This window comes from Oncorhynchus nerka, linkage group LG5 (assembly GCF_034236695.1).
Source record: "Oncorhynchus nerka isolate Pitt River linkage group LG5, Oner_Uvic_2.0, whole genome shotgun sequence".
Taxonomy (NCBI): Eukaryota; Metazoa; Chordata; class Actinopteri; order Salmoniformes; family Salmonidae; genus Oncorhynchus; species Oncorhynchus nerka.
The window spans coordinates 6,898,401-6,970,489 of record NC_088400.1 but is presented as its reverse complement, the minus strand read 5'-3'; positions in this window follow the sequence as shown (position 1 = coordinate 6,970,489).

The window sequence follows — 72,089 nt, the reverse complement described above, 5'->3', positions numbered from 1 at the left end:
AGAAAAGCTGCAGTTATAGAAGCATTTATTTCAAGCACTTTATATAAAAAATACACAATTCTAATTCAATTTATGAATGAAACCTGTTCTATCAAAATGACAATATTCTTGATGTTATGAAATATTTACACTACTGTTCCGAAGTGTGGGGTCACTTAGAAATGTCCTTGTTTTTTTAAAGAAAATCACATTTTTTGTCCATTAAAGTAACATCAAATTGATGAGAAATACAGTGTAGACATTGTTAATGTTGTCAATGTGTAACGATGTGCGCTGAGAGTCGGGAAGCAAGTTCAGAGTGTTTTTCTAAATAAATGCAACATAAAACAAAACAAACAGCACAAACAACGCACGACTAAACACTGAAACAGAAACAATAACCCCTGGGGAAGGAACCAAATGGAGTGACATATATAGGGAAGGTAACCAAATGGAGTGACATATATAGGGAAGGAACCAAATGGAGTGACATATATAGGGAAGGAACCAAATGGAGTGACATATATAGGGAAGGAACCAAATGGAGGGAAGGAACCAAATGACATATATAGGGAAGGAACCAAATGGAGTGACATATATAGGAAGGAACCAAATGGAGTGACATATATAGGGAAGGAACCAAATGGAGTGACATATATAGGGAAGGAACCAAATGGAGTGACATATATAGGGAAGGAACCAAATGGAGTGACATATATAGGGAAGGAACCAAATGGAGTGACATATATAGGGAAGGAACCAAATGGAGTGACATATATAGGGAAGGAACCAAATGGAGTGACATATATAGGGAAGGAACCAAATGGAGTGACATATATAGGGAAGGAACCAAATGGAGTGACATATATAGGGAAGGAACCAAATGGAGTGACATATATAGGGAAGGTAATCAAAGAGATGATGGAGTTCAGGTGAGTCTGAGGATGCGCAGGTGGCGTGTAACGATGGTGACAGGTGTGCGCCATAACGAGCATGCCCGGTGACCTAGAGGCCGGAGAGGGAGCACACGTGAAAAAATTACTATAGTAGCTGAAAACGTTTGATTTTTAATGGAATATCTACATCAGTTTGTGGGTTCAATTACAGGCTCAAAATGGCTAGAAACAAAGAACTTGAATTGAAGACTGTTTTTAAATGTCTCTGGTCTTTTTCCAAACTGCTCCTAGCCCAAGCACAGACCCTAACAAGCATGATGCTTTGACGATTGACTTGTGATACGGGGCGGCAGGGTAGCCTAGTGGTTAGAGTGTAGAGGTGGCAGGGTAGCCTAGTGGTTAGAGTGTAGAGGCGGCAGGGTAGCCTAGTGGTTAGAGTGTAGAGGCGGCAGGGTAGCCTAGTGGTTAGAGTGTAGAGGCGGCAGGGTAGCCTAGTGGTTAGAGTGTAGAGGTGGCAGGGTAGCCTAGTGGTTAGAGTGTAGAGGCGGCAGGGTAGCCTAGTGGTTAGAGCGTTGGACTAGTAACCGGAAGGTTGCAAGTTCATATCCCCGAGCTTACAAGGTACAAATCTGTCATTCTAAAGTTGAAATGTTATGCTTTATATTTTCTTGATGTCATAAGAACTTGCTGTATACATGGTTCTCTGTGTAGGCCGATGCTTTCCCCTTCTATATGAATAGTAGCACTGCATGGGGCTAGTCTATGACATTCTGATTCATTTTATGATGCATGATGCTTTGATGATTGACTTGTGATACATGCCAAATGTACAGCCTGATTATTACCACTCACACACAGAAACTATTTGGTAGGTCGAAGAAGAAGAAAAAAATCAGGATATTAGGTTTTTCAAAGACATTTTCTCATCCTTATTTTAACCAACAATTTTAACCAACTGTCCAGAGAGACCTACATGTGTGTGTTTAATGAGTAACCAGCTGATCTTTGATCGTAATGGCACAATTCCTTATGATCCTTTATGCACAGCCTTGCAGTGGGATCAAAGAAACACAGTTTTGCCAAGGGAAATAAAAACATGTATTAAATATGAGTTTGCCTTGAACGATATATTAACAGGGTGAAAATCATCCAATTTATTCAATTGATAAGTCGGGCAATGCCTGTAGTTCACCGACCATTTTCATCATTCAAAAGCATAACTGCTCCAATAACTACTAAACTAATAGTTCTTTGTGCCAGAGAGAAAATATAACTTTTCTAGCCCTAATGAGATATTTTCAACGTAAAAGTCCACCCAGGGCACGAGTGGGCTCAAATCTTCATCATTTGTAGGCTGTTCTGTTCCAACCCTTGAGGGGGGATGTCTTGTCTTTGACCACTATGAGATGATGAATGTATGGTTTAATATAAATGACCACCATCTGGCAATAAATCATCTGATTACTTTTATCTCCTTATACAACCGACATACAGTCTGTAACCTACAGTATATCTCATAGACAAGCAACATCAATAAAGATAAACATCTAGGCCCTGAGAAGGAACAAACTAACCAATGAATGACTCTATAAAACACAGGTGTTGCTGCTGTATGAAAACAGGAGATTAGGGTGTTATCAGGATGCTAGCTATCTGACATGAAAACAGGTGATCATGATGTTATCAGGATGCTAGCTATCTGACATGAAAACAGGAGATTAGGGTGTTATCAGGATGCTAGCTATCTGACATGAAAACAGGAGATTAGGGTGTTATCAGGATGCTAGCTATCTGACAGATGAAAACAGGAGATTAGGGTGTTATCAGGATGCTAGCTATCTGACAGATGAAAACAGGAGATTAGGGTGTTATCAGGATGCTAGCTATCTGACATGAAAACAGGAGATTAGGGTGTTATCAGGATGCTAGCTATCTGTCAGATGAAAACAGATGATTAGGGTGTTATCAGGATGCTAGCTATCTGACAGATGAAAACAGGAGATTAGGGTGTTATCAGGATGCTAATTGTGTTTCATGGTGCAGGATTCAGACTTAAATTTATGACGAGTTAAATCTGATGTTTGCGATTAATCTAATTTGGTTTGGTGGCAAGAAGCTGCAAAGGCAGACAGCTGGGAATCTCTGTATGAAACTCTTTACATAAGTTCAAAAACAGATGCACTAGAATTAATAAAACACTAATTTTCTATGGTCATACAATTTCTAACAATTGATCAACTTTTAATTGTGACCTTATTGAAGAAGGAGAGCTGGATCTGAATTCACAGAGCCCAAAGGTCCCTGTCTGGACGCACTTTAAGGATTGAGACTATTTATCATCCTTTTAATCAGTTCAGAATGTGCTTTTGATTTATTAAACCTAATATGGAAGATTCCCTCCCAGGTCCTAGGTCTGTCTATTAGACTAGCAGTCTCATATTGAAGATTCCCTCCCAGGTCCTAGGTCTGTCTATTAGACTAGCAGTCTCATATTGAAGATTCCCTCACGGGTCCTAGGTCTGTCTATTAGACTAGCAGTCTCATATTGAAGATTCCCTCCCAGGTCCTAGGTCTGTCTATTAGACTAGCAGTCTCATATTGAAGATTCCCTCCCAGGTCCTAGGTCTGTCAATTAGACCAGTCTCATATTGTCCTCCCAGGTCTGGTCTGTCTATTAGACTAGCAGTCTCATATTGAAGATTCCCTCACAGGTCCTAGGTCTGTCTATTAGACTAGCAGTCTCATATTGAAGATTCCCTCACAGGTCCTAGGTCTGTCTATTAGACTAGCAGTCTCATATTGAAGATTCCCTCCCAGGTCCTAGGTCTGTCTATTAGACTAGCAGTCTCATATTGAAGATTCCCTCCCAGGTCCTAGGTCTGTCTATTAGACTAGCAGTCTCATATTGAAGATTCCCTCACAGGTCCTAGGTCTGTCTATTAGACTAGCAGTCTCATATTGAAGATTCCCTCCCAAGATTCTCATATGGAAGATTCCTCACAGGTCCTAGGTCTGTCTATTAGACTAGCAGTCTCATATTGAAGATTCCCTCACAGGTCCTAGGTCTGTCTATTAGACTAGCAGTCTCATATTGAAGATTCCCTCACAGGTCCTAGGTCTGTCTATTAGACTAGCAGTCTCATTTGGAAGATTCCCTAGGTCCTAGGTCTGTCTATTAGAAGCAGTCTCATATTGAAGATTCCTCACAGGTCCTAGGTCTGTCTATTAGACTAGCAGTCTCATATTGAAGATTCCCTCACAGGTCCTAGGTCTGTCTATTAGACTAGCAGTCTCATATTGAAGATTCCCTCACAGGTCCTAGGTCTGTCTATTAGACTAGCAGTCTCATATTGAAGATTCCCTCCCAGGTCCTAGGTCTGTCTATTAGACTAGCAGTCTCATATTGAAGATTCCCTCCCAGGTCCTAGGTCTGTCTATTAGACTAGCAGTCTCATATTGAAGATTCCCTCCCAGGTCCTAGGTCTGTCTATTAGACTAGCAGTCTCATATTGAAGATTCCCTCACAGGTCCTAGGTCTGTCTATTAGACTAGCAGTCTCATATTGAAGATTCCCTCCCAGGTCCTAGGTCTGTCTATTAGACTAGCAGTCTCATATTGAAGATTCCCTCCCAGGTCCTAGGTCTGTCAATTAGACTAGCAGTCTCATATTGAAGATTCCCTCCTAGGTCTGTCTAGGTCCTAGGTCTGTCTATTAGACTAGCAGTCTCATATTGAAGATTCACAGGTCCTAATTAGATTCCCTCTCCTAGGTCTGTCTATTAGACTAGCAGTCTCATATTGAAGATTCCCTCACAGGTCCTAGGTCTGTCTATTAGACTAGCAGTCTCATATTGAAGATTCCCTCACAGGTCCTAGGTCTGTCTATTAGACTAGCAGTCTCATATTGAAGATTCCCTCCCAGGTCCTAGGTCTGTCTATTAGACTAGCAGTCTCATATGGAAGATTCCCTCACAGGTCCTAGGTCTGTCTATTAGACTAGCAGTCTCATATTGAAGATTCCCTCACAGGTCCTAGGTCTGTCTATTAGACTAGCAGTCTCATATTGAAGATTCCCTCACAGGTCCTAGGTCTGTCTATTAGACTAGCAGTCTCATATTGGAAGATTCCCTCACAGGTCCTAGGTCTGTCTATTAGACTAGCAGTCTCATATTGAAGATTCCCTCACAGGTCCTAGGTCTGTCTATTAGACTAGCAGTCTCATATTGAAGATTCCCTCACAGGTCCTAGGTCTGTCTATTAGACTAGCAGTCTCATATTGGAAGATTCCCTCACAGGTCCTAGGTCTGTCTATTAGACTAGCAGTCTCATATTGAAGATTCCCTCCAGGTCCTAGGTCTGTCTATTAGACTAGCAGTCTCTTATTGAAGATTCCCTCCCAGGTCCTAGGTCTGTCTATTAGACTAGCAGTCTCATATTGAAGATTCCCTCCCAGGTCCTAGGTCTGTCTATTAGACTAGCAGTCTCATATTGGAAGATTCCCTCAGAGGTCCTAGGTCTGTCTATTAGACTAGCAGTCTCATATTGAAGATTCCCTCACAGGTCCTAGGTCTGTCCCCCATTAGAAGTAAAATGACTGTAAGTTGTGAAACTGGGCATCTGACAGACAACTAGCAACATGAAGTCACCAAAAGCTAACGTAAATATCATTACTTAAGGATCTCCTCAAGTGGTTACAGAAAACAATATATTAAGATACAGTGCCTTCGGAAAGTATTCAGCCTCATTCTAAAATGGATTCAATATAAAACAAATGTCAGCAATCCACACAAAATGCCCCATATGAACAAAAACAGAAATACTTTACTTACATAAATATTCAGACCCTTTGTTATGAGACTCAAAATTGAGCTCAGGTGGACCTGTTTCCATTGCTCATCATTGAGATGTTTCTACATCTTGATTGGAGTCCACCTGTGGTAAATTCAATAGTTTGGACATGATTTTGGAAAGGCACACACCTGTAAGATCCGACAGTTGACAGTGCATGTCAGAGCAAAAACCAAGCCATGAGGTCAAAGGAATAGTTCGTAGAGCTCCGAGGCAGAATTGTGTCAAGGCACAGATCTGGGGAAGGGTTCCAAAAAATGCCTGCAGCATTGAAGGTCCCAAGAACACAATGGCCTCCATCATTCTTAAATGGAAGAAGTTATGAACCACCAAAACTCTTCATAGAGCTGGTCGCCCAGCCAAACTGAGCAATTGGGAGAGATGACCAAGATCCTGGTCACCAAGATCCCGATGGTCACTCTGACAGAGCTCTAGAGTTCCTCTGTGGAGATGGGTTAACCTTCCAGAAGGACAACCATCTCTGCAGCACTCCACCAATCAGGCCTTCATGGTAGTGGCCAGACGGAAGCGACTTCTTAGTAAAAGGCACATGACGGTACGCTTGGAGATTGCCAAAAGGCACCTAAAGACTCCTGACCATGAGAAACAAGAATCTCTGTTCTGATGTAACCGAGCTTGAACTATTTGGCCTGAATGCCAAGTTGCATGTCTGGAGGAAACCTGGCAAAATCCCTATGGTGAAGCATAGTAGTGGCAACAACATGCTGTGGGGATGTTTTTTAGCAGCAGGGACTGGAAGACAAGTCAAAATCGATGCAAAGATGAAAGGAGAAAAGTACAGAGTGATCCTTGATGAAAACCAGCTCCAGAGCGTTCAGGACCGAAGGTTCACCTTCCAACAGGACAAAAAGTCTAAGCACACAGTCAAGACAACGTGCAGCAATTCTCCAAATCCAGTCTGACAGAGCTTGACAGGATCTCCAGAGAAGAACGGGAGAAACTCCCCAAATGCAGTTGTAAGTTGTAGCGTTATACCCAAGAAGACTCAATGTTGTAATCACTGCCATAGGTTCTTCAACAAAATACTGAGTAAAAGGTCTTAATACAGTGCCTTGCAAAATTATTAACACCCCCTTGGCGTTTTTCCTATTTTGTTGCATTACAACCGGTGATTTAAATGGATTTTTATTTGGATTTCATGTAATGGACATTATGGACAGCTTAAATAGTCAAAATTGGTGAAGTGAAAAGAAAAAATTACTTCTTTCCAAAAATTCTCAAAAGTTAAAAATGGAAAAGTGGTGCTTGTATATATGTATTCAGCCCCTTTGCTGTGAAGCCCCAAAATAAGATCTGGTGCAACCAATTACCTTCAAAAGTCACATAATTAGTTAAATAAAGTCCACCTGTGTGCAATCTAAGTGTCACTTGATCTCAGTATATATATACACCTGTTCTGAAAGGCCCCAGAGTCTGCAACACCATTAAGCAAGGGGCACCACCAAGCAAGCGGCAATCATGAAGACCAAGGAGCTCTCCAAACAGGTCAGGGACAAAGTTGTGGAGAAGTACAGATCAGGGTTGGGCTATAAAAAAATATCAGAAACTTTGAACATCCCATGGAGCACCATTAAATCCATTATTAAAAAATGGAAAGAATACGGCACCACAACAAACCTGCCAAGAGAGGGCCGCCCACCAGAACTCACAGACCAGGAGAGCATTAATCAGAGAAGGCAACAAAGAGACCAATGATAACCCTGAAGGAGATGCAAAGCTCCACAGCGGAGATTGGAGTATTTTTATTTATTTATCCGTTATTTTACCAGGTAAATTGACTGAGAACACATTCTCATTTGCAGCAACGACCTGGGGAATAGTTACAGGGGAGTGGAGGGGGATGAATGAGCCAATTGTAAATGGGATTATTAGGTGATCGTGATGGTTTGATGGCCAGATTGGGAATTTAGCCAGGACACCGGGGTTAACACCCCTACTCTTACGATAAGTGCCATGGGATCTTTAATGATCGCAGAGAGACAGGACAGCTGTTTAACATCCCACCCGAAAGACGGCACCCTACACAGGGCAGTGTCCCCAATCACTACCCTCGGGCATTGGGATATTTTTTAGACCAGAGGAAAGAGTGTCTCCAACTGGCCCTCGAACATCACTTCCAGCAGCATCTGGTCTCCCATCCAGGGAATGACCAGGACCAAACCTGCTTAGCTTCAGAAGCAAGACAGCTGTGGTATGCAGGGTGATATATCTGTCCATAGGACCACTTTAAGCCGTACACTCCACAGAGCTGGGCTTTACGGAAGAGTGGCCAGAAAAAAAAAAAAATAAGCAAAAATGTTCGGTGTTTGGTGCCAAATGGTATGTGGGAGACTCCCCAAACATATGGAAGAAGGTACTCTGGTCAGATGAGACTAAAATTCAGCTTTTTGGCCATCAAGGAAAACGCTATGTCTGGCGCAAACCCACACCTCTCATCGCCCGAGAACACCGAACACCGTCGGTAGACAGCTGGAACACCTCCCATCACCCCGAGAACACCATCCCCACAGTGAACCATGGTGGTGGCAGCATCATGCTTTCGGGATGTTTTTCATCGGCAGGGACTGGGAAGCTGGTCAGAATTGAAGGATTAATGGATGGCGCTAAATACAGGGAAATTCTGGAGGGAAACCTGTTTCACTCTTCCAGAGATTTGAGATTTGAGGTTCCCCTTCCAGTAGGACAATGACACTAAGCATACTGCTAAATCAACACTGTGGTTTAAGGGGAAACATTTAAATGTCTTGGAATGCCTAGTCAAAGCCCAGACCTCAATCCATTTGAAAATCTGTTGTATGACTTAAATATTGCTGTACACCAGCAGAACCCATCCAACTTGAAGGAGCTGGAGCAGTTTTGCCTTGAAGAATGGGCAAAAATCCCAGTGGCTAGATGTGTCAAGCTAATAGAGACATACCCCAAGAGACTTGCAGCTGTAATTGCTGCAAAAAGTGGCTCTACAAAGTATTGACTTTGGGGGGTTGAATAGTTATGCAAACTCAAGTTTTCTGTTTTTCAGTCTTATTTCTCGTTTGTGTAAATCAAATTAAACCCCCCAAAAATCTATTTTAATTCAAGGTTGTAAGGCAACAAAATAGGAAAAATGCCAAGGGGTGAATTATTTTGCAAGTTACTGTTATATATATTTTATTTCATTTTAAATAAATTAGCTACATTTTCTAAAAAACTGTTTTTGCTTTATCATTAGGGGGTATTGTGTGTGTATATAGATATTGGGGGGAAAAAACAACATTTTAATACATTTTAGAATAAAGCTGTAACTTAACAAAATGTGGAAAAGGTCAAGGGGTCTGAATACTTTCCGTATGCTCTGTATGTGCCTATAGAAAGTCTACACACCCTGTTGCTGACTTAAAATGAAATGTAAAAAAAGATTTTCTAAGGGAAATAAAGTTATTTTAATAAATATCATAATAGTCTTCACCCCCTGAGGTAATACTTGGTGGAAGGACCTTTACAGCCATCAAAGCTGTGAATAATTTTCATTACGATTCTACCAACTTTGCACAACTCTTAGGGCAACATACACTGAGTATACCAAACATTTGGTAACAACTTCCTAATATTGAGTCAGGGCATGAAATTTACAAGGTGTCAAAAGCGCTCCACAGGGATAGTGGCCCATGTTGACTCTAATGCTTCCCACAGTTGTGTCAAGTTGGGTGGTGGACCGTTCTTGATACACACAAAAATAACTGTTGAGTGTGAAAAACCCAGTAGCGTTGGAGTTCTTTACACAAACCGGTGTGCCTGGTACCTACTACCATACCCCTGTTCAAAAGCACTTAAATATTGCGTATTGCCCATTTACCCTTTAAATGACACACATACACAATCCATTTCTAAATTGTCTCAAGGCTTAACAACCTTCTTTAAGTTCATCTACACTGATTGAAGTGGATTTAACAAGTTACGTGAATAAGATATTATAGCTTTCACCTGGATTCACCTGGTCAGTCTGTTTTTGTTTTTTGTACTTTTTGTACTTGCTCAAGCTCAAACTAAGAACAGATATAGCCCTTGGTTCACTCCAGACCTGACTGCCCTCGACCAGCACAAAAACATCCTGTGGCGGACTGCAATAGCATCGAACAGTCCCCGCGATATGCAACTGTTCAGGGAAGTCAGGAACCAATACACGCAGTCAGTCAGGAAAGCTAAGGCCAGCTTCTTCAGGCAGAAGTTTGCATCCTGTAGCTCCAACTCCAAAAAGTTCTGGGACACTGTGAAGTCCATGGAAAAGAAGAGCACCTCTTCCCAGCTGCCCACTGCACTGAGGCTAGGTAACACGGTCACCACCGATAAATCCATGATTATCGAAAACTTCAACAAGCATTTCTCAACGGCTGGCCATGCCTTCCGCCTGGCTACTCCAACCTCGGCCAACAGCTCCGCCCCCCCCGCAGCTACTCGCCCAAGCCTCTCCAGGTTCTCCTTTACCCAAATCCAGATAGCAGATGTTCTGAAAGAGCTGCAAAACCTGGACCCGTACAAATCAGCTGGGCTTGACAATCTGGACCCTCTATTTCTGAAACTATCCGCCGCCATTGTCGCAACCCCTATTACCAGCCTGTTCAACCTCTCTTTCATATCGTCTGAGATCCCCAAGGACTGGAAAGCTGCCGCAGTCATCCCCCTCTTCAAAGGGGGAGACACCCTGGACCCAAACTGTTACAGACCTATATCCATCCTGCCCTGCCTATCTAAGGTCTTCGAAAGTCAAGTCAACAAACAGGTCACTGACCATCTCGAATCCCACCGTACCTTCTCCGCTGTGCAATCTGGTTTCCGAGCCGGTCACGGGTGCACCTCAGCCACGCTCAAGGTACTAAACGATATCATAACCGCCATCGATAAAAGACAGTACTGTGCAGCCGTCTTCATCGACCTTGCCAAGGCTGTCACCATATTCTTATCGGCAGACTCAGTAGCCTCGGTTTTTCGGATGACTGCCTTGCCTGGTTCACCAATTACTTTTCAGACAGAGTTCAGTGTGTCAAATCGGAGGGCATGCTGTCCGGTCCTCTGGAAGTCTCTATGGGGGTGCCACAGGGTTCAATCCTCGGGACGACTCTTTTTTCTGTATATATCAATGATGTTGCTCTTGCAGCGGGCGATTCCATTTACATTTACATTTACATTTAAGTCATTTAGCAGACGCTCTTATCCAGAGCGACTTACAAATTGGTGCATTCACCTTATGACATCCAGTGGAGCAGCCACTTTACAATAGTGCATCTAAATCTTTTAAGGGGGTGAGAAGGATTACTTTATCCTATCCTAGGTATTCCTTAAAGAGGTGGGGTTTCAGGTGTCTCCGGAAGGTGGTGATTGACTCCGCTGTCCTGGCGTCGTGAGGGAGTTTGTTCCACCATTGGGGGGCCAGAGCAGCGAACAGTTTTGACTGGGCTGAGCGGGAACTGTACTTCCTCAGTGGTAGGGAGGCGAGCAGGCCAGAGGTGGATGAACGCAGTGCCCTTGTTTGGGTGTAGGGCCTGATCAGAGCCTGGAGGTACTGAGGTGCCGTTCCCCTCACAGCTCCGTAGGCAAGCACCATGGTCTTGTAGCGGATGCGAGCTTCAACTGGAAGCCAGTGGAGAGAGCGGAGGAGCGGGGTGACGTGAGAGAACTTGGGAAGGTTGAACACCAGACGGGCTGCGGCGTTCTGGATGAGTTGTAGGGGTTTAATGGCACAGGCAGGGAGCCCAGCCAACAGCGAGTTGCAGTAATCCAGACGGGAGATGACAAGTGCCTGGATTAGGACCTGCGCCGCTTCCTGTGTGAGGCAGGGTCGTACTCTGCGGATGTTGTAGAGCATGAACCTACAGGAACGGGCCACCGCCTTGATGTTAGTTGAGAACGACAGGGTGTTGTCCAGGATCACGCCAAGGTTCTTAGCGCTCTGGGAGGAGGACACAGTGGAGTTATCAACCGTGATGGCGAGATCATGGAACGGGCAGTCCTTCCCCGGGAGGAAGAGCAGCTCCGTCTTGCCGAGGTTCAGCTTGAGGTGGTGATCCGTCATCCACACTGATATGTCTGCCAGACATGCAGAGATGCGATTCGCCACCTGGTCATCAGAAGGGGGAAAGGAAAAGATGAATTGTGTGTCGTCTGCATAGCAATGATAGGAGAGACCATGTGAGGTTATGACAGAGCCAAGTGACTTGGTGTATAGCGAGAATAGGAGAGGGCCTAGAACAGAGCCCTGGGGGACACCAGTGGTGAGAGCACGTGGTGAGGAGACGGATTCTCGCCACGCCACCTGGTAGGAGCGACCTGTCAGGTAGGACACAATCCAAGCGTGGGCCGCGCCGGAGATGCCCAACTCGGAGAGGGTGGAGAGGAGGATCTGATGGTTCACAGTATCGAAGGCAGCCGATAGGTCTAGAAGGATGAGAGCAGAGGAGAGAGAGTTAGCTTTAGCAGCCTCCGTGATACAGAGAAGAGCAGTCTCAGTTGAATGACTAGTCTTGAAACCTGACTGATTTGGATCAAGAAGGTCATTCTGAGAGAGATAGCGGGAGAGCTGGCCAAGGACGGCACGTTCAAGGGTTTTGGAGAGAAAAGAAAGAAGGGATACTGGTCTGTAGTTGTTGACATCGGAGGGATCGAGTGTAGGTTTTTTCAGAAGGGGTGCAACTCTCGCTCTCTTGAAGACGGAAGGGACGTAGCCAGCGGTCAGGGATGAGTTGATGAGCGAGGTGAGGTAAGGGAGAAGGTCTCCGGAAATGGTCTGGAGAAGAGAGGAGGGGATAGGGTCAAGCGGGCAGGTTGTTGGGCGGCCGGCCGTCACAAGACGCAAGATTTCATCTGGAGAGAGAGGGGAGAAAGAGGTCAGAGCACAGGGTAGGGCAGTGTGAGCAGAACCAGCGGTGTCGTTTGACTTAGCAAACGAGGATCGGATGTCGTCGACCTTCTTTTCAAAATGGTTGACGAAGTCATCTGCAGAGAGGGAGGAGGGGGAGGGGGAGGGGATTCGGGAGGGAGGAGAAGGTGGCAAAGAGCTTCCTAGGGTTAGAGGTAGATGCTTGGAATTTAGAGTGGTAGAAAGTGGCTTTAGCAGCAGCGACAGAAGAGGAAAATGTAGAGAGGAGGGAGTGAAAGGATGCCAGGTCCGCAGGGAGGCGAGTTTTCCTCCATTTCCGCTCAGCTGCCCGGAGCCCTGTTCTGTGAGCTCGCAATGAGTCGTCGAGCCACGGAGCGGGAGGGGAGGACCGAGCCGGCCTGGAGGATAGGGGACATAGAGAGTCAAAGAATGCAGAAAGGGAGGAGAGGAGGGTTGAGGAGGCAGAATCAGGAGATAGGTTGGAGAAGGTTTGAGCAGAGGGAAGAGATGATAGGATGGAAGAGGAGAGAGTAGCGGGGAGAGAGAGCGAAGGTTGGGACGGCGCGATACCATCCGAGTAGGGGCAGTGTGGGAAGTGTTGGATGAGAGCGAGAGGGAAAAGGATACAAGGTAGTGGTCGGAGACTTGGAGGAGTTGCAATGAGGTTAGTGGAAGAACAGCATCTAGTAAAGATGAGGTCGAGCGTATTGCCTGCATTGTGAGTAGGGGGGGAAGGTGAGAGGGAGAGGTCAAAAGAGGAGAGGAGTGGAAAGAAGGAGGCAGAGAGGAAAGAGTCAAAGGTAGACGTGGGGAGGTTAAAGTCGCCCAGAACTGTGAGAGGTGAGCCGTCCTCAGGAAAGGAGCTTATCAAGGCATCAAGCTCATTGATGAACTCTCCGAGGGAACCTGGAGGGCGATAAATGATAAGGATGTTAAGCTTGAAAGGGCTGGTAACTGTGACAGCATGGAATTCAAAGGAGGCGATAGACAGATGGGTAAGGGGAGAAAGAGAGAATGACCACTTGGGAGAGATGAGGATCCCGGTGCCACCACCCCGCTGACCAGAAGCTCTCGGGGTGTGCGAGAACACGTGGGCGGACGAAGAGAGAGCAGTAGGAGTAGCAGTGTTATCTGTGGTGATCCATTTTTCCGTCAGTGCCAAGAAGTCGAGGGACTGGAGGGAGGCATAGGCTGAGATGAACTCTGCCTTATTGGCCGCAGATCGGCAGTTCCAGAGGCTACCGGAGACCTGGAACTCCACGTGGGTCGTGCGCGCTGGGACCACCAGATTAGGTGGCTGCGCCACGCGGTGTGGAGCGTTTGTATGGTCTGTGCAGAGAGGAGAGAACAGGGATAGACAGACACATAGTTGACAGGCTACAGAAGAGGCTACGCTAATGCAAAGGAGATTGGAATGACAAGTGGCCTACACGTCTCGAATGTTCAGAAAGTTGAGCTTACGTAGCAAGAATCTTATTGACTAAAATGATTAAAAATGATACAGTACTGCTGAAGTAGGCTAGCTGGCAGTGGCTGCGTTGTTGACTTTGTAGGCTAGCTGGCAGTGGCTGCGTTGTTGATCGGGGCTAGCTGGCTAGCTAGCAGTGTTGATTACGTTACGTTGCGTTAAAAGAACGACAATAGCTGGCTAGGTAACCTAGAAAATCGCTCTAGACTACACAATTATCTTTGATACAGAGACGGCTATGTAGCTAGCTACGATCAAACAAATCAAACCGTTATACTGTAATGAAATGAAATGAAAATGTGATACTACCTGTGGAGCGAGGCGGAATGCGACCGGGTTGTTGAGTTCTAATCGGTAGACGTTGGCTAGCTGTTGGCTAGCTAGCAGTGTCTCCTACGTTAAGGACGACAAATAGCTGGCTGCGTTGTTGATTCAGGGGCTAGCTGGCTAGCTAGCTAGCAGTGTTGATTACGTTACGTTGCGTTAAAAGAACGACAATAGCTGGCTAGGTAACCTAGAAAATCGCTCTAGACTACACAATTATCTACACAATTATCTTTGATACAGAGACGGCTATGTAGCTAGCTATGTAGACGGTGGGCGTTAGCTAGCTGGCTAGCTGCTGGGCAGATACGTTAGGACGACGAAATACGATAATTACGCAATTATCTTTGATACAAAGACGGCTATGTAGCTAGCTAAGAAGAAATTGCTAAGATTAGACAAATCAACCCGTTGTACTATAATGAAATGTAATGAAATGTAATGAAAAGTTATACTACCTGCAGACCGAAGTGCAGACCGAAGTGCGGATGCGACTGCTCAGTGGGGGAACTGAGGCTCTCATCCACCTCTGATTCCCTGATCCACCTCTACGCAGACGACACCATTCTATATACTTCCGGCCCGTCCTTGGACACTGTGCTATCTAACCTCCAAACGAGCTTCAATGCCATACAACACTCCATCCGTGGCCTCCAACTGCTCTTAAACGCTAGTAAAACCAAATGCATGCTTTTCAACCGTTCGCTGCCTGCACCCGCACGCCTGACCAGCATGGTTCCAACCTTGAATATGTGGACATCTATAAGTACCTAGGTGTCTGGCTAGACTGTAAACTCTCCTTCCAGACTCATATCAAACATCTCCAATCGAAAATCAAATCAAGAGTCGGCTTTCTATTCCGCAACAAAGCCTCCTTCACTCACGCCGCCAAACTTACCCTAGTAAAACTGACTATCCTACCGATCCTCGACTTCGGCGATGTCATCTACAAAATTGCTTCCAACACTCTACTCAGCAAACTGGATGCAGTTTATCACTGTGCCATCCGTTTTGTCACTAAAGCACCTTATATCACCCACCACTGCGACTTGTACACTCTAGTCGGCTGGCCCTCGCTACATATTCGTTGCCAGACCCACTGGCTCCAGGTCATCTACAAGTCCATGCTAGGTAAAGCTCCGCCTTATCTCAGTTCACTGGTCACGATGGCAACACCCATCCGTAGCACGCGCTCCAGCAGGTGTATCTCACTGATCATCCCTAAAGCCAACACCTCATTTGGCCTCCTTTCGTTCCAGTTCTCTGCTGCCTGTGACTGGAACGAATTGCAAAAATCGCTGAAGTTGGAGACTTTTATCTCCCTCACCAACTTCAAACATCTGCTATCTGAGCAGCTAACCGATCGCTGCAGCTGTACATAGTCTATCGGCAAATAGCCCACCCATTTTTACCTCCCTCATCCCCATACTGTTTTTATTTATTTACTTTTCTGCTCTTTTGCACACCAATATCTCTACCTGTACATGACCATCTGATCATTTATCACTCCAGTGTTAATCTGCAAAATTGTAATTATTCGCCTACCTCATGCCTTTTGCACACAATGTATATAGACTCCACTTTTTTTTCCTATTGTGTTATTGACTTGTTAATTGTTTACTCCATGTGTAACTCTGTGTTGTCTGCTCACACTGCTATGCTTTATCCTGGCCAGGTCGCAGTTGCAAATGAGAACTTGTTCTCAACTAGCCTACCTGGTTAAATAAAGGTGAAATATTTTTTTTTTTTTAAAAGCTCATTACATTTGGTTGGGGATCATTGATGGACAGTGATATTTAAACTTTGTCTCTTTTTTAAGCATATTTAAGTCAGGACTGAGACTAGACCCGTGAGGAACACTCAATACCTCTTGGAAATCCATTCTGGTTTGTCATCTGCATAAAAATCTGTGCAATTGTCTTGCTGAAAAATGAAAACTATCGCAAGGTAAAGTTTTCAGAAGACTGAGATGGGGTTTCCTCTGACAAACTCCCCAGTCCCTGCCGATGATAAGCATACCCATAACATGACGCTGCCACCACAAAACTTGAAAATACAGAGGGTTTCACTCTGTTGTGTTGTATTGGATTAGACCCAATTTCTTTGCCATGTTGTCTAGCAGGTCTACTTATAAAACTTCTTAGGGAAAGCCCCCCCCACCCTTTTTTTTTTTTCAATTTTCACCTAAATGACATACCCCAAATCTAACTGCCTGTAGCTCAGGCCCTGAAGCAAGGATGTGCATATTATTGGTACCATTTGAAAGGAAACACTTTGAAGTTTGTGTAAATGTGAATTGAATGTAGGAGAATATAACACAATAGATCTGGTAAAAAGTAATACAAAGACAAAAACGACCTGTGTTTTTTAACCACCATCTTTGAAATGCAAAAGAAAGGTCACTGTTATAGCTATCACTCTGGTTGTAATTCCGATAGTTTCCACAAGATGGCAGCAGTGTATGTGCAAAGTTTCAGATGAATAACTTGGAGGATGACTTATCCTCAAGACTTTTAGTGTGAAGTCCCCAGGTACATTTGGGCAAATCGTGAAGGAGACAATCGCATTCATATTACATTTTTCGGCAAGAATATTGTCAAACCTGTATACCTGGACTTTGATTTAGCTTTCCAAGCATTAGTAGCCATATTATAAGTGCAACGTTTGCAAAACAACCAGTTTTCATATGACTCTGAATATCCTTATAATTCTTGTCCAAAATTAAAAGGTTAGAAGCTACACTTTACGACATATATATGGTTTCCGGATACTCCCGTAAATCCCAGCTCATTGGCTATCTCGCTAGCTTTGTTTGACCCCGATTGGTGCTTATTTGACAAAGATACAGTCGTTCAAGTGATGGCCGTCCCCGTCATCGGCGTGCCACGAAGGCTTCGCTCTCCGACCAATTATGGTGTCCTATAGAATATACTACACCCCTAATGAACTAGCGAAGTCTTGTTAGCTTCTAGGATCTCTGAGGAATAGATACGAACATGATTTGACTCGTTGAAACAACGTTTAGGGTGAGATTTTCACAGATTCCTTCTTTGCAAATTGAACGAGTGGAAATACAAAATCGTTGGCGCATGCTATATGGACCTTTTTAGGATATGAAAAATGACTATCTAACAAAACAACACTTCATATTATCTCTGGGACCCTTTGGATGATGAATCAGAGCAAGATTTTAGAATGTAAGTGCACCTTTCATCTTCAGAGGTGAATTTATCGAACCTATCCCTGTGAAAAAACTGTTTTGTTGTTAGGAGCTCTCCTCAAACAATAGCATGGCATTTCTCCGCAGTAATAACTACTGTAAATTGAACAGTGCAGTTATACTAACAAGAATGTATGCTTTCAGACGATATAAGACAGTCCTATGTTCCGACATTTGTTGTTACTCTGAAATCTGCGATCTTGACAAAACGCTCTGCATGATTTACAACTGTCCCGTTGACGGAATGCTGATCCTTACAAAGATGTGATTGAATTTATTCTGCCACTCTGTCTTCTTATTGTCTTGGCCTGAGGCCTAAATATCAAGGTGTCTTCCATCACATTAAAGCCCCTTCCACCCTATTAAAGCCCATTCCATCACATTAAAGCCCCTTCCACCCTATTAAAGCCCCTTCCATCACATTAAAGCCCCTTCCACCCTATTAAAGCCCCTTCCATTATATTAAAGCCCCTTCCATCATATTAAAGCCCCTTCCACCCTATTAATTCCCCTTCCACCCTATTAAAGCCCCTTCCATCATATTAAAGCCCCTTCCATCACATTAAAGCCCCTTCATCACATTAAAGCCCCTTCCACCCTATTAAAGCCCCTTCCATCACATTAAAGCCCCTTCCACCCTATTAAAGCCCCTTCCATCATATTAAAGCCCCTTCCATCACATTAAAGCCCCTTCCACCCTATTAATTCCCCTTCCACCCTATTAAAGCCCCTTCCATCATATTAAAGCCCCTTCCATCACATTAAAGCCCCTTCCACCCTATTAAAGCCCCTTCCATCACATTAAAGCCCCTTCCACCCTATTAAAGCCCCTTCCACCCTATTAAAGCCCCTTCCGCCCTATTAAAGCCCCTTCCACCCTATTAAAGCCCCTTTCACCCTATTAAAGCCCCTTCCACCCTATTAAAGCCCCTTCCACCCTATTAAAGCCCATTCCATCACATTAAAGCCCCTTCCACCCTATTAAAGCCCCTTCCATCACATTAAAGCCCCTTCCACCCTATTAAAGCCCCTTCCATTATATTAAAGCCCCTTCCATCATATTAAAGCCCCTTCCACCCTATTAATTCCCCTTCCACCCTATTAAAGCCCCTTCCATCATATTAAAGCCCCTTCCATCACATTAAAGCCCTTCCATCACATTAAAGCCCCTTCCACCCTATTAAAGCCCCTTCCATCACATTAAAGCCCTTCCACCCTATTAAAGCCCTTCCATCATATTAAAGCCCCTTCCATCACATTAAAGCCCCTTCCACCCTATTAAAGCCCCTTCCACCCTATTAAAGCCCCTTCCATCATATTAAAGCCCCTTCCATCACATTAAAGCCCCTTCCACCCTATTAAAGCCCCTTCCATCACATTAAAGCCCCTTCCATCACATTAAAGCCCCTTCCACCCTATTAAAGCCCCTTCCATCCTATTAAAGGCCCTTCCATCCTATTAAAGCCCCTTCCACCCTATTAAAGCCCCTTCCATCACATTAAAGCCCCTTCCACCCTATTAAAGCCCCTTCCACCCTATTAAAGCCCCTTCCACCCTATTAAAGCCCCTTCCACCCTATTAAAGCCCCTTCCATCCTATTAAAGCCCCTTCCATCCTATTAAAGCCCTTCCATCACATTAAAGCCCCTTCCACCCTATTAAAGCCCCTTCCATCACATTAAAGCCCTTCCATCACATTAAAGCCCCTTCCACCCTATTAAAGCCCCTTCCATCACATTAAAGCCCCTTCCACCCTTCCATTTAAAGCCCCTTCCATCCCTATTAAAGCCCCTTCCACCCTATTAAAGCCCCTTTCACCCTATTAAAGCCCCTTCCACCCTATTAAAGCCCCTTCCACCCTATTAAAGCCCCTTCCATTATATTAAAGCCCCTTCCATCATATTAAAGCCCCTTCCACCCTATTAATTCCCCTTCCACCCTATTAAAGCCCCTTCCATCATATTAAAGCCCCTTCCATCACATTAAAGCCCCTTCCATCACATTAAAGCCCCTTCCACCCTATTAAAGCCCCTTCCATCACATTAAAGCCCCTTCCACCCTATTAAAGCCCCTTCCATCATATTAAAGCCCCTTCCATCACATTAAAGCCCCTTCCACCACATTAAAGCCCCTTCCACCCTATTAAATTTTCACCCTATTAAAGCCCCTTCCACCATATTAAAGCCCCTTCCACCCTATTAAAGCCCCTTCCATCCTATTAAAGCCCCTTCCATCCTATTAAAGCCCCTTCCATCCTATTAAAGCCCTTCCATCACATTAAAGCCCTTCCACCCTATTAAAGCCCCTTCCATCACATTAAAGCCCCTTCCACCCTATTAAACCCCTTCCACCCTATTAAAGCCCCTTCCCTCATATTAAATTCTCTTCTGTCATATTAAAGCCCCTTCCATCACATTAAAGCCCCTTCCACCCTATTAATGCCCCTTCCATCCTATTAAAGGCCCTTCCATCCTATTAAAGCCCTTCCATCACATTAAAGCCCCTTCCATCCTATTAAAGCCCCTTCCATCACATTAAAGCCCCTTCCACCCTATTAAAGCCCTTCCATCACATTAAAGCCCCTTCCACCCTATTAAAGCCCCTTCCATCCTATTAAAGCCCCTTCCATCACATTAAAGCCCCTTCCACCCTATTAAAGCCCCTTCCACCCTATTAAAGCCCCTTCCTCATATTAAATTATCTTCTGTCATATTAAAGCCCCTTCCATCACATTAAAGCCCCTTCCACCCTATTAAAGCCCCTTCCATTATATTAAAGCCCCTTCCATCATATTAAAGCCCCTTCCGCCCTATTAAAGCCCCTTCCATCACATTAAAGCCCCTTCCATCCTATTAAAGCCCCTTCCATCCTATTAAAGCCCCTTCCATCACATTAAAGCCCCTTCCACCCTATTAAAGCCCCTTCCATCATATTAAATTATCTTCTGTCATATTAAAGCCCTTCCATCACATTAAAGCCCCTTCCACCCTATTAAAGCCCCTTCCATTATATTAAAGCCCCTTCCATCATATTAAAGCCCCTTCCACCCTATTAAAGCCCCTTCCATCCTATTAAAGCCCCTTCCATCCATTAAAGCCCCTTCCATCACATTAAAGCCCCTTCCATCACATTAAAGCCCCTTCCACCCTATTAAAGCCCCTTCCATCACATTAAAGCCCCTTCCATCACATTAAAGCCCCTTCCATCACATTAAAGCCCCTTCCACCCTATTAAAGCCCTTCCATTATATTAAAGCCCCTTCCATCACATTAAAGCCCCTTCCACCCTATTAATTCCCCTTCCACCCTATTAAAGCCCCTTCCATCATATTAAAGCCCCTTCCATCACATTAAAGCCCCTTCCACCCTATTAAAGCCCCTTCCATCCTATTAAAGGCCCTTCCATCCTATTAAAGCCCCTTCCATCACATTAAAGCCCCTTCCACCCTATTAAAGCCCCTTCCATCACATTAAAGCCCCTTCCACCCTATTAAAGCCCTTCCATCCTATTAAAGCCCCTTCCATCACATTAAAGCCCCTTCCACCCTATTAAAGCCCCTTCCTCATATTAAATTATCTTCTGTCATATTAAAGCCCCTTCCATCACATTAAAGCCCCTTCCACCCTATTAAAGCCCCTTCCATTATATTAAAGCCCTTCCATCATATTAAAGCCCCTTCCACCCTATTAAAGCCCCTTCCATCCTATTAAAGCCCTTCCATCCTATTAAAGCCCCTTCCATCACATTAAAGCCCCTTCCATCACATTAAAGCCCCTTCCACCCTATTAAAGCCCCTTCCATCACATTAAAGCCCCTTCCATCACATTAAAGCCCCTTCCATCACATTAAAGCCCCTTCCACCCTATTAAAGCCCCTTCCATTATATTAAAGCCCCTTCCATCACATTAAAGCCCCTTCCACCCTATTAAAGCCCCTTCCACCCTATTAAAGCCCCTTCCATCATATTAAAGCCCCTTCCACCCTATTAAAGCCCCTTCCACCCTATTAAAGCCCCTTCCATCACATTAAAGCCCCTTCCCTCATATTAAATTCCTTCTGTCATATTAAAGCCCCTTCCATCACATTAAAGCCCCTTCCACCCTATTAAAGCCCCTTCCATCCTATTAAAGGCCCTTCCATCCTATTAAAGCCCCTTCCACCCTATTAAAGCCCCTTCCATCACATTAAAGCCCCTTCCACCCTATTAAAGCCCCTTCCACCCTATTAAAGCCCCTTCCACCCTATTAAAGCCCCTTCCACCCTATTAAAGCCCCTTCCATCCTATTAAAGCCCCTTCCATCCTATTAAAGCCCTTTCCATCACATTAAAGCCCCTTCCACCCTATTAAAGCCCCTTCCATCACATTAAAGCCCCTTCCACCCTATTAAAGCCCCTTCCACCCTATTAAAGCCCCTTCCATCATATTAAAGCCCCTTCCATCACATTAAAGCCCCTTCCACCCTATTAAAGCCCCTTCCACCCTATTAAAGCCCCATCCACCCTATTAAAGCCCCTTCCACCCTATTAAAGCCCCTTCCATCCTATTAAAGCCCCTTCCATCCTATTAAAGCCCCTTCCATCACATTAAAGCCCCTTCCACCCTATTAAAGCCCCTTCCATCCTATTAAAGCCCCTTCCATCACATTAAAGCCCCTTCCACCCTATTAAAGCCCCTTCCACCCTATTAAATTCCCTTCCCTCATATTAAATTATCTTCTGTCATATTAAAGCCCCTTCCATCACATTAAAGCCCCTTCCACCCTATTAAAGCCCCTTCCATTATATTAAAGCCCCTTCCATCATATTAAAGCCCCTTCCGCCCTCTTAAAGCCACTTCCACCCTATTAAAGCCCCTTCCATCCTATTAAAGCCCCTTCCATCACATTAAAGCCCCTTCCATCACATTAAAGCCCCTTCCACCCTATTAAAGCCCCTTCCATCCTATTAAAGGCCCTTCCACCCTATTAAAGCCCATTCCATCCTATTAAAGCCCCTTCCATCCTATTAAAGCCCCTTCCATCACATTAAAGCCCCTTCCACCCTATTAAAGCCCATTCCATCACATTAAAGCCCCTTCCACCCTATTAAAGCCCCTTCCACCCTATTAAAGCCCCTTCCCTCATATTAAATTATCTTCTGTCATATTAAAGCCCCTTCCATCACATTAAAGCCCCTTCCACCCTATTAAAGCCCTTCCATCCTATTAAAGCCCTTCCATCCTATTAAAGCCCTTCCATCACATTAAAGCCCCTTCCACCCTATTAAAGCCCCTTCCATCCTATTAAAGCCCCTTCCATCACATTAAAGCCCCTTCCACCCTATTAAAGCCCCTTCCATCATATTAAAGCCCTTCCATCATATTAAAGCCCCTTCCATCACATTAAAGCCCTTCCATCATTAAAAGCCCCTTCCACCCTATTAAAGCCCCTTCCATCATATTAAAGCCCTTCCATTCCATCCTATTAAAGCCCCTTCCATCACATTAAAGCCCCTTCCATCACTATTAAAGCCCCTTCCATCCTATTAAAGCCCCTTCCACCCTATTAAAGCCCCTTCCATCACATTAAAGCCCCTTCCATCCCTATTAAAGCCCCTTCCATCACATTAAAGCCCCTTCCATCACATTAAAGCCCCTTCCATCCTATTAAAGCCCTTCCATCCTATTAAAGCCTATTAAAGCCCCTTCCACCCTATTAAAGCCCCTTCCCTCATATTAAATTCTCTTCTGTCATATTAAAGCCCCTTCCATCACATTAAAGCCCTTCCACCCTATTAAAGCCCCTTCCATCCTATTAAAGCCCTTCCATCCTATTAAAGCCCTTCCATCACATTAAAGCCCCTTCCACCCTATTAAAGCCCCTTCCATCCATTAAAGCCCTTCCATCACATTAAAGCCCCTTCCACCCTATTAAAGCCCCTTCCATATTAAATTATCTTCCATATTAAAGCCCCTTCCATCACATTAAAGCCCTTCCACCCTATTAAAGCCCCTTCCATTATTTTAAAGCCCCTTCCATCACATTAAAGCCCCTTCCACCCTATTAAAGCCCCTTCCATCCTATTAAAGCCCCTTCCATCCTATTAAAGCCCCTTCCATCACATTAAAGCCCTTCCATCCTATTAAAGCCCCTTCCATCACATTAAAGCCCCTTCCATCCTATTAAAGCCCCTTCCATCACATTAAAGCCCCTTCCATCACATTAAAGCCCTTCCACCCTATTAAAGCCCCTTCCATCAAATATTAAAGCCCCTTCCATCACATTAAAGCCCCTTCCACCCTATTAATTCCCTTCCACCCTATTAAAGCCCCTTCCATCATATTAAAGCCCTTCCATCACATTAAAGCCCCTTCCACCCTATTAAAGCCCCTTCCATCCTATTAAAGCCCTTCCATCCTATTAAAGCCCCTTCCATCACATTAAAGCCCCTTCCATCATCATTAAAGCCCCTTCCACCCTATTAAAGCCCCTTCCATCCATTAAAGCCCCTTCCATCCTATTAAAGCCCCTTCCACCACTATTAAAGCCCTTCCATATTAAATTATCTTCTGTCATATTAAAGCCCCTTCCATCACATTAAAGCCCCTTCCACCCTATTAAAGCCCCTTCCATCCTATTAAAGCCCCTTCCATCATATTAAAGCCCTTCCATCACATTAAAGCCCCTTCCATCCTATTAAAGCCCCCATTTAAAGCCATCCTATTAAAGCCCCTTCCATCACATTAAAGCCCCTTCCATATTAAAGCCCTTCCATTAAAGCCCCTATTAAATTATCTTCCATCCTATTAAAGCCCCTTCCATCACATTAAAGCCCCTTCCACCCTTCCATTAAAGCCCTTCCATTATATTAAGCCCCATTCCATCCTATTAAAGCCCCTTCCATCCTATTAAAGCCCCTTCCATTCCATTAAAGCCCCTTCCATCCTATTAAAGCCCCTTCCATCCTATTAAAGCCCTTCCATCACATTAAAGCCCCTTCCATCACATTAAAGCCCCTTCCACCCTATTAAAGCCCCTTCCATCACATTAAAGCCCCTTCCATCACATTAAAGCCCTTCCATCACATTAAAGCCCCTTCCATCCCTATTAAAGCCCCTTCCATCACATTAAAGCCCCTTCCACCACATTAAAGCCCCTTCCATCCTATTAAAGCCCCTTCCATCACATTAAAGCCCCTTCCACCCTATTAAAGCCCCTTCCATATTAAATTATCTTCTGTCATATTAAAGCCCCTTCCATCACATTAAAGCCCTTCCACCCTATTAAAGCCCCTTCCATCCATTAAAGCCCCTTCCATCATATTAAAGCCCTTCCACCCTATTAAAGCCCTTCCATCCTATTAAAGCCCCTTCCATCCTATTAAAGCCCCTTCCATCACATTAAAGCCCCTTCCACCCTATTAAAGCCCCTTCCATCACATTAAAGCCCCTTCCATCCTATTAAAGCCCCTTCCATTAAAGCCCCTTCCATATTAAAGCCCCTTCCATCACATTAAAGCCCCTTCCACCCTTCCATCACATTAAAGCCCCTTCCATCCTATTAAAGCCCCTTCCATCACATTAAAGCCCCTTCCATCACATTAAAGCCCCTTTAAAGCCCTTCCATCCTATTAAAGCCCTTCCACCCTATTAAAGCCCCTTCCATCCTATTAAAGCCCCTTCCATCATATTAAAGCCCCTTCCATCACATTAAAGCCCCTTCCACCCTATTAAAGCCCCTTCCATCACATTAAAGCCCCTTCCACCCTATTAAAGCCCCTTCCACATTAAAGCCCCTTCCACCCATATTAAAGCCCATTAAAGCCCCTTCCATCACATTAAAGCCCCTTCCATCACATTAAAGCCCCTTCCACCCTATTAAAGCCCCTTCCATCCTATTTAAAGCCCCTTCCATCACATTAAAGCCCCTTCCACCCTATTAAAGCCCCTTCCATCACATTAAAGCCATCCACCCTATTAAAGCCCTTCCATCCTATTAAAGCCCTTCCATCCTATTAAAGCCCTTCCATCACATTAAAGCCCCTTCCATCACATTAAAGCCCTTCCACCCTATTAAAGCCCTTCCATCCTATTAAAGCCCCTTCCATCACATTAAAGCCCCTTCCATCCTATTAAAGCCCCTTCCATCACATTAAAGCCCCTTCCACCCTATTAAAGCCCCTTCCATCCTATTAAAGCCCCTTCCATCACATTAAAGCCCCTTCCATCACATTAAAGCCCCTTCACTTTCCATATTAAAGCCCCTTCCATCACATTAAAGCCCCTTCCACCCTATTAAAGCCCCTTCCATTATATTAAAGCCCTTCCATCATATTAAAGCCCCTTCCACCCTATTAAAGCCCCTTCCATCACATTAAAGCCCCTTCCATCCTATTAAAGCCCCTTCCATCACATTAAAGCCCCTTCCATCACATTAAAGCCCCTTCCACCCTATTAAAGCCCCTTCCATCACATTAAAGCCCCTTCCATCCTATTAAAGCCCCTTCCATCACATTAAAGCCCCTTCCACCCTATTAAAGCCCCTTCCATCACATTAAAGCCCTTCCACCCTATTAAAGCCCCTTCCACCCTATTAAAGCCCCTTCCCTCATATTAAATTATTTCCACCATATTAAAGCCCTTCCATCACATTAAAGCCCCTTCCACCCTATTAAAGCCCTTCCATCCTATTAAAGGCCCTTCCATCCTATTAAAGCCCCTTCCATCACATTAAAGCCCTTCCACCCTATTAAAGCCCCTTCCATCACATTAAAGCCCCTTCCACCCTATTAAAGCCCCTTCCATCCTATTAAAGCCCTTCCATCACATTAAAGCCCTTCCACCCTATTAAAGCCCCTTCCTCATATTAAATTATCTTCTGTCATATTAAAGCCCCTTCCATCACATTAAAGCCCCTTCCACCCTATTAAAGCCCCTTCCATTATATTAAAGCCCTTCCATCATATTAAAGCCCCTTCCGCCCTATTAAAGCCCCTTCCATCCTATTAAAGCCCCTTCCATCCTATTAAAGCCCTTCCATCACATTAAAGCCCCTTCCATCACATTAAAGCCCCTTCCACCCTATTAAAGCCCCTTCCATCACATTAAAGCCCCTTCCATCACATTAAAGCCCCTTCCATCACATTAAAGCCCCTTCCACCTATTAAAGCCCCTTCCATTATATTAAAGCCCCTTCCATCACATTAAAGCCCCTTCCACCCTATTAATTCCCCTTCCACCCTATTAAAGCCCCTTCCATCATATTAAAGCCCTTCCATCACATTAAAGCCCCTTCCACCCTATTAAAGCCCCTTCCATCCTATTAAAGGCCCTTCCATCCTATTAAAGCCCTTCCATCACATTAAAGCCCCTTCCACCCTATTAAAGCCCCTTCCATCACATTAAAGCCCTTCCACCCTATTAAAGCCCCTTCCATCCTATTAAAGCCCCTTCCATCACATTAAAGCCCTTCCACCCTATTAAAGCCCCTTCCATCATATTAAAGCCCCTTCCATCATATTAAAGCCCCTTCCATCACATTAAAGCCCTTCCATCACATTAAAGCCCCTTCCACCCTATTAAAGCCCCTTCCATCCTATTAAAGGCCCTTCCACCCTATTAAAGCCCATTCCATCCTATTAAAGCCCCTTCCATCCTATTAAAGCCCCTTCCATCACATTAAAGCCCCTTCCACCCTATTAAAGCCCCTTCCATCACATTAAAGCCCCTTCCACCCTATTAAAGCCCCTTCCACCCTATTAAAGACCCTTCCCTCATATTAAATTCTCTTCTGTCATATTAAAGCCCCTTCCATCACATTAAAGCCCCTTCCACCCTATTAAAGCCCCTTCCATCCTATTAAAGGCCCTTCCATCCTATTAAAGCCCCTTCCATCACATTAAAGCCCCTTCCACCCTATTAAAGCCCCTTCCATCACATTAAAGCCCCTTCCACCCTATTAAAGCCCCTTCCATCCTATTAAAGCCCCTTCCATCACATTAAAGCCCCTTCCACCCTATTAAAGCCCCTTCCCTCATATTAAATTATCTTCTGTCATATTAAAGCCCCTTCCATCACATTAAAGCCCCTTCCACCCTATTAAAGCCCCTTCCATTATATTAAAGCCCCTTCCATCATATTAAAGCCCCTTCCGCCCTATTAAAGCCCCTTCCATCCTATTAAAGCCCCTTCCATCCTATTAAAGCCCCTTCCATCACATTAAAGCCCCTTCCATCACATTAAAGCCCCTTCCACCCTATTAAAGCCCCTTCCATCACATTAAAGCCCCTTCCATCACATTAAAGCCCCTTCCACCCTATTAAAGCCCCTTCCATTATATTAAAGCCCCTTCCATCACATTAAAGCCCCTTCCACCCTATTAATTCCCCTTCCACCCTATTAAAGCCCCTTCCATCATATTAAAGCCCCTTCCATCACATTAAAGCCCCTTCCACCCTATTAAAGCCCTTCCATCCTATTAAAGGCCCTTCCATCCTATTAAAGCCCCTTCCATCACATTAAAGCCCCTTCCACCCTATTAAAGCCCCTTCCATCACATTAAAGCCCCTTCCACCCTATTAAAGCCCCTTCCATCCTATTAAAGCCCTTCCATCACATTAAAGCCCCTTCCACCCTATTAAAGCCCCTTCCCTCATATTAAATTATCTTCTGTCATATTAAAGCCCCTTCCATCACATTAAAGCCCCTTCCACCCTATTAAAGCCCCTTCCATTATATTAAAGCCCCTTCCATCATATTAAAGCCCCTTCCGCCCTATTAAAGCCCCTTCCATCCTATTAAAGCCCCTTCCATCCTATTAAAGCCCCTTCCATCACATTAAAGCCCCTTCCATCACATTAAAGCCCCTTCCACCCTATTAAAGCCCCTTCCATCATTAAAGCCCCTTCCATCACATTAAAGCCCTTCCATCACATTAAAGCCCCTTCCACCCTATTAAAGCCCCTTCCATTATATTAAAGCCCCTTCCATCACATTAAAGCCCCTTCCACCCTATTAATTCCCCTTCCACCCTATTAAAGCCCCTTCCATCATATTAAAGCCCCTTCCACCCTATTAAAGCCCCTTCCACCCTATTAAAGCCCCTTCCATCACATTAAAGCCCCTTCCCTCATATTAAATTCTCTTCTGTCATATTAAAGCCCTTCCATCACATTAAAGCCCCTTCCACCCTATTAAAGCCCCTTCCATCCTATTAAAGGCCCTTCCATCCTATTAAAGCCCCTTCCATCACATTAAAGCCCCTTCCACCCTATTAAAGCCCCTTCCATCACATTAAAGCCCCTTCCACCCTATTAAAGCCCCTTCCATCCTATTAAAGCCCCTTCCATCACATTAAAGCCCCTTCCACCCTATTAAAGCTATTAAAGCCCCTTCCATCACATTAAAGCCCTTCCATCCTATTAAAGCCCCTTCCATTATATTAAAGCCCCTTCCATCACATTAAAGCCCCTTCCACCCTATTAATTCCCCTTCCACCCTATTAAAGCCCCTTCCATCATATTAAAGCCCCTTCCATCACATTAAAGCCCTTCCACCCTTTAAAGCCCCTTCCATCCATTAAAGCCCTTCCATTAAAGCCCCTTCCACCCTATTAAAGCCCCTTCCATCCTATTAAAGCCCCTTCCATATTAAAGCCCCTTCCATTAAAGCCCCTTCCATCCTATTAAAGCCCTTTCCATCACATTAAAGCCCCTTCCACCCTATTAAAGCCCCTTCCATCACATTAAAGCCCCTTCCACCCTATTAAAGCCCTTCCACCCTATTAAAGCCCCTTCCATCATATTAAAGCCCTTCCATCACATTAAAGCCCCTTCCACCCTATTAAAGCCCCTTCCACCCTCCCCATCCACCCTATTAAAGCCCCTTCCACCCTATTAAAGCCCCTTCCATCCTATTAAAGCCCTTCCATCCTATTAAAGCCCCTTCCATCACATTAAAGCCCCTTCCACCCTATTAAAGCCCCTTCCATCCTATTAAAGCCCTTCCATCACATTAAAGCCCCTTCCACCTATTAAAGCCCTTCCACCTTTAAAGCCCTCATATTAAATTATCTTCACATATTAAAGCCCCTTCCATCACATTAAAGCCCCTTCCACCCTATTAAAGCCCCTTCCATTATATTAAAGCCCCTTCCATCATATTAAAGCCCCTTCCATCCTATTAAAGCCCCTTCCATTCCATCCTATTAAAGCCCCTTCCATCACATTAAAGCCCCTTCCATCACATTAAAGCCCCTTCCACCCTATTAAAGCCCTTCCATCCTATTAAAGGCCCTTCCACCCTATTAAAGCCCCTTCCACCCTATTAAAGCCCCTTCCATCCTATTAAAGCCCCTTCCATCACATTAAAGCCCCTTCCACCCTATTAAAGCCCCTTCCCTCATATTAAATTATCTTCTGTCATATTAAAGCCCCTTCCATCACATTAAAGCCCCTTCCACCCTATTAAAGCCCCTTCCATTATATTAAAGCCCCTTCCATCATATTAAAGCCCCTTCCATTAAAGCCCCTTCCATCCTATTAAAGCCCCTTCCATCCTATTAAAGCCCCTTCCATCACATTAAAGCCCTTCCATCACATTAAAGCCCCCTATTAAAGCCCCTTCCATCACATTAAAGCCCCTTCCATCACATTAAAGCCCCTTCCACCCTATTAAAGCCCCTTCCATTATATTAAAGCCCCTTCCATCACATTAAAGCCCCCACCCTTCCATTCCACCCTATTAAAGCCCCTTCCATCATATTAAAGCCCTTCCATCACATTAAAGCCCCTTCCACCCTATTAAAGCCCCTTCCATCCTATTAAAGCCCTTCCATCCTATTAAAGCCCCTTCCATCACATTAAAGCCCCTTCCACCCTATTAAAGCCCCTTCCATCACATTAAAGCCCCTTCCACCCTATTAAAGCCCTTCCATCCTATTAAAGCCCCTTCCATCATATTAAAGCCCCTTCCACCCTATTAAAGCCCCTTCCTCATATTAAATTATCTTCTGTCATATTAAAGCCCCTTCCATCACATTAAAGCCCCTTCCACCCTATTAAAGCCCCTTCCATTATATTAAAGCCCCTTCCATCATATTAAAGCCCCTTCCGCCCTATTAAAGCCCCTTCCATCCTATTAAAGCCCCTTCCATCCTATTAAAGCCCCTTCCATCACATTAAAGCCCCTTCCATCACATTAAAGCCCCTTCCACCCTATTAAAGCCCCTTCCATCACATTAAAGCCCCTTCCATCACATTAAAGCCCCTTCCATCACATTAAAGCCCCTTCCACCCTATTAAAGCCCTTATATTAAAGCCCCTTCCATCACATTAAAGCCCCTTCCACCCTATTAATTCCCTTCCACCCTATTAAAGCCCCTTCCATCATATTAAAGCCCCTTCCACCCTATTAAAGCCCCTTCCACCCTATTAAAGCCCCTTCCATCACATTAAAGCCCTTCCCTTATTAAATTCCTTCTGTCATATTAAAGCCCCTTCCATCACATTAAAGCCCCTTCCACCCTATTAAAGCCCCTTCCATCCTATTAAAGGCCCTTCCATCCTATTAAAGCCCCTTCCATCACATTAAAGCCCCTTCCACCCTATTAAAGCCCCTTCCATCACATTAAAGCCCCTTCCACCCTATTAAAGCCCCTTCCATCCTATTAAAGCCCCTTCCATCACATTAAAGCCCTTCCACCCTATTAAAGCCCCTTCCATCACATTAAAGCCCCTTCCACCCTATTAAAGCCCCTTCCATCACATTAAAGCCCCTTCCACCCTATTAAAGCCCCTTCCATTATATTAAAGCCCCTTCCATCACATTAAAGCCCCTTCCACCCTATTAATTCCCCTTCCACCCTATTAAAGCCCCTTCCATCATATTAAAGCCCCTTCCATCACATTAAAGCCCCTTCCACCCTATTAAAGCCCCTTCCATCACATTAAAGCCCCTTCCACCCTATTAAAGCCCCTTCCACCCTATTAAAGCCCCTTCCACCCTATTAAAGCCCCTTCCACCCTATTAAAGCCCCTTCCATCCTATTAAAGCCCCTTCCATCCTATTAAAGCCCTTTCCATCACATTAAAGCCCCTTCCACCCTATTAAAGCCCCTTCCATCACATTAAAGCCCCTTCCACCCTATTAAAGCCCCTTCCATCCTATTAAAGCCCCTTCCATCATATTAAAGCCCCTTCCATCACATTAAAGCCCCTTCCACCCTATTAAAGCCCCTTCCATCCTCCATTAAAGCCCTTCCACCCTATTAAAGCCCCTTCCATCCTATTAAAGCCCCTTCCATCCTATTAAAGCCCCTTCCATCACATTAAAGCCCCTTCCACCCTATTAAAGCCCCTTCCATCCTATTAAAGCCCCTTCCATCACATTAAAGCCCCTTCCACCCTATTAAAGCCCCTTCCCTCATATTAAATTATCTTCTGTCATATTAAAGCCCCTTCCATCACATTAAAGCCCCTTCCACCCCATTAAAGCCCCTTCCACCCTATTAAAGCCCTTCCATCACATTAAAGCCCCTTCCACCCTATTAAAGCCCTTCCACCCTATTAAAGCCCCTTCCATTATATTAAAGCCCCTTCCATCATATTAAAGCCCCTTCCACCCTATTAAAGCCCCTTCCATTATATTAAAGCCCCTTCCATCCTATTAAAGCCCATTCCATCCTATTAAAGCCCCTTCCATCCTATTAAAGCCCCTTCCATCACATTAAAGCCCCTTCCACCCTATTAAAGCCCCTTCCATCACATTAAAGCCCCTTCCACCCTATTAAAGCCCCTTCCACCCTATTAAAGACCCATCCCTCATATTAAATTCTCTTCTGTCATATTAAAGCCCCTTCCATCACATTAAAGCCCCTTCCACCCTATTAAAGCCCCTTCCATCCTATTAAAGGCCCTTCCATCCTATTAAAGCCCCTTCCATCACATTAAAGCCCTTCCACCCTATTAAAGCCCTTCCATCACATTAAAGCCCTTCCACCCTATTAAAGCCCCTTCCATCCTATTAAAGCCCCTTCCATCACATTAAAGCCCCTTCCACCACATTAAAGCCCCTTCCAAATTCCTTCCTCATATTAAATTATCTTCCATATTAAAGCCCCTTCCATCACATTAAAGCCCCTTCCGCCCTATTAAAGCCCCTTCCATCCTATTAAAGCCCCTTCCATCACATTAAAGCCCCTTCCATCACATTAAAGCCCCTTCCATCACATTAAAGCCCCTTCCACCCTATTAAAGCCCCTTCCATCACATTAAAGCCCCTTCCATCACATTAAAACCCCTTCCACCCTATTAAAGCCCCTTCCATTATATTAAAGCCCCTTCCATCACATTAAAGCCCCTTCCACCCTATTAATTCCCCTTCCACCCTATTAAAGCCCCTTCCATCATATTAAAGCCCCTTCCATCACATTAAAGCCCCTTCCACCCTATTAAAGCCCCTTCCATCCTATTAAAGGCCCTTCCATCCTATTAAAGCCCCTTCCATCACATTAAAGCCCCTTCCACCCTATTAAAGCCCCTTCCATCACATTAAAGCCCCTTCCACCCTATTAAAGCCCCTTCCATCCTATTAAAGCCCCTTCCATCACATTAAAGCCCCTTCCACCCTATTAAAGCCCCTTCCCTCATATTAAATTATCTTCTGTCATATTAAAGCCCCTTCCATCACATTAAAGCCCCTTCCACCCTATTAAAGCCCCTTCCATTATATTAAAGCCCCTTCCATCATATTAAAGCCCCTTCCGCCCTATTAAAGCCCCTTCCATCCTATTAAAGCCCCTTCCATCCTATTAAAGCCCCTTCCATCACATTAAAGCCCCTTCCATCACATTAAAGCCCCTTCCACCCTATTAAAGCCCCTTCCATCACATTAAAGCCCCTTCCATCACATTAAAGCCCCTTCCATCACATTAAAGCCCCTTCCACCCTATTAAAGCCCTTCCATTATATTAAAGCCCTTCCATCACATTAAAGCCCCTTCCACCCTATTAATTCCCCTTCCACCCTATTAAAGCCCCTTCCATCATATTAAAGCCCCTTCCACCCTATTAAAGCCCCTTCCACCCTATTAAAGCCCCTTCCATCACATTAAAGCCCCTTCCCTCATATTAAATTCTCTTCTGTCATATTAAAGCCCCTTCCATCACATTAAAGCCCCTTCCACCCTATTAAAGCCCCTTCCATCCTATTAAAGGCCCTTCCATCCTATTAAAGCCCCTTCCATCACATTAAAGCCCCTTCCACCCTATTAAAGCCCCTTCCATCACATTAAAGCCCCTTCCACCCTATTAAAGCCCCTTCCATCCTATTAAAGCCCCTTCCATCACATTAAAGCCCCTTCCACCCTATTAAAGCCCCTTCCATCACATTAAAGCCCCTTCCACCCTATTAAAGCCCCTTCCATCACATTAAAGCCCCTTCCACCCTATTAAAGCCCCTTCCATTATATTAAAGCCCCTTCCATCACATTAAAGCCCCTTCCACCCTATTAATTCCCCTTCCACCCTATTAAAGCCCCTTCCATCATATTAAAGCCCCTTCCATCACATTAAAGCCCCTTCCACCCTATTAAAGCCCCTTCCATCACATTAAAGCCCCTTCCACCCTACTAAAGCCCCTTCCACCCTATTAAAGCCCCTTCCACCCTATTAAAGCCCCTTCCACCCTATTAAAGCCCCTTCCATCCTATTAAAGCCCCTTCCATCCTATTAAAGCCCTTTCCATCACATTAAAGCCCCTTCCACCCTATTAAAGCCCCTTCCATCACATTAAAGCCCCTTCCACCCTATTAAAGCCCCTTCCACCCTATTAAAGCCCCTTCCATCATATTAAAGCCCCTTCCATCACATTAAAGCCCCTTCCACCCTATTAAAGCCCCTTCCACCCTATTAAAGCCCCATCCACCCTATTAAAGCCCCTTCCACCCTATTAAAGCCCCTTCCATCCTATTAAAGCCCCTTCCATCCTATTAAAGCCCCTTCCATCACATTAAAGCCCCTTCCACCCTATTAAAGCCCCTTCCATCCTATTAAAGCCCCTTCCATCACATTAAAGCCCCTTCCACCCTATTAAAGCCCCTTCCACCCTATTAAATTCCCTTCCCTCATATTAAATTATCTTCTGTCATATTAAAGCCCCTTCCATCACATTAAAGCCCCTTCCACCCTATTAAAGCCCCTTCCATTATATTAAAGCCCCTTCCATCATATTAAAGCCCCTTCCGCCCTATTAAAGCCCCTTCCATTATATTAAAGCCCCTTCCATCCTATTAAAGCCCCTTCCATCACATTAAAGCCCCTTCCATCACATTAAAGCCCCTTCCACCCTATTAAAGCCCCTTCCATCCTATTAAAGGCCCTTCCACCCTATTAAAGCCCATTCCATCCTATTAAAGCCCCTTCCATCCTATTAAAGCCCCTTCCATCACATTAAAGCCCCTTCCACCCTATTAAAGCCCCTTCCATCACATTAAAGCCCCTTCCACCCTATTAAAGCCCCTTCCACCCTATTAAAGCCCCTTCCCTCATATTAAATTCTCTTCTGTCATATTAAAGCCCCTTCCATCACATTAAAGCCCCTTCCACCCTATTAAAGCCCCTTCCATCCTATTAAAGGCCCTTCCATCCTATTAAAGCCCCTTCCATCACATTAAAGCCCTTCCACCTATTAAAGCCCCTTCCATCACATTAAAGCCCCTTCCATCCCTATTAAAGCCCCTTCCATCCTATTAAAGCCCCTTCCATCACATTAAAGCCATCCACCCTATTAAAGCCCCTTCCATCACATATTAAATTATCTTCCACCCTATTAAAGCCCCTTCCATCACATTAAAGCCCCTTCCATCACATTAAAGCCCCTTCCATCACATTAAAACCCCTTCCATTAATTCCATTATAAAGCCCCTTCCATCACATTAAAGCCCTTCCACCCTATTAATTCCCCTTCCACCCTTTAAAGCCCCTTCCATCATATTAAAGCCCTTCCATCACATTAAAGCCCCTTCCACCCTATTAAAGCCCTTCCATCCTATTAAAGGCCCTTCCATCCTATTAAAGCCCCTTCCATCACATTAAAGCCCTTCCACCCTATTAAAGCCCCTTCCATCACATTAAAGCCCCTTCCACCCTATTAAAGCCCCTTCCATCCTATTAAAGCCCCTTCCATCACATTAAAGCCCCTTCCACCCTATTAAAGCCCCTTCCCTCATATTAAATTATCTTCTGTCATATTAAAGCCCCTTCCATCACATTAAAGCCCCTTCCACCCTATTAAAGCCCCTTCCATTATATTAAAGCCCCTTCCATCCTATTAAAGCCCCTTCCATCATATTAAAGCCCCTTCCATCCTATTAAAGCCCCTTCCATCCTATTAAAGCCCCTTCCATCACATTAAAGCCCCTTCCATCACATTAAAGCCCTTCCACCCTATTAAAGCCCTTCCATCACATTAAAGCCCCTTCCATCACATTAAAGCCCCTTCCATCACATTAAAGCCCTTCCACCCTATTAAAGCCCTTCCATTATATTAAAGCCCCTTCCATCACATTAAAGCCCCTTCCACCCTATTAATTCCCCTTCCACCTATTAAAGCCCCTTCCATCATATTAAAGCCCCTTCCACCCTATTAAAGCCCCTTCCACATTAAAGCCCTTCCATCACATTAAAGCCCCTTCCATCCTATTAAATTCTCTTCTGTCAAAAAGCCCCTTCCATCACATTAAAGCCCCTTCCACCCTATTAAAGCCCCTTCCATCCTATTAAAGCCCCTTCCATCCTATTAAAGCCCCTTCCATCACATTAAAGCCCCTTCCACCCTATTAAAGCCCCTTCCATCACATTAAAGCCCCTTCCACCCTATTAAAGCCCCTTCCATCCTATTAAAGCCCCTTCCATCACATTAAAGCCCCTTCCACCTTCCATTCCATTAAAGCCCCTTCCACCTATTAAAGCCCCTTCCATCACATTAAAGCCCCTTCCACCCTAAAAGCCCCTTCCATTATATTAAAGCCCCTTCCATCACATTAAAGCCCCTTCCACCCTATTAAACCCTATTAAAGCCCCTTCCATCATATTAAAGCCCCTTCCATCACATTAAAGCCCCTTCCACCCTATTAAAGCCCCTTCCATCACATTAAAGCCCCTTCCACCTAAAGCCCCTTCCAAAGCCCCTTCCACCCTATTAAAGCCCCTTCCACCTATTAAAGCCCCTTCCATCCTATTAAAGCCCCTTCCATCCTATTAAAGCCCCTTCCATCACATTAAAGCCCCTTCCACCCTATTAAAGCCCCTTCCATCACATTAAAGCCCCTTCCACCCTATTAAAGCCCCTTCCACCCTATTAAAGCCCCTTCCATCCTATTAAAGCCCCTTCCATCACATTAAAGCCCCTTCCACCCTATTAAAGCCCCTTCCATTAAAGCCCCATCCACCCTTAAAAAGCCCCTTCCATCCTATTAAAGCCCTTCCATCCTATTAAAGCCCCTTCCATCACATTAAAGCCCCTTCCACCCTATTAAAGCCCCTTCCATCCTATTTAAAGCCCTTCCATCACATTAAAGCCCCTTCCACCCTATTAAAGCCCCTTCCACTATATTAAAGCCCTTCCATCATCCTTCATATTAAAGCCCCTTCCATCACATTAAAGCCCCTTCCACCCTATTAAAGCCCCTTCCATTAATTAAAGCCCCTTCCATCATCCACCCTTCCATCCTATTAAAGCCCCTCCATCCTATTAAAGCCCTTCCATCCTATTAAAGCCCCTTCCATCACATTAAAGCCCCTTCCATCACATTAAAGCCCCTTCCACCCTATTAAAGCCCCTTCCATCCTATTAAAGCCCCCACCTTCCATTCATTAAAGCCCTTCTGTTATTAAGCCCCTTCCATCACATTAAAGCCCCTTCCATCCTATTAAAGCCCCTTCCATCCTATTAAAGCCCCTTCCATCATATTAAAAGCCCCTTCCATCATATTAAAGCCCCTTCCATCCTATTAAAGCCCCTTCCATCACTTCCACCCTATTAAAGCCCCTTCCACTCTGTCATATTAAAGCCCCTTCCATCACATTAAAGCCCTTCCACCCTATTAAAGCCCCTTCCATTATTAAAGCCCCTAAAAAGCCCCTTCCATCATATTAAAGCCCCTTCCATCACATTAAAGCCCTTCCATCCTATTAAAGCCCCTTCCATCCTATTAAAGCCCTTCCATCATATTAAAGCCCCTTCCATCACATTAAAGCCCCTTCCACCCTATTAAAGCCCCTTCCATCACATTAAAGCCCCTTCCATCACATTAAAGCCCCTTCCATCCTATTAAAGCCCCTTCCACCCTATTAAAGCCCCTTCCATTATATTAAGCCCTTCCATCATTAAAGCCCCTTCCACCCTATTAAAGCCCCTTCCATCCCTATTAAAGCCCCTTCCATCATATTAAAGCCCCTTCCATCACATTAAAGCCCCTTCCACCCTATTAAAGCCCCCATCCATTAAAGCCCCTTCCATCCATTAAAGCCCCTTCCACCCTATCCATTCCATCCTATTAAAGGCCCTTCCATCCTATTAAAGCCCTTCCATCACATTAAAGCCCTCCACCCTATTAAAGCCCCTTCCATCCTATTAAAGCCCCTTCCACCCTATTAAAGCCCCTTCCATCCTATTAAAGCCCCTTCCATCACATTAAAGCCCCTTCCACCCTATTAAAGCCCCTTCCCTCATATTAAATTATCTTCTGTCATATTAAAGCCCCTTCCATCACATTAAAGCCCCTTCCACCCTATTAAAGCCCCTTCCATTATATTAAAGCCCCTTCCATCATATTAAAGCCCCTTCCGCCCTATTAAAGCCCCTTCCATCCTATTAAAGCCCCTTCCATCCTATTAAAGCCCCTTCCATCACATTAAAGCCCCTTCCATCACATTAAAGCCCCTTCCACCCTATTAAAGCCCCTTCCATCACATTAAAGCCCCTTCCATCACATTAAAGCCCCTTCCATCACATTAAAGCCCCTTCCACCCTATTAAAGCCCCTTCCATTATATTAAAGCCCCTTCCATCACATTAAAGCCCCTTCCACCCTATTAATTCCCCTTCCACCCTATTAAAGCCCCTTCCATCATATTAAAGCCCCTTCCACCCTATTAAAGCCCCTTCCACCCTATTAAAGCCCCTTCCATCACATTAAAGCCCCTTCCCTCATATTAAATTCTCTTCTGTCATATTAAAGCCCCTTCCATCACATTAAAGCCCCTTCCACCCTATTAAAGCCCCTTCCATCCTATTAAAGGCCCTTCCATCCTATTAAAGCCCCTTCCATCACATTAAAGCCCCTTCCACCCTATTAAAGCCCCTTCCATCACATTAAAGCCCCTTCCACCCTATTAAAGCCCCTTCCATCCTATTAAAGCCCCTTCCATCACATTAAAGCCCCTTCCACCCTATTAAAGCCCCTTCCATCACATTAAAGCCCCTTCCACCCTATTAAAGCCCCTTCCATTACATTAAAGCCCCTTCCACCCTATTATAGCCCCTTCCATTATATTAAAGCCCCTTCCATCACATTAAAGCCCCTTCCACCCTATTAATTCCCCTTCCACCCTATTAAAGCCCCTTCCATCATATTAAAGCCCCTTCCATCACATTAAAGCCCCTTCCACCCTATTAAAGCCCCTTCCATCACATTAAATCCCCTTCCACCCTATTAAAGCCCCTTCCACTTCCCCTTCCATCCTATTAAAGCCCTTTCCATTCCACCCTATTAAAGCCCCTTCCACCCTATTAAAGCCCCTTCCACCTATTAAAGCCCCTTCCATCATATTAAAGCCCCTTCCATCACATTAAAGCCCCTTCCACCCTATTAAAGCCCCATCCACCCTATTAAAGCCTCTTCCACCCTATTAAAGCCCCTTCCATCCTATTAAAGCCCCTTCCATCCTATTAAAGCCCCTTCCATCATTAAAGCCCCATCCACCCTATTAAAGCCCCTTCCATCACATTAAAGCCCCTTCCACCTATTAAAGCCCCTTCCACCCTATTAAAGCCCCTTCCCTCATATTAAATTCTCTTCTGTCATATTAAAGCCCCTTCCATCACATTAAAGCCCCTTCCACCCTATTAAAGCCCCTTCCACCCTATTAAAGCCCCCTCCACCCTATTAAAGCCCCTTCCGCCCTATTAAAGCCCCTTCCACCCTATTAAAGCCCCTTCCACCCTATTAAAGCCCCTTCCACCCTATTAAAGCCCCTTCCACCCTATTAAAGCCCCATCCACCCTATTAAAGCCCCTTCCACCCTATTAAAGCCCCTTCCATCCTATTAAAGCCCCTTCCACCCTATTAAAGCCCCTTCCATCCTATTAAAGCCCCTTCCATCACATTAAAGCCCCTTCCACCCTATTAAAGCCCCTTCCATCCTATTAAAGCCCCTTCCACCCTATTAAAGCCCCTTCCATCACATTAAAGCCCCTTCCACCCTATTAAATTATCTTCCGTCACATTAAAGCCCCTTCCATCCTATTAAAGCCCCTTCCATCCTATTAAAGCCCCTTCCATCACATTAAAGCCCCGTCCACCCTATTAAAGCCCCTTCCATCACATTAAAGCCCCTTCCACCCTATTAAAGCCCCTTCCATCACATTAAAGCCCCTTCCACCCTATTAAAGCCCCTTCCATCACATTAAAGCCCCTTCCATCCTAATAAAGCCCCTTCCATCACATTAAAGCCCCTTCCATCCTATTAAAGCCCCTTCCATCACATTAAAGCCCCTTCCATCCTATTAAAACCCCTTCCATCACATTAAAGCCCCTTCCGCCCTATTAAAGCCCCTTCCATCCTATTAAAGCCCCTTCCACCCTATTAAAGCCCCTTCCATCCTATTAAAGCCCCTTCCATCCTTAAAGCCCCTTAAAAAACCCCTTCCATCACATTAAAGTCCCTTCCGCCCTATTAAAGCCCCTTCCACCCTATTAAAGCCCCTTCCATCACATTAAAGCCCCTTCCATCCTATTAAAGCCCCTTCCATTATATTAAAGCCCCTTCCATCACATTAAAGCCCCTTCCACCCTATTAAAGCCCCTTCCATTATATTAAAGCCCCTTCCATCATATTAAAGCCCCTTCCATCACATTAAAGCCCCTTCCACCCTATTAAAGCCCCTTCCATCCTATTAAAGCCCCTTCCACCCTATTAAAGCCCCTTCCATCACATTAAAGCCCCTTCCACCCTATTAAAGCCCCTTCCATCACATTAAATCCCCTTCCATCCTATTAAAGTCCCTTCCATCATATGTCTTATATGCAAAAGTATTTTAAGCAATACCGTACAAGATTTCATTTAAAAAAACTGGAGAAATTTACTGCGGAGCCGTAAAAATTGGTATTGCCAGAGAGGCACAATGCATGTTCAATAAAACAATATGAGATCATAAATGGTGAGTAGCATCTCGGAGGCAGATTCAATGAAAATCAGGGAATCACTCATGTCTGTAATAATCTACTTTGACAGATCGTGATAAAAGTGTGCAAACCAGCTCCTATAATTCACTCTGTCTTTCACATTACATGTGATGGCATTTTCTCCAGAAACAAACCTTGACATTATCACAATTAACAGGATTCGTCCCAAATGGCACCCTATTCCCTATTTAGTGCACAATTTTGACCAGTGATCTAAACAGGGAATAGGGTGTCACTTGGGACAGAGGCTTTATCCAGTATACTAATAATTCCCCTACAGAGCTACACTGGTTTAGGTAATACACTGACTATTGCCAATAAAGAAAGTCTTATATTTGTGTAAAGCATGGCTCTTGCAACACCAGGATAGTGGATCCATTTCCGGGGCCACCTATACATAAGAAATGTATTCACCAGTGGAGGCTCCTCAGAGGTGGAAGGGGAGGAACATCCTCCACAGTGAAATTTCATAAATAATTAATAAATAATAATAATAATTTTAATAAATAATAATAATAACATACTGAAACATTAAAACATTTATCCTTTCTAGATAAAAACTAAATATATTAATGTCACAAAATCATTTATTAAAATACACTTTTGCAATGAAGGTCTACAGTAACTTCAACAGCACTCTGTAGGGTAGCACCATAGTGTAGCCGGAGGACAGCTAGCTTCGATCCTCCACTGGCTACATTGACTTCAATTTAAAACCTAGGAGGCTCGTAGGACTCACCCCCTTCCATAAACATACAGTTGAAGTCGGAAGTTTACATACACCTTAGCCAAATACATTTCCACTCAGTTTTTCACAATTCCTGACATTTAATCCTGTAAAAATTCCCTGTCTTAGGTTAGGATCACCACTTTACTTTAAGAATGTGAAATGTTAGAATAATAGTAGAGAGAATGATTTATTTGAGCTTTTATTTCTTTCATCACATTCCCAGTTGGTCAGAAGTTTACGTACACTCAAATAGTATCAGTTCTGCCCACAAATGTTCTATAGGATTGAGGTCAGGGCTTTGTGATGGCCACCCAAATACCTTGACATTGTTGTCCTTAAGCCATTTTGCCACAACTTTGGAAGTATGCTTGGGATCATTGTCCATTCGGGAAGACCCATTTGTGACCAAGCTTTAACTTCCTGACTGATGTCTTGAGATGTTGCTTCAATATATCCACATAATTTTCCATCCTCATGATGCCATCTATTTTGTGAAGTGCACCAGTCCCTCCTGCAGCAAAGCATCCCCACAATATGATGCTGCCACCCACGTGCTTCACGGTTGGGATGGTGTTCTTCGGGCTTGCAAGCATTCCCCTTTTCCTCCAAACATAACGATGGTCATTATGGCCAAACAGTTCAATTTTTTTTTCATCAGACCAGAGGACATTTCTCCAAAAAATGAAATCTTTGTTCCCATGTGCAGTTGCAAACCGTAGTCTGGCTTTTTCATGGCGGTTTTGGAGCAGTGGCTTCTTCCTTGCTGAGTGGTCTTTCAGGTTATGTCGATATAGGACCCGTTTTACTGTGGATATAGATCTTTTTGTACCTGTTTCCTCCAGCATCTTCACAAGGTCCTTTGCTGTTGTTCTGGGATTGATTTGCACTTTTTGCACCAAAGTACATGCATCTCTAGGAGACAGAACGCGTCTCCTTCCTGAGAGGTATGACGGCTGCCTGGTCCCATGGTGTTTATACTTGCGTAATATTGTTTGTACAGATGAATGTGGTACCTTCAGACGTTTGGAAATTGCTCCAAAGGATGAACCAGACTACAATTGTTTTTCTGAGGTTTTGGCTGATTTCTTTTGATTTTCCCAATGATATCAAGCAAAGAGGCACTGAGTTTCAAGGTAGGCCTTGAAATACATCTACAGGTACACCTCCAATTGACTCAAATGATGTCAATTAGCCTATCAGAAGCTTCTGAAGCCATGACATCATGTTCTGGAATTTTCCAAGCTGTTTAAAGCACAGTCAACTTAGTGTATGTAAACTTCTGACCCACTGGAATTGTGATACAGTGAATTATAAGTGAAATAATATGTCTGTGAATTATAAATGAAATAATCTGTCTGTAAAAAATGGTTGGAAAAATTACTTGTGACATGCACAAAGTAGATGTCGTAACCAATTTGCCAAAACTATAGTATGTTAATAAGAAATGTGTGGAGTTGCTGAAAAACGAGTTTTAATGACTCCAACCTAAGTGTATGTAAACTTCTGACTTCAACTTTATATTCTCCAACATTCATTTCACATTTCCACTAACTTCAAAGTGTTTCCTTTCAAATGGAACCAATAATATGCATATAATTGCTTCAGGGCCTGAGCTACAGGCTGTTAGATTTGGGTATGTCATTTGAGGTGAGAATTGAAAGAAAAAAAGTTTAACCTTAATTAGGAGTGTAGAGTGATAGTTGAGCATTTTTAGGATATTATTCCATTCAAAGTCATTTTTTCAAATTACAGGAGATTGGAGGAGGTATATTCAAATTATTTTGGGGGGGTTTTGTAACGTTTTTTTTGTTTCCAGTTAGTGTAATTTATTTAAAATGTACCTCGCTAACTTCAGTAGTTAGCTAGCTAACGTTACCAGCGCGAGTGTGCAGTTTTCTCCGCCAGAATGGCTGTCGTTGAAGAACACGGTAAAGGTGAGAATTAAAAGTAAGCGTCGACCTCTGCCTGAGATCAGTTTCATGAAGAAGGTTGAAAAAATGTGAGGGCATTCAATTCCAACTGTTATCAAAAGTATAGCTGGTTAACAGGGAGCCTTTTGTCAAGCCGCCTGTAATTGCTGTCCTTGCCTGCATTTTGGAAAGTCTGAGCCTTGGTCAAAAGGTGGGTACGGTGACCTGAAGAACATCGACCGTTCAGCTAAATGGCTTAAACTAAAGCAGGGAGATAATAAATGGCCACATCAGATTCAAGCTTCTGGGGAAATATGCATCGATTATTACGCGTTAGAGGACACGACGAAAGGGAATGTGCCGCCAACAAGTGCAACTAAAAGGAGGTAATTGCCGAGGTAATTGTATGTTATAATGCTTTACTTGCTGAACATATCAAACTTTTTTTCTGGGATGTCGAATACAATTCTGAATGATTTAATAGCTTCCATCGCATCATCCATTACAAGTTAGATTAAAGAGAAGGGGTTGACGCGACGTATTTTTTAATGTAAGCTCTAGTAGGTTTTCCTCTTTCCTCCAGTAGTTATTCAACAAATACATATTTTTTTTAACCAGGCAAGTCTTTTAAGAACAAATTCGTATTTACAATGACGGCCTACACCGGCCAAACTCTGTCTGTAGTGGCGCCTCTAGGCACTCGAGATGCAGTGCCTTAGACCGTTGAGCCACTCAGGAGCCCATGGTAATACATAATCACTCCGGACAGACACCAGCAAAAACTCACGACATAAATGTTGCAGCAGGTGTAGTATATCATAACATATATTATTTACTCATAGCCTAGCAGAGTGGCCTGGAACCATATAACTAAAACACATCCCATGACTGAGACTTAGGGGGCTATTACTCAAACATACTTCTGCATTAACCCAGACACATTCTGTCCAGGTCAAAAGCACATTCTAACCACAAACCAACTGTAAAGCACCAAACACAATGGTCGGACTGAAGTTATCACATATATCCCCATCAAGGCAGGGAAACTCCCTCGCCTGAAGCACCAACGGTTAGTCCCAGTTCCCCCTATCGCCCCCTAACTCATGGCCTCTTGACACATATCTTGACACGCACGTACAGTATAGCGCACGAACGCACACACACACCACACTCATTTCAGCTGACATCCCTGGACACACAAACCCCTTCTTTGACCACAGTCAGTTCCAGTTCCCCTTTTCTCAACCCCTTGACACACACAGACACACAGACATCTCAACGCACACACACCCCACACTCAAGTCAACTGAGCAGGGGCCAGGATCAGACAACTTCAAGAAGCACCAATGGGGCACCGGCAAAGGGTCGTGCCTCCAACCTCCACCAGCCAGTCAGAAGACAGAACTACAAGAATCAACCTACGTCATTCTATGTTCAAATACCTTTGCACACTCTGTTTAGGCATCCTTTTTCAGCTGACTCCTTCTGAGCCAAATGAGAGGATCCGTGCACGCTTTGTATCAGATATCTTTACCTTTAATAAATCTGCCTTGAATCATACCATATCCACCTGGTCCAGCGTCTCAACTTGGTCTCTCTCCTCTAGTAATAGTACATCAATCGAACACAGGCTAGGCTACAACTAAACATCAGAAATCTGACATGCTGTATGGGATGAAAACGAGACAATTTTATCAGTCTGATAAACTGTAGGCTACTAATAAGAGCAGCTGCATACAGTCTATGCACCCTGTCCATCTGGTCAGGGTGAACTAATTGGTAACGTTGTGTATTTATAGTCCATTTGTGTGTCAGGAGAAAATGTCAATGTGATCAAATGTAGTTTATATTCAGAATTGGGCCGGCTAGGCTGTCTATACGTTTTTTAAAAATCCAAAATGATTAACTGAAATGAATCAATCAACATAATAGTGATGACAGATGTGAGTAAATTGCTTTATAAGGCCTAAAGTTGCAGACATGCATAAAGCTCAGCCCTGTGAGATATATTGTCTGGGTAGAGGAACCCCCCCCCCCCCTCCTAATCTAGTCTTAAATATAATGAATATGAACCAATATAAGGTAGCTACAGTTTGACAGGGTTTTCATCCCACCCAGGGACAGAAGTTTTCTTTCAGGAATTTCTTTAAACCATGTTTGTTTTTTGTTTTTACCTTTATTTAACCAGGCAATTCAGTTAAGAACAAATTTTATTTTCAATGATGGCCTAGGAACAGTGGGTTAACTGCCTGTTCAGGAGCAGAACAACAGATTTTGTACCTTGTCAGCTCAGGGATTTGAACTTGCAACCTTTTGGTTACTAGTCCAATGCTCTAACCACTAGGCTGTGACCTGATTAGGAAAAACTGGTCCCATCATAGCCCATATAAAACCTTTTTAACAGCTGATTTAATCACCGTCATACCTTTTTATAGGGTCCAGAATGTTCCTAGATAGGTTAACAATAAGGAAAAACTCCAGTCCCCAGGGAGTAAAAATTGCCCCACCGCTCTGGGACCTTTGGCGCCACCATTCTGCTTGCAGTTGTTATCGGGTATGTGGACGATCGGGGCTTTATTCAGGAACGTTTCTTGATGTGTCAAGTGGGCGATATGGCGCAGTCTGTGTTTGACTTTTAAAGTCATTGTCGAAACCTACGATGACACAGCTGTAATGAAATGTTTCTGCTATTTGTATTTACAGCTAAGTCCCCCCCCCCCCTTCTGTTCCCTGATTAAGAAGTGATGACCACTACCATTGTCAACTCTCTCCTGACACATCATGAACTGAAGCCACGTCGCATGCGCCCGCTCATCCACTCTCTCCGGGGCGGCAGGGTAGCCTAGTGGTTAGAGTGTAGGGTCCGCAGGGTAGCCTAGTGGTTAGAGTGTAGGGTCCGCAGGGTAGCCTAGTGGTTAGAGTGTAGGGTCCGCAGGGTAGCCTAGTGGTTAGAGTGTAGGGTCCGCAGGGTAGCCTAGTGGTTAGAGTGTAGGGTCTGCAGGGTAGCCTAGTGGTTAGAGTGTAGGGTCCGCAGGGTAGCCTAGTGGTTAGAGTGTAGGGTCCGCAGGGTAGCCTAGTGGTTAGAGTGTAGAGGTGGCAGGGTGGCCTAGTGGTTAGAGTGTAGGGTCCGCAGGGTAGCCTAGTGGTTAGAGTGTAGAGGTGGCAGGGTGGCCTAGTGGTTAGAGTGTAGAGGTGGCAGGGTAACCTAGTGGTTAGAATGTAGAGGTGGCAGGTAGCCTAGTGGTTAGAGTGTAGAGGTGGCAGGGTAACCTAGTGGTTAGAGTGTAGAGGTGGCAGGTAGCCTAGTGGTTAGAGTGTAGGGTCCGCAGGGTAGCCTAGTGGTTAGAGTGTAGGGTCCGCAGGGTAGCCTAGTGGTTAGAGTCCGCAGGGTAGCCTAGTGGTTAGAGTGTAGGGTCCGCAGGGTAGCCTAGTGGTTAGAGTGTAGGGTCCGCAGGGTAGCCTAGTGGTTAGAGTGTAGGGTCCGCAGGGTAGCCTAGTGGTTAGAGTGTAGGGTCCGCAGGGTAGCCTAGTGGTTAGAGTGTAGGGTCCGCAGGGTAGCCTAGTGGTTAGAGTGTAGGGTCTGCAGGGTAGCCTAGTGGTTAGAGTGTAGGGTCCGCAGGGTAGCCTAGTGGTTAGAGTGTAGGGTCCGCAGGGTAGCCTAGTGGTTAGAGTGTAGAGGTGGCAGGGTGGCCTAGTGGTTAGAGTGTAGGGTCCGCAGGGTAGCCTAGTGGTTAGAGTGTAGAGGTGGCAGGGTGGCCTAGTGGTTAGAGTGTAGAGGTGGCAGGGTAACCTAGTGGTTAGAATGTAGAGGTGGCAGGTAGCCTAGTGGTTAGAGTGTAGAGGTGGCAGGGTAACCTAGTGGTTAGAGTGTAGAGGTGGCAGGTAGCCTAGTGGTTAGAGTGTAGAGGTGGCAGGTAGCCTAGTGGTTAGAGTGTAGAGGCGGTAGGTAGCCTAGTGGTTAGAGTGTAGGGTCCGCAGGGTAGCCTAGTGGTTAGAGTCCGCAGGGTAGCCTAGTGGTTAGAGTGTAGGGTCCGCAGGGTAGCCTAGTGGTTAGAGTGTAGGGTCCGCAGGGTAGCCTAGTGGTTAGAGTGTAGGGTCCGCAGGGTAGCCTAGTGGTTAGAGTGTAGGGTCCGCAGGGTAGCCTAGTGGTTAGAGTGTAGGGTCCGCAGGGTAGCCTAGTGGTTAGAGTGTAGAGGTGGCAGGGTAGCCTAGTGGTTAGAGTGTAGAGGTGGCAGGGTGGCCTAGTGGTTAGAGTGTAGAGGTGGCAGGTAGCCTAGTGGTTAGAGTGTAGAGGTGGCAGGGTAGCCTAGTGGTTAGAGTGTAGAGGTGGCAGGGTAACCTAGTGGTTAGAATGTAGAGGTGGCAGGTAGCCTAGTGGTTAGAGTGTAGAGGTGGCAGGGTAACCTAGTGGTTAGAGTGTAGAGTTGGCAGGTAGCCTAGTGGTTAGAGTGTAGAGGTGGCAGGGTAGCCTAGTGGTTAGAGTGTAGAGGTGTCAGGGTAGCCTAGTGGTTAGAGTGTAGAGGAGGCAGGGTAGCCTAGTGGTTAGAGTGTAGAGGTGGCAGGGTAGCCTAGTGGTTAGAGTGTAGAGGTGGCAGGGTAGCCTAGTGGTTAGAGTGTAGAGGTGGCAGGGTAGCCTAGTGGTTAGAGTGTAGAGGTGGCAGGGTAGCCTAGTGGTTAGAGTGTAGAGGTGGCAGGGTAGCCTAGTGGTTAGAGTGTAGAGGTGGCAGGGTGGCCTAGTGGTTAGAGTGTAGGGTCTGCAGGGTAGCCTAGTGGTTAGAGTGTAGGGTCTGCAGGGTAGCCTAGTGGTTAGAGTGTAGGCTCCTCAGGGTAGCCTAGTGGTTAGAGTGTAGAGGTGGCAGGTAGCCTAGTGGTTAGAGTGTAGAGGTGGCAGGGTAACCTAGTGGTTAGAGTGTAGAGTTGGCAGGTAGCCTAGTGGTTAGAGTGTAGAGGTGGCAGGGTAGCCTAGTGGTTAGAGTGTAGAGGTGGCAGGGTAGCCTAGTGGTTAGAGTGTAGAGGTGGCAGGGTAGCCTAGTGGTTAGAGTGTAGAGGTGGCAGGGTAGCCTAGTGGTTAGAGTGTAGAGGTGGCAGGGTAGCCTAGTGATTAGAGTGTAGAGGTGGCAGGGTAGCCTAGTGGTTAGAGTGTAGAGGTGGCAGGGTAGCCTAGTGGTTAGAGTGTATAGGTGGCAGGGTAGCCTAGTGGTTAGAGTGTAGAGGTGGCAGGGTGGCCTAGTGGTTAGAGTGTAGGGTCTGCAGGGTAGCCTAGTGGTTAGAGTGTAGGGTCTGCAGGGTAACCTAGTGGTTAGAGTGTAGGCTCCGCAGGGTAGCCTAGTGGTTAGAGTGTAGAGGTGGCAGGGTGGCCTAGTGGTTAGAGTGTAGGGTCCGCAGGGTAGCCTAGTGGTTAGAGTGTAGGGTCCGCAGGGTAGCCTAGTGGTTAGAGTGTAGGGTCCGCAGGGTAGCCTAGTGGTTAGAGTGTAGGGTCCGCAGGGTAGCCTAGTGGTTAGAGTGTAGGGTCTGCAGGGTAGCCTAGTGGTTAGAGTGTAGGGTCCGCAGGGTAGCCTAGTGGTTAGAGTGTAGGGTCTGCAGGATAGCCTAGTGGTTAGAGTGTAGGGTCCGCAGGGTAGCCTAGTGGTTAGAGTGTAGGGTCCGCAGGGTAGCCTAGTGGTTAGAGTGTAGAGGTGGCAGGGTGGCCTAGTGGTTAGAGTGTAGGGTCCGCAGGGTAGCCTAGTGGTTAGAGTGTAGAGGTGGCAGGGTGGCCTAGTGGTTAGAGTGTAGAGGTGACAGGGTAACCTAGTGGTTAGAATGTAGAGGTGGCAGGTAGCATAGTGGTTAGAGTGTAGAGGTGGCAGGGTAACCTAGTGGTTAGAGTGTAGAGGTGGCAGGTAGCCTAGTGGTTAGAGTGTAGAGGTGGCAGGTAGCCTAGTGGTTAGAGTGTAGAGGCGGTAGGTAGCCTAGTGGTTAGAGTGTAGGGTCCGCAGGGTAGCCTAGTGGTTAGAGTGTAGGGTCCGCAGGGTAGCCTAGTGGTTAGAGTCCGCAGGGTAGCCTAGTGGTTAGAGTGTAGGGTCCGCAGGGTAGCCTAGTGGTTAGAGTGTAGGGTCCGCAGGGTAGCCTAGTGGTTAGAGTGTAGGGTCCGCAGGGTAGCCTAGTGGTTAGAGTGTAGGGTCCGCAGGGTAGCCTAGTGGTTAGAGTGTAGGGTCCGCAGGGTAGCCTAGTGGTTAGAGTGTAGGGTCCGCAGGGTAGCCTAGTGGTTAGAGTGTAGGGTCTGCAGGGTAGCCTAGTGGTTAGAGTGTAGGGTCCGCAGGGTAGCCTAGTGGTTAGAGTGTAGGGTCTGCAGGATAGCCTAGTGGTTAGAGTGTAGGGTCCGCAGGGTAGCCTAGTGGTTAGAGTGTAGGGTCCGCAGGGTAGCCTAGTGGTTAGAGTGTAGAGGTGGCAGGGTGGCCTAGTGGTTAGAGTGTAGGGTCCGCAGGGTAGCCTAGTGGTTAGAGTGTAGAGGTGGCAGGGTGGCCTAGTGGTTAGAGTGTAGAGGTGACAGGGTAACCTAGTGGTTAGAATGTAGAGGTGGCAGGTAGCCTAGTGGTTAGAGTGTAGAGGTGGCAGGGTAACCTAGTGGTTAGAGTGTAGAGGTGGCAGGTAGCCTAGTGGTTAGAGTGTAGAGGTGGCAGGTAGCCTAGTGGTTAGAGTGTAGAGGCGGTAGGTAGCCTAGTGGTTAGAGTGTAGGGTCCGCAGGGTAGCCTAGTGGTTAGAGTGTAGGGTCCGCAGGGTAGCCTAGTGGTTAGAGTCCGCAGGGTAGCCTAGTGGTTAGAGTGTAGGGTCCGCAGGGTAGCCTAGTGGTTAGAGTGTAGGGTCCGCAGGGTAGCCTAGTGGTTAGAGTGTAGGGTCCGCAGGGTAGCCTAGTGGTTAGAGTGTAGGGTCCGCAGGGTAGCCTAGTGGTTAGAGTGTAGAGGTGGCAGGGTAGCCTAGTGGTTAGAGTGTAGAGGTGGCAGGGTGGCCTAGTGGTTAGAGTGTAGGGTCCGCAGGGTAGCCTAGTGGTTAGAGTGTAGAGGTGGCAGGGTGGCCTAGTGGTTAGAGTGTAGAGGTGGCAGGTAGCCTAGTGGTTAGAGTGTAGAGGTGGCAGGGTAGCCTAGTGGTTAGAGTGTAGAGGTGGCAGGGTAACCTAGTGGTTAGAATGTAGAGGTGGCAGGTAGCCTAGTGGTTAGAGTGTAGAGGTGGCAGGGTAACCTAGTGGTTAGAGTGTAGAGTTGGCAGGTAGCCTAGTGGTTAGAGTGTAGAGGTGGCAGGGTAGCCTAGTGGTTAGAGTGTAGAGGTGGCAGGGTAGCCTAGTGGTTAGAGTGTAGAGGTGGCAGGGTAGCCTAGTGGTTAGAGTGTAGAGGTGGCAGGGTAGCCTAGTGGTTAGAGTGTAGAGGTGGCAGGGTAGCCTAGTGGTTAGAGTGTATAGGTGGCAGGGTAGCCTAGTGGTTAGAGTGTAGAGGTGGCAGGGTGGCCTAGTGGTTAGAGTGTAGGGTCTGCAGGGTAGCCTAGTGGTTAGAGTGTAGGGTCTGCAGGGTAGCCTAGTGGTTAGAGTGTAGGGTCTGCAGGGTAGCCTAGTGGTTAGAGTGTAGGCTCCGCAGGGTAGCCTAGTGGTTAGAGTGTAGAGGTGGCAGGTAGCCTAGTGGTTAGAGTGTAGGGTCCGCAGGGTAGCCTAGTGGTTAGAGTGTAGGGTCCGCAGGGTAGCCTTGTGGTTAGAGTGTAGGGTCCGCAGGGTAGCCTAGTGGTTAGAGTGTAGGGTCTACAGGGTAACCTAGTGGTTAGAGTATAGGCTCCGCAGGGTAGCCTAGTGGTTAGAGTGTAGAGGTGGCAGGTAGCCTAGTGGTTAGAGTGTAGAGGTGGCAGGGTAACCTAGTGGTTAGAGTGTAGAGGTGGCAGGTAGCCTAGTGGTTAGAGTGTAGAGGTGGCAGGTAGCCTAGTGGTTAGAGTTTTAGAGGCGGTAGGTAGCCTAGTGGTTAGAGTGTAGGGTCCGCAGGGTAGCCTAGTGGTTAGAGTGTAGGGTCTGCAGGGTAGCCTAGTGGTTAGAGTCCGCAGGGTAGCCTAGTGGTTAGAGTGTAGGGTCCGCAGGGTAGCCTAGTGGTTAGAGTGTAGGGTCCGCAGGGTAGCCTAGTGGTTAGAGTGTAGGGTCCGCAGGGTAGCCTAGTGGTTAGAGTGTAGGGTCCGCAGGGTAGCCTAGTGGTTAGAGTGTAGAGGTGGCAGGGTAGCCTAGTGGTTAGAGTGTAGAGGTGGCAGGGTGGCCTAGTGGTTAGAGTGTAGGGTCCGCAGGGTAGCCTAGTGGTTAGAGTGTAGAGGTGGCAGGGTGGCCTAGTGGTTAGAGTGTAGAGGTGGCAGGTAGCCTAGTGGTTAGAGTGTAGAGGTGGCAGGGTAGCCTAGTGGTTAGAGTGTAGAGGTGGCAGGGTAACCTAGTGGTTAGAATGTAGAGGTGGCAGGTAGCCTAGTGGTTAGAGTGTAGAGGTGGCAGGGTAACCTAGTGTTTAGAGTGTAGAGTTGGCAGGTAGCCTAGTGGTTAGAGTGTAGAGGTGGCAGGGTAGCCTAGTGGTTAGAGTGTAGAGGTGGCAGGGTAGCCTAGTGGTTAGAGTGTAGAGGTGGCAGGGTAGCCTAGTGATTAGAGTGTAGAGGTGGCAGGGTAGCCTAGTGGTTAGAGTGTAGAGGTGGCAGGGTAGCCTAGTGGTTAGAGTGTAGAGGTGGCAGGGTAGCCTAGTGGTTAGAGTGTAGAGGTGGCAGGGTGGCCTAGTGGTTAGAGTGTAGGGTCTGCAGGGTAGCCTAGTGGTTAGAGTGTAGGGTCTGCAGGGTAGCCTAGTGGTTAGAGTGTAGGCTCCGCAGGGTAGCCTAGTGGTTAGAGTGTAGAGGTGGCAGGTAGCCTAGTGGTTAGAGTGTAGGGTCCGCAGGGTAGCCTAGTGGTTAGAGTGTAGGGTCCGCAGGGTAGCCTTGTGGTTAGAGTGTAGGGTCCGCAGGGTAGCCTAGTGGTTAGAGTGTAGGGTCTACAGGGTAACCTAGTGGTTAGAGTATAGGCTCCGCAGGGTAGCCTAGTGGTTAGAGTGTAGAGGTGGCAGGGTGGCCTAGTGGTTAGAGTGTAGAGGTGGCAGGTAGCCTAGTGGTTAGAGTGTAGAGGTGGCAGGGTAACCTAGTGGTTAGAGTGTAGAGGTGGCAGGTAGCCTAGTGGTTAGAGTGTAGAGGTGGCAGGTAGCCTAGTGGTTAGAGTTTTAGAGGCGGTAGGTAGCCTAGTGGTTAGAGTGTAGGGTCCGCAGGGTAGCCTAGTGGTTAGAGTGTAGGGTCCGCAGGGTAGCCTAGTGGTTAGAGTCCGCAGGGTAGCCTAGTGGTTAGAGTGTAGGGTCCGCAGGGTAGCCTAGTGGTTAGAGTGTAGGGTCCGCAGGGTAGCCTAGTGGTTAGAGTGTAGGGTCCGCAGGGTAGCCTAGTGGTTAGAGTGTAGGGTCCGCAGGGTAGCCTAGTGGTTAGAGTGTAGAGGTGGCAGGGTAGCCTAGTGGTTAGAGTGTAGAGGTGGCAGGGTGGCCTAGTGGTTAGAGTGTAGGGTCCGCAGGGTAGCCTAGTGGTTAGAGTGTAGAGGTGGCAGGGTGGCCTAGTGGTTAGAGTGTAGAGGTGGCAGGTAGCCTAGTGGTTAGAGTGTAGAGGTGGCAGGGTAGCCTAGTGGTTAGAGTGTAGAGGTGGCAGGGTAACCTAGTGGTTAGAATGTATAGGTGGCAGGTAGCCTAGTGGTTAGAGTGTAGAGGTGGCAGGGTAACCTAGTGTTTAGAGTGTAGAGTTGGCAGGTAGCCTAGTGGTTAGAGTGTAGAGGTGGCAGGGTAGCCTAGTGGTTAGAGTGTAGAGGTGGCAGGGTAGCCTAGTGGTTAGAGTGTAGAGGTGGCAGGGTAGCCTAGTGGTTAGAGTGTAGAGGTGGCAGGGTAGCCTAGTGGTTAGAGTGTAGAGGTGGCAGGGTAGCCTAGTGGTTAGAGTGTAGAGGTGGCAGGGTAGCCTAGTGGTTAGAGTGTAGAGGTGGCAGGGTAGCCTAGTGGTTAGAGTGTAGAGGTGGCAGGGTGGCCTAGTGGTTAGAGTGTAGGGTCTGCAGGGTAGCCTAGTGGTTAGAGTGTAGGGTCTGCAGGGTAGCCTAGTGGTTAGAGTGTAGGCTCCGCAGGGTAGCCTAGTGGTTAGAGTGTAGAGGTGGCAGGTAGCCTAGTGGTTAGAGTGTAGAGGTGGCAGGGTAACCTAGTGGTTAGAGTGTAGAGTTGGCAGGTAGCCTAGTGGTTAGAGTGTAGAGGTGGCAGGGTAGCCTAGTGGTTAGAGTGTAGAGGTGGCAGGGTAGCCTAGTGGTTAGAGTGTAGAGGTGGCAGGGTAGCCTAGTGGTTAGAGTGTAGAGGTGGCAGGGTAGCCTAGTGGTTAGAGTGTAGAGGTGGCAGGGTAGCCTAGTGGTTAGAGTGTAGAGGTGGCAGGGTAGCCTAGTGGTTAGAGTGTAGAGGTGGCAGGGTAGCCTAGTGGTTAGAGTGTAGAGGTGGCAGGGTAGCCTAGTGGTTAGAGTGTAGAGGTGGCAGGTAGCCTAGTGGTTAGAGTGTAGGGTCTGCAGGGTAGCCTAGTGGTTAGAGTGTAGGGTCTGCAGGGTAGCCTAGTGGTTAGAGTGTAGGCTCCGCAGGGTAGCCTAGTGGTTAGAGTGTAGAGGTGGCAGGTAGCCTAGTGGTTAGAGTGTAGGGTCCGCAGGGTAGCCTAGTGGTTAGAGTGTAGAGGTGGCAGGGTAGCCTAGTGGTTAGAGTGTAGAGGTGGCAGGGTAGCCTAGTGGTTAGAGTGTAGAGGTGGCAGGGTAGCCTAGTGGTTAGAGTGTAGAGGTGGCAGGGTAGCCTAGTGATTAGAGTGTAGAGGTGGCAGGGTAGCCTAGTGGTTAGAGTGTAGAGGTGGCAGGGTAGCCTAGTGGTTAGAGTGTATAGGTGGCAGGGTAGCCTAGTGGTTAGAGTGTAGAGGTGGCAGGGTGGCCTAGTGGTTAGAGTGTAGGGTCTGCAGGGTAGCCTAGTGGTTAGAGTGTAGGGTCTGCAGGGTAACCTAGTGGTTAGAGTGTAGGCTCCGCAGGGTAGCCTAGTGGTTAGAGTGTAGAGGTGGCAGGGTGGCCTAGTGGTTAGAGTGTAGGGTCCGCAGGGTAGCCTAGTGGTTAGAGTGTAGGGTCCGCAGGGTAGCCTAGTGGTTAGAGTGTAGGGTCCGCAGGATAGCCTAGTGGTTAGAGTGTAGGGTCCGCAGGGTAGCCTAGTGGTTAGAGTGTATGGTCTGCAGGGTAGCCTAGTGTTTAGAGTGTAGGGTCCGCAGGGTAGCCTAGTGGTTAGAGTGTAGGGTCTGCAGGATAGCCTAGTGGTTAGAGTGTAGGGTCCGCAGGGTAGCCTAGTGGTTAGAGTGTAGGGTCCGCAGGGTAGCCTAGTGGTTAGAGTGTAGAGGTGGCAGGGTGGCCTAGTGGTTAGAGTGTAGGGTCCGCAGGGTAGCCTAGTGGTTAGAGTGTAGAGGTGGCAGGGTGGCCTAGTGGTTAGAGTGTAGAGGTGGCAGGGTAACCTAGTGGTTAGAATGTAGAGGTGGCAGGTAGCCTAGTGGTTAGAGTGTAGAGGTGGCAGGGTAACCTAGTGGTTAGAGTGTAGAGGTGGCAGGTAGCCTAGTGGTTAGAGTGTAGAGGTGGCAGGTAGCCTAGTGGTTAGAGTGTAGAGGCGGTAGGTAGCCTAGTGGTTAGAGTGTAGGGTCCGCAGGGTAGCCTAGTGGTTAGAGTGTAGGGTCCGCAGGGTAGCCTAGTGGTTAGAGTCCGCAGGGTAGCCTAGTGGTTAGAGTGTAGGGTCCGCAGGGTAGCCTAGTGGTTAGAGTGTAGGGTCCGCAGGGTAGCCTAGTGGTTAGAGTGTAGAGGTGGCAGGGTGGCCTAGTGGTTAGAGTGTAGGGTCCGCAGGGTAGCCTAGTGGTTAGAGTGTAGAGGTGGCAGGGTGGCCTAGTGGTTAGAGTGTAGAGGTGGCAGGGTAACCTAGTGGTTAGAATGTAGAGGTGGCAGGTAGCCTAGTGGTTAGAGTGTAGAGGTGGCAGGGTAACCTAGTGGTTAGAGTGTAGAGGTTTCAGGTAGCCTAGTGGTTAGAGTGTAGAGGTGGCAGGTAGCCTAGTGGTTAGAGTGTAGAGGCGGTAGGTAGCCTAGTGGTTAGAGTGTAGGGTCCCGCAGGGTAGCCTAGTGGTTAGAGTGTAGGGTCCGCAGGGTAGCCTAGTGGTTAGAGTCCGCAGGGTAGCCTGGTGGTTAGAGTGTAGGGTCCGCAGGGTAGCCTAGTGGTTAGAGTGTAGGGTCCGCAGGGTAGCCTAGTGGTTAGAGTGTAGGGTCCGCAGGGTAGCCTAGTGGTTAGAGTGTAGGGTCCGCAGGGTAGCCTAGTGGTTAGAGTGTAGAGGTGGCAGGGTAGCCTAGTGGTTAGAGTGTAGAGGTGGCAGGGTGGCCTAGTGGTTAGAGTGTAGGGTCCGCAGGGTAGCCTAGTGGTTAGAGTGTAGAGGTGGCAGGGTGGCCTAGTGGTTAGAGTGTAGAGGTGGCAGGTAGCCTAGTGGTTAGAGTGTAGAGGTGGCAGGGTAGCCTAGTGGTTAGAGTGTAGAGGTGGCAGGGTAACCTAGTGGTTAGAATGTAGAGGTGGCAGGTAGCCTAGTGGTTAGAGTGTAGAGGTGGCAGGGTAACCTAGTGGTTAGAGTGTAGAGTTGGCAGGTAGCCTAGTGGTTAGAGTGTAGAGGTGGCAGGGTAGCCTAGTGGTTAGAGTGTAGAGGTGGCAGGGTAGCCTAGTGGTTAGAGTGTAGAGGTGGCAGGGTAGCCTAGTGGTTAGAGTGTAGAGGTGGCAGGGTAGCCTAGTGGTTAGAGTGTAGAGGTGGCAGGGTAGCCTAGTGGTTAGAGTGTAGAGGTGGCAGGGTAGCCTAGTGGTTAGAGTGTAGAGGTGGCAGGGTAGCCTAGTGGTTAGAGTGTAGAGGTGGCAGGGTGGCCTAGTGGTTAGAGTGTAGGGTCTGCAGGGTAGCCTAGTGGTTAGAGTGTAGGGTCTGCAGGGTAGCCTAGTGGTTAGAGTGTAGGCTCCTCAGGGTAGCCTAGTGGTTAGAGTGTAGAGGTGGCAGGTAGCCTAGTGGTTAGAGTGTAGAGATGGCAGGGTAACCTAGTGGTTAGAGTGTAGAGTTGGCAGGTAGCCTAGTGGTTAGAGTGTAGAGGTGGCAGGGTAGCCTAGTGGTTAGAGTGTAGAGGTGGCAGGGTAGCCTAGTGGTTAGAGTGTAGAGGTGGCAGGGTAGCCTAGTGGTTAGAGTGTAGAGGTGGCAGGGTAGCCTAGTGATTAGAGTGTAGAGGTGGCAGGGTAGCCTAGTGGTTAGAGTGTAGAGGTGGCAGGGTAGCCTAGTGGTTAGAGTGTATAGGTGGCAGGGTAGCCTAGTGGTTAGAGTGTAGAGGTGGCAGGGTGGCCTAGTGGTTAGAGTGTAGGGTCTGCAGGGTAGCCTAGTGGTTAGAGTGTAGGGTCTGCAGGGTAGCCTAGTGGTTAGAGTGTAGGCTCCGCAGGGTAGCCTAGTGGTTAGAGTGTAGAGGTGGCAGGTAGCCTAGTGGTTAGAGTGTAGGGTCCGCAGGGTAGCCTAGTGGTTAGAGTGTAGGGTCCGCAGGGTAGCCTTGTGGTTAGAGTGTAGGGTCCGCAGGGTAGCCTAGTGGTTAGAGTGTAGGGTCTACAGGGTAGCCTAGTGGTTAGAGTGTAGGCTCCGCAGGGTAGCCTAGTGGTTAGAGTGTAGAGGTGGCAGGGTGGCCTAGTGGTTAGAGTGTAGAGGTGGCAGGTAGCCTAGTGGTTAGAGTGTAGAGGTGGCAGGGTAACCTAGTGGTTAGAGTGTAGAGGTGGCAGGTAGCCTAGTGGTTAGAGTGTAGAGGTGGCAGGTAGCCTAGTGGTTAGAGTTTTAGAGGCGGTAGGTAGCCTAGTGGTTAGAGTGTAGGGTCCGCAGGGTAGCCTAGTGGTTAGAGTGTAGGGTCCGCAGGGTAGCCTAGTGGTTAGAGTCCGCAGGGTAGCCTAGTGGTTAGAGTGTAGGGTCCGCAGGGTAGCCTAGTGGTTAGAGTGTAGGGTCCGCAGGGTAGCCTAGTGGTTAGAGTGTAGGGTCCGCAGGGTAGCCTAGTGGTTAGAGTGTAGGGTCCGCAGGGTAGCCTAGTGGTTAGAGTGTAGAGGTGGCAGGGTAGCCTAGTGGTTAGAGTGTAGAGGTGGCAGGGTGGCCTAGTGGTTAGAGTGTAGGGTCCGCAGGGTAGCCTAGTGGTTAGAGTGTAGAGGTGGCAGGGTGGCCTAGTGGTTAGAGTGTAGAGGTGGCAGGTAGCCTAGTGGTTAGAGTGTAGAGGTGGCAGGGTAGCCTAGTGGTTAGAGTGTAGAGGTGGCAGGGTAACCTAGTGGTTAGAATGTAGAGGTGGCAGGTAGCCTAGTGGTTAGAGTGTAGAGGTGGCAGGGTAACCTAGTGTTTAGAGTGTAGAGTTGGCAGGTAGCATAGTGGTTAGAGTGTAGAGGTGGCAGGGTAGCCTAGTGGTTAGAGTGTAGAGGTGGCAGGGTAGCCTAGTGGTTAGAGTGTAGAGGTGGCAGGGTAGCCTAGTGGTTAGAGTGTAGAGGTGGCAGGGTAGCCTAGTGGTTAGAGTGTAGAGGTGGCAGGGTAGCCTAGTGGTTAGAGTGTAGAGGTGGCAGGGTAGCCTAGTGGTTAGAGTGTAGAGGTGGCAGGGTAGCCTAGTGGTTAGAGTGTAGAGGTGGCAGGGTGGCCTAGTGGTTAGAGTGTAGGGTCTGCAGGGTAGCCTAGTGGTTAGAGTGTAGGGTCTGCAGGGTAGCCTAGTGGTTAGAGTGTAGGCTCCGCAGGGTAGCCTAGTGGTTAGAGTGTAGAGGTGGCAGGTAGCCTAGTGGTTAGAGTGTAGAGGTGGCAGGGTAACCTAGTGGTTAGAGTGTAGAGTTGGCAGGTAGCCTAGTGGTTAGAGTGTAGAGGTGGCAGGGTAGCCTAGTGGTTAGAGTGTAGAGGTGGCAGGGTAGCCTAGTGGTTAGAGTGTAGAGGTGGCAGGGTAGCCTAGTGGTTAGAGTGTAGAGGTGGCAGGGTAGCCTAGTGGTTAGAGTGTAGAGGTGGCAGGGTAGCCTAGTGGTTAGAGTGTAGAGGTGGCAGGGTAGCCTAGTGGTTAGAGTGTAGAGGTGGCAGGGTAGCCTAGTGGTTAGAGTGTAGAGGTGGCAGGGTAGCCTAGTGGTTAGAGTGTAGAGGTGGCAGGTAGCCTAGTGGTTAGAGTGTAGGGTCTGCAGGGTAGCCTAGTAGTTAGAGTGTAGGGTCTGCAGGGTAGCCTAGTGGTTAGAGTGTAGGCTCCGCAGGGTAGCCTAGTGGTTAGAGTGTAGAGGTGGCAGGTAGCCTAGTGGTTAGAGTGTAGGGTCCGCAGGGTAGCCTAGTGGTTAGAGTGTAGAGTCCGCAGGGTAGCCTTGTGGTTAGAGTGTAGGGTCCGCAGGGTAGCCTAGTGGTTAGAGTGTAGGGTCTGCAGGGTAGCCTAGTGGTTAGAGTGTAGGCTCCGCAGGGTAGCCTAGTGGTTAGAGTGTAGAGGTGGCAGGGTGGCCTAGTGGTTAGAGTGTAGGGTCTGCAGGATAGCCTAGTGGTTAGAGTGTAGGGTCTGCAGGGTAGCCTAGTGGTTAGAGTGTAGGCTCCGCAGGGTAGCCTAGTGGTTAGAGTGTAGAGGTGGCAGGTAGCCTAGTGGTTAGAGTGTAGGGTCCGCAGGGTAGCCTAGTGGTTAGAGTGTAGAGGTGGCAGGGTAGCCTAGTGGTTAGAGTGTAGAGGTGGCAGGGTGGCCTAGTGGTTAGAGTGTAGGGTCCGCAGGGTAGCCTAGTGGTTAGAGTGTAGAGGTGGCAGGGTGGCCTAGTGGTTAGAGTGTAGAGGTGGCAGGTAGCCTAGTGGTTAGAGTGTAGAGGTGGCAGGGTGGCCTAGTGGTTAGAGTGTAGAGGTGGCAGGTAGCCTAGTGGTTAGAGTGTAGAGGTGGCAGGGTAGCCTAGTGGTTAGATTGTAGAGGTGGCAGGGTAACCTAGTGGTTAGAATGTAGAGGTGGCAGGGTAACCTAGTGGTTAGAGTGTAGAGTTGGCAGGTAGCCTAGTGGTTAGAGTGTAGAGGTGGCAGGGTAGCCTAGTGGTTAGAGTGTAGAGGTGGCAGGGTAGCCTAGTGGTTAGAGTGTAGAGGTGGCAGGGTAGCCTAGTGGTTAGAGTGTAGAGGTGGCAGGGTGGCCTAGTGGTTAGAGTGTAGAGGTGGCAGGGTGGACTAGTGGTTAGAGTGTAGAGTTGGCAGGTAGCCTAGTGGTTAGAGTGTAGGGTCTGCAGGGTAGCCTAGTGGTTAGAGTGTAGGGTCTGCAGGGTAGCCTAGTGGTTAGAGTGTAGAGGTGGCAGGTAGCCTAGTGGTTATTTTATTTGATTAATTTCACCTTTATTTAACCAGGTAGGCAAGTTGAGAACAAGTTCTCATTTACAATTTCGACCTGGCCAAGATAAAGCAAAGCAGTTCGACAGATACAACGACACAGAATTACACATGGATTAAAACAAACATACAGTCAATAATACAGTATAAACAAGTCTATATACAATGTGAGCAAATGAGGTGAGAAGGGAGGTAAAGGCAAAAAAGGCCATGGTGGCAAGGTAAATACAATATAGCAAGTAAAACACTGGAATGGTAGTTTTGCAATGGAAGAATGTGCAAAGTAGAAATAAAAATAATGGGGTGCAAAGGAGCAAAATAAATAAATTAAATACAGTTGGGAAAGAGGTAGTTGTTTGGGCTAAATTATAGGTGGGCTATGTACAGGTGCAGTAATCTGTAAGATGCTCTGACAGTTGGTGCTTAAAGCTAGTGAGGGAGATAAGTGTTTCCAGTTTCAGAGATTTTTGTAGTTCGTTCCAGTCATTGGCAGCAGAGAACTGGAAGGAGAGGCGGCCAAAGAAAGAATTGGTTTTGGGGGTGACCAGAGAGATATACCTGCTGGAGCATTAGAGTGTAGGGTCCGCAGGGTAGCCTAGTGGTTAGAGCATTGGACTAGTAACCGGAAGGTTGCAAGTTCAAACTCCCGAGCTGACAAGGTAGAAATTTGTCATTCTACCCCTGAACAGGTGGTTAACCCACTGTTCCTAGGCTGTCATTCAAAATAAGAATTTGTTCTTAACTCACTTGCCTAGTTAAATAAAGGTAAAATAAATAAAACATTGAATGTACCCTCTCCAAGCACTGTGAGTACCCTTTTCAATTTTCTTTCATTATTGTATGTAGAGTCAGTCACATACACAATCACACATCAATGATTTTTTCTCCTTGCTGAGACAAAAGAGCTAAGAATGAGTTAGTCCAACTGTGTCGTGTGTTGTGTTATTGTTTCTTGTCTTCCCATTCAAATCCTGTCCTGCACTGGTCAAGCCTCATACCCTTATTCAATCACTGCTGTGATCCTTTTCCAACACGGTAGGTCACTTTGGATAAAAGTGTTTGCTAAATTAAATATATTGTAAATTGTATTGTAACGCTTGAATCTCAGGCAGCAATCTGAGGATCAGTCGTAGACATTGGGACAGGGAGGAGGAGGAGGTGGCTAGAGTAGCGTGCTAGCCTGTTCAACTCTTTACAAGGATGTGTGGGATCATTCAGGCATTGTAACACGTTTTGAATCTAAACAGCCACTCCTGTCTTCTTCATTCTATGCCCGGAGATCTCTCTGCTGTTATTTGTTTCCATGGCAACTTTTTTTTACACCTATTGTCACTTATGTGTTTTGTGCTTGTGCTTGTCCATCTAGCTCCGGCAGAACCTTTTGATGTCATTCAATACACGTCTAACAAGATGATATCAGGAGGTGGACAGAGGCTTTGTGAATCGGTTAAGTGCAATGGTTACCAGAACCCTGTCCACAGGTACAATCATCTCTCGATATGAAATGTAATGGCGATTTTTCTAAAGATGTAACATTCCTAAAAAAGGACTCTGTCTGCAAGCATCAACTTGAGGCTAATTGGCCATCTTGTTTGACAGGGCAGTAAGGAAGCTAAGATAACTCCGACAAGTAAGTCAGACAGTCTACAGTGGAGTTGTTACAAAACACCATTCCTTTAATCATTCCTTCTCCTCCTCCTCTTCTTCCTTCTTCTTCTCTTCCTTTTTCTTCTTCTTCCTCTTTCTTCTTCTTATTTCCTCTTCCTCATTCTTCTTCTTCTCCTCTTCCTCCTCTTCTTCTTCTTCGTTATTCTCCTCTTCCTCCTCTTCTTCTTCTTCGTTCTTCTCCTCTTCCTCCTCTTCTTCTTCTTCGTTCTTCTCCTCTTCCTCCTCTTCTTCTTCGTTCTTCTCCTCTTTATTCTACTTCTTTCCTCTTCCTCCTTCTTCTCTTCCTCCTTCTACTTGTTCTTCTTCTACTTCTCTCTTCTTCTTTCTTCACAGAACTGTTAACAATAAGCGTGTTGATATTTCGGACCATGTCTGTCTGTCTGTCTGTACATCTGTCTTGGTCACAGAGGGAATTCAAGTGAGGTGATGACATACCTCCCAATCATAAAAAGCCCTCACAGAGAAAGGTATTATTTGTTCTCATTCAGTGGAACCTCTTCATGCTGATTACTAAGTGACTCATCATTTTGTGGAAGATTGGCTGCCAGGGCCATCTTACATTTGGAGATATTGTGTGAACAGACTACTTAGAGACTACAGAGGTTTGGTGCGGACGAATAGACCCACATGAAGCACTTTGTGGTAGGCCTTTCTAGAAGCATCAAGGCAGTCATTTTGACTGCATATGAATTTAAATTGTTGAAATATCTCTGAAATGTTTTCAAAGTCATGCCCCCCTCCATTCTTTTCCTAAATAAGTATATTTAACACACATATGTTGTTAGAATTTCAATATCACAAACAGAACTACAGAAGAAGTATGGGTCTATCATTTCTGAAATCACAGAGGTACAGAGGTGCAGATGAATAGCTTGGTTCAATTCACAATAGCAGGCCTTTTTATAACTAGAACGACAACAGAACTGTATGGTTCTAGAACCCTACCCATCGTTCCTGGAATCCCAGTCCCTTATGACAGCAAAACTGTATGGTTCTAGAACTCTACCCATCGTTCCAGGAATTCCAGTCCCTAATGACAGCAGAACTCTATGGTTCTAGAACTCTACCCATCGTTCCTGGAATTCCAGTCCCTTATGATTTGCTCGTCTTTTAGTCAAACTCCTCCAGAAGTACAATACATCTACAAGTTACTTCATAGTGCTTTTGAATGGACTGCCCAATAGTAGGGATTTGTGAATGTAACCAAATGACAACCTATTCCCTATAAAGTAGGAATGAACCATAGAAATAGAATTACTAGAACGAATTAAAGCCCATCAGACCACAGCAATTAGATTTAATTAGATTTATTAGGATCCCCGTTAGCCGACGCCAATGGCGACAGCTTGTCTAATGGGTCCGACAAATAACGAAAAAAATACATTAGAGACAAAATACTTTACAAGTTACATACAAAAAACATTAGCATGTAGAGTGTGTGTGTGTGCGCATCTATCAGTTATACATACATGTCAGTACACAGACCATTCTAGAGATTCTATTTCTATGGCCCAAGCCCCCGTTAACCTAGATAGGGTGTCCTACTGCTTGATTTCCTGGCACAACAAAAGCGAGGGATCCCACAGGGCTTTGAACAAAGTTATTTTTTGATTGGTCTGACAAGGCCTCTAGAAGGAAGTAGCCAGTCAGCTCATCTCCCATTGTTACCATGTCAGGTCCGGTAAATGCTAGACAGGAGATTCTGTGAAAAAAAAGAAATCTTCATTGGAGGGAATCCATTCTCACTCAAGCAAAGGTTGTATCCCAAATGACAACCTATTTCCAATAAAGTGTACTATATTGTGTACTACTTTCGGTCAAAAAACTGTGTGCTCTATAGGAAATAGGGTGCTATTTGGGACACACACCACAGTATATTAGGAACAGTCAATCTGGGGTGGTTCAAAGGTCACCGGAGAGAAGCACAACTTTAGAGCACAACTTTTAAAACATCTGCGCAGCTTTCAAAGGAGAGAACATTTGAAGTGTCGTGCCACGTACCACGTGTCCCTTTTTATCGTTTTGGGTTAGGAATTTGCTTATAAAATATTTTGTAAAGCATCTAAACTGGAGATGAAATATACTGTAGCAGTCTAAAGCTGTGTCAGACCAGGCAGACTAGGGTATATCAATACAAATGTAACGCACTTGAGGCGTAGTGGGGGCGGAGTCAGGCGCAGGAAGCAGAAGGTACAGAACAATGTTGTATTCCGGCACAGAGAAAAATGGTCACGCTAATACCGGGCGCACATACAAGACCGGCCCAAAACCAGGACCCAACCAGTCCAGATGAAAAACAAAGGGAAACGCACTACCACAAACATACACAGAGGAAAAATAAACCCCCACAAAGAGCAGGCGGACCTTAGCGGCTTAAATAGCCCAACTAAAAACCTAAACAAGAAATCGGTGTAATAAGACAAAACCAACAGAAAAGGGATTGGTGGCAGCTAGTAGACCGCCCGAACAGGAAGAGGAGCCACCTTCGGTGGGAGTCGTGACAACAAAAGAACAGCAGGTCCTGTACATTAGAAATATCAATAACAAATCAATAGGGTTAAACTGACAAGATGGCATGAAAAATGTGGAGAGCAATTTTAATTGACACGCTACTTAGGTAAATAAAAGTCATTGCTATAAAGCGTCTATTTGTCAAAGTCGTATGAAGTTAAAATCATATTCTCCCTCTGAAAATGTAGAGAGGAATATGTTGGCCTATGATTAACGTCAGCCATTACCTTGCAGATGTATTTAAGAATATTCTGAACAAATATTCATTGACTATTGCATTAGCCATCTACAAATCTTACTAAGAAAACCTTTGGCCTTTATTTTTGCTATGCACCAACGGCCTCAAGTGGACCAACAAATGGTAAGTTGTTGTTGTATCTATTATCTTGGGGACAATTGTGGACAGGATATGTGCGAACGTGCCTGTGCAAGCTTGCCCATGTGAGCATGCCTGTGTGGACATGGATTGTTGTTTGTGCTGTCCATTGATCCTGGTTGTATCAATTGTTGAAGTAGGAGGATTGAGTCTGTTCTTAGTCCTCTGGTTCATTGGCTCCAGGAAAGGCTTTAAGGTCCCTGTCGTCTAAGACTGTTGTCCCTTTGTTGCCAAACCAATCCTTAAAAGGACTTAATCGCCTCAGTAAACGGCTGCAATCAGGTATTTGTAACGTCAGTAGAACTCTGCAATCAATAGTAAACATTGATAAAACAAAACAAAATGCACTGGGGGAAAACAAATTGCTGATTGTGCCTTTATTAAGGAGTTCTACAGTAGTGCGTAATATCACCTGGTTCCTGGTGTGAGAGTGTTCTGTTCACAAGATGTTTGGACTAATCTCCCCTATGCCTGTAGTACCTCCATGTATCTCTTCTGTGTGATAGCTCCGTGTATCTCCTCTGTGTGATAGCTCCGTGTATCTCCTCTGTGTGATAGCTCCATGTATCTCCTCTGTGTGATAGCTCCGTGTATCTCCTCTGTGTGATAGCTCCGTGTATCTCCTCTGTGTGATAGCTCTGTGTATCTCCTCTGTGTGATAGCTCCGTGTATCTCCTCTGTGTGATAGCTCTGTGTGATAGCTCTGTGTATCTCCTCTGTGTGATAGCTCTGTGTATCTCCTCTGTGTGATAGCTCCGTGTATCTTATCAATCTTCTCTCATGGAACACAGTGAAAATGAGGAATATGGGCTTAGGCTGGAGGAAGTGCAGAGCTCGGTAGGTAGGTGGCAGGGGGTTGGTATGGGACTTAGGGATGGGTCATTAACCCATGGGAGAGCCTAGCTAGACAGGACCCTAACGGCTTCAGTTTGTCTAGCGCCTATCCAAAGTGCTTACTTTCTCCCTTAAAATACATTTGCTTGGTAAACAAGAAAAGAGTGTCAATAGTACTGTTTGGCCATTTTGAGATGCCGTAGCCAGTATTCACTTCCTCAATATAGTCATAATTAATATAAGATTACTCAAGAAATCTGTCCTTAATTAAGAGGTTTGGTGTTTGGTGTCCTAACTAAGATGTTTGGTGCAGTATTTCTTATTGGATAACAACAAAGAGAAATCCCTTCTGTTGATCAATCACTGACGAAGGGGTGTAGACTTCGGCTTGCCTCTAGAAAAAAAAATGGTTTACCCAAACAGCCGAAAAAAACCTTTACCGAAGTCCAAAACGAACCTAAAACATCACTATATATATGAACAAACTCTTGCGAACTGTTACGGCTGGGAAGCATGCGGACGCCGTAACTCACATGAAGACCTCAGAGATAAGATGGTGTTGTTGTTAAGATATTGTACATACTAGGAGATACCCAGGCTGCATACCAAATGACACACTATTCCATACATACTGTAGTGCACTACTTTTCATCTGGAATCTGGTCACAAGTTGTGCACTGTGCAGGGAATAAGGAGCCTTTTGGGACGCAGGCCTAGAACACCAGGATATCCAGGATACCTAGTCACCACACCCTGGATATCCAGGATACCTAGTCACGACATCCTGGATACCTAGTCACCACACCCTGGATATCCAGGATACCTAGTCACTACATCCTGGATACCTAGTCACTACATCCTGGATATCCAGGATACATAGTCACTACATCCTGGATATCCAGGATACCTAGTCACCACACCCTGGATATCCAGGATACCTAGTCACTACATCCTGGATACCTAGTCACTACATCCTGGATATCCAGGATACCTAGTCACTACATCCTGGATATCCAGGATACCTAGTCACTATATCCTGGATACCTAGTCACTACATCCTAGTCACTACATCCTGGATATCCAGGATACCTAGTCACTACATCCTAGTCACTACATCCTGGATATCCAGGATACCTAGTCACTACATCCTAGTCACAACATCCTTGATATCCAGGATACCTAGTCACTACATCCTAGTCACTACCTCCTGGATATCCAGGATACCTAGTCACCACACCCTGGATATCCAGGATACCTAGTCACCACACCCTGGATATCCAGGATACCTAGTCACTACATCCTGGATACCTAGTCACTACATCCTGGATATCCAGGATACCTAGTCACTACATCCTGGATATCCAGGATACCTAGTCACTACATCCTGGATATCCAGGATACCTAGTCACTACATCCTGGATATCCAGGATACCTAGTCACTACATCCTGTATATCCAGGATACCTAGTCACTATATCCTGGATAACTAGTCACTATATCCTAGTCACTACCTCCTGGATATCCAGGATACCTAGTCACTACATCCTAGTCACTACATCCTGGATATCCAGGATACCTAGTCATTACATCCTAGTCACTACATCCTGGATATCCAGGATACCTAGTGACTACATCCTAGTCACTACCTCCTGGATATCCAGGATACCTAGTCACTACATCCTAGTCACTACATCCTGGATATCCAGGATACCTAGTCACTACATCCTAGTCACTACCTCCTGGATATCCAGGATACCTAGTCACCACACCCTGGATATCCAGGATACCTAGTCACCACATCCTGGATATCCAGGATACCTAGTCACTACATCCTGGATATCCAGGATACCTAGTCACTACATCCTGTATATCCAGGATACCTAGTCACTATATCCTGGATAACTAGTCACTATATCCTAGTCACTATATCCTGGATAACTAGTCACTATATCCTAGTCACTACCTCCTGGATATCCAGGATACCTAGTCACTACATCCTAGTCACTACATCCTGGATATCCAGGATACCTAGTCATTACATCCTAGTCACTACATCCTGGATATCCAGGATACCTAGTGACTACATCCTAGTCACTACCTCCTGGATATCCAGGATACCTAGTCACTACATCCTAGTCACTACATCCTGGATATCCAGGATACCTAGTCACTACATCCTAGTCACTACCTCCTGGATATCCAGGATACCTAGTCACCACACCCTGGATATCCAGGATACCTAGTCACCACATCCTGGATATCCAGGATACCTAGTCACTACATCCTAGTCACTACATCCTGGATATCCAGGATACCTAGTTACTACATCCTAGTCACTACATCCTGGATATCCAGGATACCTAGTCACTACATCCTAGTCACTACCTCCTGGATATCCAGGATACCTAGTCACCACACCCTGGATATCCAGGATACCTAGTCACCACATCCTGGATATCCAGGATACCTAGTCACTACATCCTAGTCACTACATCCTGGATATCCAGGATACCTAGTTACTACATCCTAGTCACTACCTCCTGGATATCCAGGATACTTAATCACTATATCCAGGATACCTAGTCACTACATCCTGGATATCCAGGATTCCTAGTCACTACATCCTAGTCACTACATCCTGGATATCCAGGATACCTAGTCACTAAATCCTAGTCACCACATACTGGATATCCAGGATACCTAGTCACTACATCCTAGTCACTACATCCTGGATATCCAGGATACCTAGTCACTACATCCTGGATTTCCAGGATACCTAGTCACTACATCCTAGTCACTATATCCTGGATATCCAGGATACCTAGTCACTACATCCTGGATATCCAGGATACCTAGTCACTACATCCTAGTCACTACATACTGGATATCCAGGATACCTAGTCACTACATCCTAGTCACTACATCCAGGATACCTAGTCACTACATCCTGGATATCCAGGATACCTAGTTACTACATCCTAGTCACTACATCCTGGATATCCAGGATACCTAGTCACTACATCCTAGTCACTACCTCCTGGATATCCAGGATACCTAGTCACCACACCCTGGATATCCAGGATACCTAGTCACCACATCCTGGATATCCAGGATACCTAGTCACTACATCCTAGTCACTACATCCTGGATATCCAGGATACCTAGTTACTACATCCTAGTCACTACCTCCTGGATATCCAGGATACCTAATCACTATATCCAGGATACCTAGTCACTACATCCTGGATATCCAGGATTCCTAGTCACTACATCCTAGTCACTACATCCTGGATATCCAGGATACCTAGTCACTAAATCCTAGTCACCACATACTGGAAATCCAGGATACCTAGTCACTACATCCTAGTCACTACATCCTGGATATCCAGGATACCTAGTCACTACATCCTGGATATCCAGGATACCTAGTCACTACATCCTAGTCACTATATCCTGGATATCCAGGATACCTAGTCACTACATCCTGGATATCCAGGATACCTAGTCACTACATCCTAGTCACTACATACTGGATATCCAGGATACCTAGTCACTACATCCTAGTCACTACATCCAGGATACCTAGTCACTACATCCTGGATATCCAGGATACCTAGTCACTACATCCTAGTCACTACATCCTGGATATCCATGATACCTAGTCACTACCTCCTGGATATCCAGGATACCTAGTCACTACATCCTAGTCACTATATCCAGGATACCTAGTCACTACATCCTAGTCACTATATCCAAGATACCTAGTCACTACATCCTAGTCACTACATCCAGGATACCTAGTCACTACATCCTGGATATCCAGGATACCTAGTCACTACATCCTAGTCACTACATCCTGGATATCCATGATACCTAGTCACTACCTCCTGGATATCCAGGATACCTAGTCACTACATCCTAGTCACTATATCCAGGATACCTAGTCACTACATCCTAGTCACTATATCCAAGATACCTAGTCACTACATCCTAGTCACTACATCCAGGATACCTAGTCACTACATCCTAGTCACTATATCCAGGATACCTAGTCACTACATCCTAGTCACTATATCCAGGATACCTAGTCACTACATCCTAGTCACTACATCCTTGATATCCAGGATACCTAGTCACTACCTCCTAGTCACTATATCCAGGATACCTAGTCACTACATCCTAGTCACTATATCCAGGATACCTAGTCACTACATCCTAGTCACTACATCCTGGATACCTAGTCACTACATCCTAGTCACTACATCCTGGATATCCAGGATACCTAGTCACTACATCCTAGTCACTACATTCTTGATATCCAGGATATCTAGTCACTACATCCTGGATATCCAGGATTCCTAGTCACTACATCCTGGATATCCAGGATACCTAGTCACTACATCCTGGATATCCAGGATTCCTAGTCACTACATCCTGGATATCCAGGATTCCTAGTCACTACATCCTGGATATCCAGGATACCTATTCACTACATCCTAGTCACTACATCCTGGATATCCAGGATACCTAGTCACTACATCCTGGATATCCAGGATACCTAGTCACTACATCCTGGATATCCAGGATACCTAGTCACTACATCCTGTATATCCAGGATACCTAGTCACTATATCCTGGATACCTAGTCACTATATCCTAGTCACTACCTCCTGGATATCCAGGATACCTAGTCACTACATCCTAGTCACTACATCCTGGATATCCAGGATACCTAGTCATTACATCCTAGTCACTACATCCTGGATATCCAGGATACCTAGTGACTACATCCTAGTCACTACCTCCTGGATATCCAGGATACCTAGTCACTACATCCTAGTCACTACATCCTGGATATCCAGGATACCTAGTCACTACATCCTAGTCACTACCTCCTGGATATCCAGGATACCTAGTCACTACATCCTAGTCACTACATCCTGGATATCCAGGATACCTAGTTACTACATCCTAGTCACTACATCCTGGATATCCAGGATACCTAGTCACTACATCCTAGTCACTACCTCCTGGATATCCAGGATACCTAGTCACCACACCCTGGATATCCAGGATATCTAGTCACCACATCCTGGATATCCAGGATACCTAGTCACTACATCCTAGTCACTACATCCTGGATATCCAGGATACCTAGTTACTACATCCTAGTCACTACCTCCTGGATATCCAGGATACCTAGTTACTACATCCTAGTCACTACCTCCTGGATATCCAGGATACCTAATCACTATATCCAGGATACCTAGTCACTACATCCTGGATATCCAGGATTCCTAGTCACTACATCCTAGTCACTACATCCTGGATATCCAGGATACCTAGTCACTAAATCCTAGTCACCACATACTGGATATCCAGGATACCTAGTCACTACATCCTAGTCACTACATCCTGGATATCCAGGATACCTAGTCACTACATCCTGGATATCCAGGATACCTAGTCACCACATCCTAGTCACTATATCCTGGATATCCAGGATACCTAGTCACTACATCCTGGATATCCAGGATACCTAGTCACTACATCCTAGTCACTACATACTGGATATCCAGGATACCTAGTCACTACATCCTAGTCACTACATCCAGGATACCTAGTCACTACATCCTGGATATCCAGGATACCTAGTTACTACATCCTAGTCACTACATCCTGGATATCCAGGATACCTAGTCACTACATCCTAGTCACTACCTCCTGGATATCCAGGATACCTAGTCACCACACCCTGGATATCCAGGATACCTAGTCACCACATCCTGGATATCCAGGATACCTAGTCACTACATCCTAGTCACTACATCCTGGATATCCAGGATACCTAGTTACTACATCCTAGTCACTACCTCCTGGATATCCAGGATACCTAATCACTATATCCAGGATACCTAGTCACTACATCCTGGATATCCAGGATTCCTAGTCACTACATCCTAGTCACTACATCCTGGATATCCAGGATACCTAGTCACTAAATCCTAGTCACCACATACTGGATATCCAGGATACCTAGTCACTACATCCTAGTCGCTACATCCTGGATATCCAGGATACCTAGTCACTACATCCTGGATATCCAGGATACCTAGTCACTACATCCTAGTCACTATATCCTGGATATCCAGGATACCTAGTCACTACATCCTGGATATCCAGGATACCTAGTCACTACATCCTAGTCACTACATACTGGATATCCAGGATACCTAGTCACTACATCCTAGTCACTACATCCAGGATACCTAGTCACTACCTCCTGGATATCCAGGATACCTAGTCACTACATCCTAGTCACTATATCCAGGATACCTAGTCACTACATCCTAGTCACTATATCCAAGATACCTAGTCACTACATCCTAGTCACTACATCCAGGATACCTAGTCACTACATCCTAGTCACTATATCCAGGATACCTAGTCACTACATCCTAGTCACTATATCCAGGATACCTAGTCACTACATCCTAGTCACTACATCCTTGATATCCAGGATACCTAGTCACTACCTCCTAGTCACTATATCCAGGATACCTAGTCACTACATCCTAGTCACTATATCCAGGATACCTAGTCACTACATCCTAGTCAC